Source organism: Macadamia integrifolia, chromosome 14 (assembly GCF_013358625.1).
Source record: "Macadamia integrifolia cultivar HAES 741 chromosome 14, SCU_Mint_v3, whole genome shotgun sequence".
In the NCBI taxonomy this organism is placed as follows: domain Eukaryota; kingdom Viridiplantae; phylum Streptophyta; class Magnoliopsida; order Proteales; family Proteaceae; genus Macadamia; species Macadamia integrifolia.
In genome coordinates, this window is record NC_056570.1 from 12,981,292 (window position 1) to 13,053,380 (window position 72,089).

General features: G+C 39.5%; 2 protein-coding genes and 1 non-coding gene across 3 annotated transcripts; 2 read left to right on the plus strand and 1 right to left on the minus strand.

Annotated features, from left to right (window-relative positions):
- Window positions 1-15,905: 15,905 nt before the first annotated feature.
- Window positions 15,906-20,131, plus strand: LOC122060635. The gene is made up of 2 exons (XM_042623763.1): window positions 15,906-16,285; window positions 19,885-20,131. The coding sequence occupies exons 1-2, from the start codon at window positions 15,906-15,908 to the stop codon at window positions 20,129-20,131; spliced, it is 627 nt and encodes a 208-aa protein (XP_042479697.1).
- A 14,208-nt stretch (window positions 20,132-34,339) lies between these two features.
- On the minus strand, window positions 34,340-36,583 carry LOC122062110 (WAT1-related protein At5g07050-like). Its single transcript, XM_042625772.1, has 7 exons — window positions 36,300-36,583; window positions 36,130-36,192; window positions 35,902-36,018; window positions 35,549-35,798; window positions 35,275-35,433; window positions 35,031-35,182; window positions 34,340-34,808 (listed from the first exon to the last, which is right to left on the minus strand). Exons 1-7 carry the CDS (start codon window positions 36,500-36,502, stop codon window positions 34,595-34,597), a joined length of 1,158 nt encoding a protein of 385 aa, XP_042481706.1. The 5' UTR covers window positions 36,503-36,583; the 3' UTR covers window positions 34,340-34,594.
- A 31,338-nt stretch (window positions 36,584-67,921) lies between these two features.
- On the plus strand, window positions 67,922-68,028 carry LOC122062203. Its single transcript, XR_006134832.1, has one exon. It is a non-coding gene; the product is annotated as a small nucleolar RNA R71 (small nucleolar RNA).
- Window positions 68,029-72,089: the final 4,061 nt, after the last annotated feature.

Consider the following 72,089-nt stretch of genomic DNA (forward strand, 5'->3'; position numbering starts at 1 on the left):
TACACAAACGTAGGCCATGATAGGCCTTGGCCTGCATATCTTGCAGGGGACAAAGGACTAATTCTGCACCCCTCGATCCTCTTGTTCCCATGAATGACATGGAAACCAGCACACACATGCTACTAGCAAGGTTTTAAAACTCGATATTGGTATTGGTCACAGTTTAAATCGATATGATACAGATCGGTATCGATAAGGATCGGTCAAGGATCGAAAATCGTACATTTTTCCTAGATCAGTCACGGTATCGGCAAGGATCAGTCAATTTTTTTTTATTTTTTTAGATTAAAAAAATTCAGAAAAATGAAAGAAGCTACAAAGTGTCTACCCACCTACAAGGCAAAGTGTTTACCAACCTATAAGAGGAAATGTTGCACTAATGGCTACTTCCACCAATGACCAGCTTGGCAAGAAGATTTGGGATGAAGCCAAGCTTGGTATGCTACTCAATCAAGGGATTGGTGATAAGGATTCCACCAAGGACCAATTTGGCAAGAAGATTTTAAGTAAGGCCAAGCTTGGTATGTTAATCAAGGGATTGCTGATAAGGATTCCACCAATAACCAACTTGCCAAGAAGATTTGGGGTAAAGCCAAGCCTGGGATATTGCTCAATCAAGGGATTAGTGATAAGGATACTAGTTATAACAGAAATATGGTAAATTTGGTTTCCTTAAAAGATCCAAATTATCCTTATAAAAGGATTGTAATCCCACAAGATGATTATTATTGAAAGAAACATCTTGTCTTAGACTAGAGTGACCATCATCAACACAAATGCAATAGCTTGGTCTATCGATGTCCCATCACTAGTTGGGACAGGAGTAGGAGCCATTGATTCACCCTGAACAACAAGCAAAACAATGCTGAAGATGAGAATGATGATGGCCAATACTCCAAAGGAAACCCTAAGAACTGCCTTTTTTTCCTTTTTAAATCACTTGTTCAAAACCCTAGATTTCTCTCTCTCTCTCTCTCTCTGTCCCCTGTTTGTCCTTATAAGTTAAGTTTTAAAAAATATTTTTTTGACGGATCAGGTTGGATCGGTCGATCTGGATCGGTTTTTGATACCCAGTCCGGTAGCGATTCCGACAACAAGGCGGTAGCTGACACCAAGGTAGGCCTCCAATCTTCTTCTTCCTTGCTCTCCTCTCTCTCCTCTCCTACTTTGGGCACGAGGGAAATGAGGAAATGATTCCTCATTTCCCAACTTATAACTTAAGTTGGCCTTAAGGTCTGTTTGGTTTGAGCCTCTTTTGAACCAATCGGGATGAAATGAGTTTCGGGGCACGAGGACCCGCACATTTAGGTCCATAAGGTGTTCACATCAAGAGGAAGATGTGGAGAATGATTTGGGATTATCCGGAACCATTTACGATGCGAGTGGCGGGACCCACGGGCATCGAAACCTCGACAGCAGTCTGTGGACCCACCAGAAACAGGCTACTTCCGATGGTTTGTTTCCAGTGGTCAAGACAGCTTGCTGTCCTATGATTGGTCTCGCACAGGTGGTTGCCCTCGAACATGCCCAAGGCTTTTCGGTAATTATGATGCGTGTCGAAAATCAAGTGTGGGGAGTAAGGTCACTTACTGTCTTGGATTGGAAGGTAAGAATCCCCTCCAGTTAGATAGGCATGCAATGAATGAACATATGAGGTCATCTCTACCCCTTCGACAATGCACAACGCGAGCCAAAACCCAATCGTACTTTTGATCTCCAATCCGAGGCTTGTGACAACAGCTCAAATTAGACCGGATTAGTACAACCTACCATGCCACTCTCTCTCTCTTTGTTTTGACCTAGAAAAAGCTAGGTATGGATAGAATCTTAGTGTACACATCATGTTAAGGTTGTGGGATGTGTGTTCCACCCTCTCGGTGTTGTTGCCGAGCTCGAACCAAGCCCGGTGAGCTTCGGCAACATATAATACCAAAAGACCAACTAGGGTTTTGATCGTTCGATCAACGTATATCCAAAACGGCTCAGTGGAATTATAATTTTCTTGGCTTAGAATGATGTTAGGAACATCCCCTACAAACTCCATGGAACAAATCCCGACAATCGGGCCCAAGTCAGAAAGCCCCAAATTGGTTGGACTGATCTGTACCACTAGAAATAGCCCACCAGATCCACTGGGTTTGTTTCTGGTGGCATATTTTTGGTGGTCATGGAGCCTTATGTGCTCTCTGTCACCTCCACAGGAAATAGGTCTGATATTTTTGGTGAAAATGCCCTATTAGTGTCTGTACGTTTGGGGGTGACTTGTGTAGGTCCCTCCCGATGATCCCGACGTGTATTGATGTATGATTCCCTTTGTGTCTAGGATAGTGACGCGCACATGCCCCGAAGTCGAAATTGATTTGATTGATCGGTGGCCTTACTTGAACCGAAACCAAACAAAGATCAACAAGGTGAGGGATGGACTGTGTTTGTTTCTAAAATGTTTATTATCATTAAATTGCTCACATATTTAGAATTATATGTTTAATTGTAATTATTCAAATAAGATTATGATATGCTACATTGTTATTTTACGATTCTGATATGAATTATATAGAAATGTATGATGGGATTCGGTGTGGCTGAGGTGGTACCGGTACCATGATCACTGTGTGCTTGGATGTGTGTGTGTGTGTGTGTGAGAGAGAGAGAGAGAGAGAATCTAGTGTGGCTGAGGTGGTACCGGTGCCGTGATTGCCGTATGTATGTTGCATTCATGCATTGATTATATGCATTAGAGTTAGTTATAGTTGCAGGTTACACTTTATGGTCAAGGTCTCGCTAGTATCGTGTACCCCAGGACTGCATTTAGAAATGGATACGCTTCATGGCCGAGGTATTACTGGTGTTGCGTAGTCCATACTTAACTGTGATATGTATGCTAGATTAGGTAAACGGTCCCGGATTTCACTTTGTGGCCAAGGTCTCTTTGGTATCGTGTACTCGGAAATATTTGGAGATGGATTACACTTTATGGCCGAGGTCTCTCTGATATCATGTAATCCATACTAACTGTATCATTATGAAGGCATGTAGTATATATGTGGTTAGGTATCACTCCCTATGCTATGGACCCTTGCCAATAGGGGTTGAGGTGTTGGATAACCCATTGTGGTATGTTTGATGAGCCTTTCTTAAGTACCACTCCTGCAGTACTATGTGATTGTTATCGGAGGTGGGAACTTGTCTATCATGGCCAATGTGTTACCAGTGCCGTGACTGTCAGGAGGGGGTTATTAAGGGTTTGCTGGGTGACCCATGGACACATACAGGGACCAATAGGCTTCTAATCACAGCTAGGGTTTGCATCACTGCGTAGTCGATGTCATTTTCGAGACGAGGGATACAACCTAATGCACCATAGTAGCATTTGCTAGACTTAGTTTGTATTGTTAGGTGGATAATCAACAAATGAACTGCATCACGAGCATCATGGAGACATGGACTATGTGTTTAACTTCCGTAATCATGCATCATAAATTACTACTACTATTGACTTGCTTGGATGTGCTTGATCCCACCCCTCACTAAGCGAGTTGAAAAGCTCACCCCATGTATACACCCCTTTTTAGATGATGATGCACGTACTGTGGTGCCAATGGCGGGTGACCCAGTATCTTCTAGGTCGGAGTATGGTGTGAGCGACTGGTGGATGCCGAAAAAGGGGGAGCACAATCAGGACTGTGCTTGCGATCACTGTGCTTACACCGCATCGTGAGATTGTACATCATATTTTGATACTTTTGGATATAGTTTTGGATTGTATATTTTCTTGAGATTATATTATATGTCATGGATGAATGTAACAGAATAACTCGATTATTGCTGTTATATTACCATTAGATGTTTCCCCATTTTATTTATAATTCCGCTATTATACTCTGATTCCACTGCTTATGTTGGTTTGTGTAGTGAGATTGTGAAATTGTTAAGGTACTGCTATCAGAGATCTTGGTAGGTTTACAAGACAGGTACGTGTCTTACTCACACCGCCGGTATTCCTAATGGTAAGTTGGGTCTGCTGGGAGTTGGGTGTGACAAGTACTGCTTCTAGTTGTGTTATCTTTGAGTTCATTTTCTCGTAGTTTTTTACTTATTTAGAGCATCCAAGTTCTTCTTGCATTGCACTGGAAGCAATTAAACTATACAATATGCTTGTACTAAATGTTTTCTTAAACTTCTTTAGGAACAAATGCCATCACTGAATAATGTTTGTAATTAGAACTGCCTAGCTGAACAAAGGAAATGAAGACTTGATATAACTCTTCTATCCTAGAAAGTTCTAAAATTAGAATTTTAGGTTCTCATTCTTGTATATTTTGAATATTGGTGCATAGGTATTCATGGTGGAATTTCTATTTAGGGTAGTATCTTAAATTTATTTTACATGATTTTTCTTTTTCTTTTGTCTTCATTTATTTTCTTCTATTTTGCTCCATGTATGTAGGCTACGGTGATCCTCTTTGACAATAAGATTCAATGAATATGCATGTTCCTCAAAATTCTACAAAATTAAAGTGGGATGGATGCCTGTTATTTCATTCGAAGTGGCAGTTTGATGCAAGTTTTTTCTTTTTCTTCTCTTATCAGCAGAATTCGGACTTTCTATCCCTAGTATCTGCAGTTGCTAGATCCTTGTGTGGAAAAATGAGAATATTTCTTGGATGCTTTCAATTAACTCGGGGATTTTCTTCTTGTACTTTCCTTTTTTTCCCCCTTATTTTTTTGTTCAGTTTATGAGGTTGTCATGCTTAGCTTGGATATGTTATAGACTTCTATATTATTTCAGTTTCTTAAGTGTACACATTTCTTTTTTAACTTGGAAGCTTTGTAGGGGGATGAGTTTTTTCTGAATGTGTCGATGTGGCTATCCTGATCAAATGATTGTAGATTCTATTCCCACCTCCTCCCACCCCAGGAAAATGAAAACTTTTGTATGATTAGTCTTGTTTTCTTTGTTTATTGAAATGGCTGCTACAATCACACCATTCTCTGGGTACTTTTCTATAATATTAATAATACAATCCATCTGGTGATATTTACATCTTTGAATAGGGAGGAGATCTTCCATAAGCTTAGTCAATGAGTCAAAGAACGTTTTCTTTGAATCCGTATGCAGCATCTTAGATACATCTCTCCAAATAAGAGGAGAAACATAAAACATTTGAGATGATAGCTAGACATCCAGAGAGTGGTAATGGAACTGCATAGACTTGATGTCCATCTGAGAACCAGCAAGTGACAAAACAGAACCAGATTCAAGGAGAAGCTTCTCTTGCCTCCAACATCCATGGTATTGAAAAAAAAAGTAAGTATAACTGTTAAACCCCTATTAAAAAGGTTGATGTGCACTTGCTTGTGATCATGCATTTCATGGGCATTTCAAGTTCTGACTGACATAAATCTTATTCATAACATTAATTTCTACTATGCAGTGAAATTCCAGAGAGCTTATGCAGTTCATTTGCTTGGTGGTCTTAGTTGGATTTTTTTTTGTAAAATATATGTTTCCATCTTTCAATAGTTCATGTAGAACTTCTCTGCTGCCTAGTGATACTGATCTTTAAGTTCATTTTCTCATGGATTTTTACTTATTCTGGGAATCCAATTTATTCTTGCTTTGCATTGGAAGCAATTAAACTATACAATGATGCTTGTGCTAAATATTTTCTTTTACTTCTTTAGGAACAAATGTTGTTCCCGAATAATGTTTGTAATTAGAACTGCCTAACCGAAACCATGGAAATGAAGAATTGTTATAACTCTTCTTTCTTAAAAAGTTCTAAAATTAGAATTTTAGGTTCTCATTCTTGTACAGTTTGAATTTTTGTGCATGAGTGTATTCATGCTGGAATTTTTCTATTTAGGAATACTGGGAGATTCTCCAAGTTTATGTTGCACAACATATAAGTAGTGTTATTGGCATTTCGTTAGCTTTGTAGCCTTCAAAAAAGCCAATGCGTGGTTTTGTTCAACATCTCAAGGGGAAGCATGGACGTTCCGTGGGAATCTATTTGGGAAGTGTGTTGAATTTACTCGCAGAACTGTTACGCCTGATCCCAACCTTAAAATTATAGAGGTGTACGAAGGCTTACTTGGAAAACTGTTTCTTTTTTGTAACATTGTGCTCCTTTTTTGTTTTCCTAGCATAAATGATTCTGCGTGTGGTTTCATCTTTCTTCTCTCACCTCCCATCCAAAAGCATAACGTAGGAGGGGGAACCCTCTCTCTGTTAGGTTTTACCATCATCTAGTGGCTAGTAGGACATTTCACTTATTTCTAACAAACATCCTTTACTAAGTCCTAGCAATAGGAAAGTTGCATCTTTTTAAAATTTTTGACCTGCTTGTGTTTTATTATGTACTAACCATATCGCTGATATTGATCTTTGAAATTGTAGGTGGCAATACCAATCTTAATGGCTCTAGTTCTCTTCTTATCCTGATCAAGTTTCCCATCAAAATATTGAGAAGTTGAGACACCATGTCCGCAGTAGGCCTCATAAGTACCCTAGGGGGCTAATGTAATTATATATTCTGATAGTGTCTTGATGTTAATTTCTGTTCTTTTCAATCATTTTCTCTCATTGGTAGCTCAGTTTTCATGTTAAGATAGTGGGATCACTTGAATTATTCTACTAGCATTTGAGGTTTTTTGCCGAAAATGTGTTGCTGATGAACCTAAACATTGTTATATAGTGGACCGCCATTTGGAAGTTGGGGACATTATTTTTGTTAACTGGAAACCAAGCTTGCACTGAATGTCTATCATTCCTCATAGGGTAGTATCTTAAATTTATTTTACATGATGTTTCTTTTTCTTTTGTCTTCATTTATTTTCTTCTATTTTTCTCCATGCATGTAGGCTAGGGTGATGCCTTTGAGAACACTAAGATTCAATGAATATGTCTGCAATCCATACAATGTAGACCTTGATGGTGATGAAATGAATATGCATGTTCCTTAAATTGAGGAGACTCACACTCTTATGCTGATGGGGGTAAATTATGTTTAAGCTTCGCCTTTTGTTGATTTTACCTATTTTTGCTTGTAATTCATATTTGACCTCCTTAGATTTAGCTAATTTTCTTTGTCTGCATCATTTTGTTCACAGTGGTGGAGCTTCTCTGGGGTTGAGGAAGGTGGAACATTTCTCGGTTTAGAAAGTTACTGGAGATGGACGTTTGTATGTTTTGGGCACTAACGCTCTCAATTCTTTGTGAAACTAATTTCGGTGGAAAGGTGAGCCATATTGTTGAACTACATCTAATTCCTTTTATTGAGTTTAGTGCTAGCACTAATCCTAAACAACGACAGATCCGATAGGGGCATTTATGTCATATCAGCCCAATATCTCTGTGATTAGGTTTTTCTTCTTTATGGGGGTATTTTTGTACTTTTCTTCAGCACCATTTAATATAAGTTTTGAGGCATAACCTGCGATCATACTATTCTAGTCTGATCACAGGCCACTCTTCTCTTTTGGGAGTCTTCTTTCAAGTGCACCTCTCTCTCTATCTCTCTCTTCTCTCCGCTTTTCTTCTTCTCTTCTTTCCTCTCTTTCTCTATTTTGATTACAAGTTTTTGGGATTGTAAGTATTAGAGCCTTTATGATCAAGCCTAGGGTTTATACATTCCTCTCTGTTGACTTCATTCTTCCACTAACCTCTCTGGTGTGCAGTCGCCTACTGCTACGTTTACTATGGCTTAAATCACATGGGTGTTAGATAATGTCTCTTTGCTCATTTTATTAATTGACAATCGAAGACTGATTTTTAACAAGGTTTTTTATACTTATCAATTTTTGCCCCATGGTTTGTAACTCTAAACCCTAAACCCTAAACCCTAAACCCTAAACCATAAACCCTAAACCCTACAAGTGATTATTTGTTTGGTGATGACTATGGAGAGATCAGGTTGTGATAATATGGTTCTGTAATAGAATCCCCCATTCTATGGTAATATACAGATTTGCATACAGGTGATTATTTGTTTGCCTCTACATCAGCAATCATTACTTTTCTATTTTTTTTTTGTTCCTCATGGCTGAGACCAAAGCTACCACTGCTACATCTTCCTCTGATAATGTGAATGTCTAGATTACCTCTATCAAGCTCAAAGGATGTTCGAACTACCTACCTTGGGCTCAATCTGTGAAGGTTTATCTTATGGCCAAGGATAAACTTCAATATATTACCTCTGATTCTCCCCAGTCATCTGATAAGGGATATAATAACTGGATGAAGGACAATGTATTAATCTTGATCTGGCTGTGGAATAGTATGGAACCAGATGTCGTTGACAATGTCATGTTCCACACTACTACAAAGGGAGTATGGAATGACTTGAAGAAAATATACTCTCAGGAAAAGAACATGACCCGTATTTATGATATTTATGAGAAGTTGTTTTAGCTTTGCCAGTCTGACAGATCTCTTCTAGAGTACTACAGTGCTTTCAGGAGCATGGTTGAAGAACTCAATGTTTTTCATCCCTTGACTATAGACATTGACAAATTGAAGGCACAACGCAATGAGTTTTTTGTTTCAAAATTTTTGGCTGGGTTGAATAATGATTTGAAGGCAGTGAAGGGCCGTCTACTAGCAGGCGATACTATTCCTATTCTGAAGGACACTTATTCGCTACTGCAGTGTATTACTTCATCTACTAAACCTGAACACTTTTCCAAAGACCTGCCTTCCTTGCCAACTATGGATGTGGTCGTGGTCGTGGTCGTGTGTCGGCTGGTCAAGGTTTTAATGGACAAGCCGTTTGATCGTGCATCTTGCCAATGCACTTGTAGTGGGAAGTCCAACCATACAGTCAAGACTTCCTAGGCAAAGCATGGCAAGCCAAAGTGGGCCACCCAGTTAGCTAATCATGCAGTGTCAGACGATGGTATTGACACAGTGTCTTCCACTGATACTAAGTCGATAACTTCCTCAGGAGATTCGTCTACCAGTCTATGCAATGACATCAATTAGTTGCTTCGGTGCTTACATACTCTCAAGGCATCCTCTAATACATTCAATGGTGGGTCTACATTCGCTGCCGCCCTAGTTTATGCAGATATCTCAGCCCTTTTTACCACTACTTCTACCCCCTAGATCATTGATTCAGGTGCATCTGCCCATATAACTGGTAAGTCATCACTTTTTAAAACCTTTTCTTCAAGCATCCATCGCTCACCTACTTGATCCCAATATAAGGCCATTTTACACTTTCTTCCATGTAATGCCTCATACAGAGCCATCCCAATGGTAGTTTGACAGCTGTTATTATAAGCAAACTCCATAAGAGATATGTATTCTTTCCAACTGCCGCTCCTTTCCATTGCCCAGGCCCTGAGCATATCTTCTAGTATCTGTATGGTTTGTTCTGATTGCCCATCGGTCTATGGATGAAAAGCAGTACTCATATTCACTTGTGCCCCCAAACCTTGCTAGAGACTCTTCCAGAATCTAGATGTGAATCTCGGGTCCCTATCTGACACAATGCTTACTGGTACTCCATATAACCGAACTATTGTCTATATAAAGTTAGGCTAATTTGTCCATGGAGAAATTGATCCTGATCAGAATAAAAGGAGCAGTCTTGGTAAGCCTGTTAAATACCACCCAAATTGCATCCATTCCCTTGGGTGTACAGGGTAAGCCTGTGACAAAGTCTATGGTGATCCTGTCCCATTTCCACTCCGGTACAAGGAGTGGCTAAAGAGTGCCATATGGTCGATGCCTTTCTGCCTTGACCTTCTAACACATGAGACATTTTGCCACATACAAGGCAATAGTGATTTTCATTGCTAGCCACCAATTACTTTGCTTAAGGTCCTTATACATCTTTGTACTTCTAGGATGAAGTGAGTATTTGGAATTGTGTGCTTCCTTCACAATCTTATCCTGTATCTCCATGTCATCAGGCACACATAATTTGTCCCAGAATAGTAATGCCCCATCGTTGTCTATTGGGAAGTCAGGGTCATTTATTGTATGCTCTTGAATTTACAACATGATCCTTTGCAACTCAAGATCCAATGAAATTTTCGCTATCACCTCTTGTCTAATGGATGGATGTACCTGTAAAGCTGACAAGGACATAGTCAACTGCTTAATATCGTCTGATTGATGCTCAAGCTCCAATGTTGCTCCCTCATATAGGAGAATTTCATCCATTAACATTGCTTTCTGTATTAGTTGTGGACTGATAGCTAGGTACGAAAGTGATACAGTCTAAGCCTTCTGACTTAGAGTGTCAGCCACCTCATTAGCCTTATCGGGTGATACTGAATATCACAATCGTAGTCCTTCATAAGCTCGAGCCATCATCTTCTCTGCCTCATATTTAAATCTCGCTCGATGGAGAAGTATTTAAGGCTTTTGTGATCACTATATATTTCACACTTCTCCCCATACAGGTAATGACGCTAGATCTTCAAGGTAAAGATGACTATTGCTATTTCTAAATTATAAGTGGGGTAGTTATTCTCATACTCCTTGAGTTGCCTGGATGCTTATGCTACCACTTTTCCATATTGCATGAGAACACAGTCCAACCCTATCTTAGATGCATCAGTATAGACTGTCATCCCACCTGTACCATTAGGAATGGTCAATACTCTTCTAACCATTCAAATTTTACACCTTTCCTGGTCAACTTGGTCATTGGCGTCAAAATTCAAGAAAAGTTTTCGATGAAGCATCAGTAGTAGCCTATTAAGCCCGAGAAGCTTCTGATTTCTATTACATTTTTGGGTGCTTCCCACTCTACTATAGCTTTTACTTTGTCTAGGTCCACTTCGATCCCATTCTCAGACACCACGTGTCCTAGGAATCCAACTTGCTTGAGCTAAAATTCGCATTTGCTGAATTTGGCATACAACTGTTGTTCCTTTAATCTCTGTAACACCATTCTCAGATGTTTTGCATGTTCTTCTTCCGACTTTGAGTAAATCAAGATGTCATCAATGAAAATGATAGCCCACTTATCGAGGACATCGTGATCCCAATTCATTAAATCCATAAAAGCAGCCTGTGCATTTGTTAGCCCGAAAGACAACACTTAGAATTCATAATGACCATATCAGGTTCTGAAGGCTGCCTTTGGTATATCACTCCCCTTTATCTTAAATCGGTAATAACCCAATCTGAGATCAATCTTTGAAAACACTCTAGCACCTTATAGTTGATCAAATAAGTTGTTGATGCATGGCAACGGATACTGATTCTTAATGGTTAACTTGTTCAGTTCTCGATAATCGATGCACATACATAGACTACCATCATTCTTCTTAACAAATAAAACTGGTGCACCCCAAGGTGAGACACTTGCGCGTATAAAACCCTTTTTAACAAATCTTGTAACCGTGTCTGTAGCACTTTTAATTTGGCTAGTGCCATTCTATATGGTGCTTTAGACACTGGGGCAGCTCTAGGAATTAGGTCAATAGCAAACTCCAGCTCTCTGTCAGGCGGAAGCTAAGTTAGATCATCTGGGAAAACATCAGGGAATTCCTTAACTACTTCTAATTCATCTAGCGGAGTAACCTTTGCATCCACATCTAATACTGATGCAAGGTATCCCTGACATCCGTCTTCTAGCAATTTCACCCCTGCAATGCAGAGATGATGCCTTTCTAGGTTGCCTTGACCTTTTAGCTTGATACATAAGCTCTACTCCATCATCTTTCACCTTAACTTGTTTCTCAGCATACATAACATTTGCTCGATGAGCTGACAACCAATCCATACCTAGAATGACTTCAAAATTCTGCATGTTGAATTTGATAAGCTGGGTATCCAATTTCTTTCCTTTAATTTCAACTGAACGCGGCCTACACACTTCTTTCAACTGTTCCACCATTCTGGTAGGCGTGCTAACAACTAGCTTGCATTCTAAGATCTTAGATGGCACATCAAGCTTTCTAGCAAATCGCTTAAACAAAAATGAATGTGAAGCTCCAGAATCGAATAGGACATATGCAGGTGTACCGGATACAGATAAAACACCTAGAATTGTATTGCATATAAGTAAAATAGATTACTCAAATTTTAATCCCAAAGTCTTTTAATTAAAGTGTAGCTGCTACTACTTTAGTACTAGCTTTAGCCTATTAAGCTATTAGGGCATACATTCTTCCTTGAGACTAGCTTCCTTAAGTCAATGTAGGTCTATGAACAGGGGGCCGATCAAATGGGGCCACTGCTGGGTACCGGCAATCCTTGGTGAAGTGCATGTATGATTGACAATTAAAACATCGGTTTGGCAACGACTGAACTAGGGTAGGAGTTCTCTATACTGTTCCTGGTGCAACTAATAGACGTGGGGGTCTCGGAACTGTAGGCACCACACTAGTGTTAGGGCAGAATATGTAGTGCCTGGCCCACTAGCTGGTCAGGAGGGATAACCCGAAGGCCTGTAGGGCTGTCTATAGGTGGGACCATAAGAGTATGACCCATAAAAACTCTTACTCGGGCCACCCAAATCAGTATATGGGTTTTCCCTCTTCCACAATCATGGTGCAAGGGATGGCTCTCTTTTCTGCCTATCTTCCATTGTCTTAGCCTTTTACACAATTTGTGCATATTTCTTTAAGTCCATCACCTCCAGTACTGTACCAATGGATGTCTTCAACCCCTTCAAAAATTTTTGGGCTTTTACCTCATCCGTTCTCATATGGCAAGGAGCAAAATAGAACAAGCTTTCAAATTGTTGCTGATACTCCAGAACAGTCTTGCTTTCCTGAGTTAGTGCCATGAACTCTACTTTTTTGCGGTCTCTCAAGCTTTTTGGATAGTAATTTGACAAGAACAATTCCTTGAATTGTTCCCAAGTAGGCTTAGGGTGAGTTCCCATCAATATAGGCTTGGAAGCTTTCCACCAAGAATTAGCATCGTTTCTAAGTTGCAACCTAACACATATAAGCTTCTGTGCCTTTGTGTACTCTACTATGTCAAATACTTTCTCTAACTCTTGGATCCACCGATCTGGTTCCAATGGGTCATTACCCACCTTGGTGAAGATGGGTGGCATGTACTTCTTAAAAGATTCCACCACCTTTGCCGTAGTAGTGGCTGGTGGATGATAAGGCGGATAGTATGGATAGGGTGGAGGCATCATAAATGATGGAGTGCCATATGGTGGAACCAGAGGGGTACCTCCTGGTTGATCTTGAGGTGTAACCTCAGGTGGTGTTCCTCCAGACTGTACTCCAATACCTAACCCCACTGGAGGGTCCTGTGGAGTAACCACCCTAGGTGGCTGGACCTGTAGAGTAGGGTTCAAATATTGCTGCATAGCAGCCATGAATGTGTGTTGCTGTTGAAGCAACTACTGCTGGGAAGCCCCTTGCGACTGTTGTATAAGTGTCACCACATCACCAGGAGTGATGACATGTGGGGGACCCAAAATTCCGTCCACGGGTGGGTCACCTAGAACATGTTCTGGATTATGATCCACTTGTGGTGGTGGATGTGAGGGTTGCCCTATGGGTCATGGTTCATGAGGGATGGGTGGTCGACCACAAGAGGCACCACGGGTACGACCACCGGATCTGGTGTATACCATGATGTTGTGTTCCTGGATTATTTCAAAATGTAAGCATCGATTGAGTGCCACAACAATTGCATATATATACTCATAATCAATGCATTTCATATCACAGGCCACACTGATACACCATACCACATATCCAAACATGCCCCCACTAATTATTAATGCATAGTTTGGTCTCACAACGATAATTAACAATGCAGCGAAACACCCCTATCGGCATCTAATTGGGGCCTGGAAGGTGCAAAACACTAAGAATCATCAACGCAGGCTAATTGGGGCCTTAACACTCAAACCGGCGAGCAAAATCTGGCTGGGGCCCACCAGTCGGTAGCCCGTCAGTCTCATCCGAGACCACCTTAAAAGGGATTTTTTTTTAAAACACTTTTTCCCACTTCTTCTTCTTCTTCTTTCTTATTTCAACTAGGGCGATTTGAGGGTCTCATCCCCCGCTTCAACTCACGATTTCACTCACAAATCGGTGTTCCAACTCCGATTCATCTTCTCAACTCCGCAAGTAAGTTCTCCTTCTCTCTTTTCCCTTTGAGAATGATTGATTTTCGGTATTCTTTGTTATTGATATCAATATTTCATCCTATACTCTATTTCTTCCATGGAATATTTGTTTTCTTGGAAATGTAATGATCCATTTACACTTTCCATGGTTTGTTGGTCTTGATTGACCGATTATAGAGAGAAAATCTTAATTTCTGACCCTAAATTCTCTGTTTTAGGGTTTTATCCTCATTTTTCCTTCTCTACATCAAATTAACGGTTCAAATGCTATTTTTTACTCTCAATGCACACACACAATCGTATAGTAGTCATTTCCATTCGTGTGTGTCTATGTTTCCACCTTTTGATATACAATCACCCCCCCTTTATGGTCATAATCCTTTGGAAATTTGGGGGTTTTCTCCATTTTCTTTAGTTTTCCTTTATGAATAAAATTATCACTATGTCCATCCTCTATCAATGACTTGCAAAGTAGTTTGAACAGTTCCTTTGTAGGGATACATCAATTTTCCCTTATGATTGCCTTAACTTTCTTATGCACAACTCCATTGTCTCCAATCAAAGGTTTAGGGATTTCCATCCCCCTCTTTTTTTTTTTTTTTTTTTTTTTTTTTTTTTTTTTTTTAATTGTAACCATTTATCATCATCATGCTCCTTGTTTCCCATTCAATTGCATTTTGGTATCCATGTTTCTATCACAAATTTTCATTTCCTTCCAAGTTCATTCCATTAATTTCATTGCATTTTGATATCTATCCATGCATTTAGAGGTCCACTCATTCCTATGGTTCATAGGGTTCATCTCACCCCCCTTTTACAATACTACTTATCACATTCTTTTCATATTCTTTGTTCATTTCACTTACACATCTCATTTTGTGTTGTCAGGATGTCGTCCAGGAAAGGCAAGGAGACTACATCCTCCTCCAAAAGGAGGAAGACTACTACCTCTAGGGGAAGGAATGCTACTCCTAGCTCTTCTTCATCACAAGCCCAGCCCATACATATCCCCTCCTTTGATCCTACAAACTACGACGAAAGCTTATTTCCTAGTATGGAGGCAGCTGTTGCCAGATCCATATTTTCTGAGCGGTCGGTCATGATGGAAAAGACAATGGTGACCACAAACTTTATGGATTATCAAATGTTGGAGAGGTTCACAACCTTGGGTTGGGAGCCCATGCTCTACCCTGACAGCCCATGCTACGAGGACCCTATCCGTATTTCTACTGCAACTTAGAGGCTTCCTATAGAGATGGATAGTACTCCCTTATTAGTCTGGTGAAGGGGGTAGATATTGTTCTGACTGTGGATTTGCTGGCGACCATTCTGGGTGTCTCGGCCAAGGGTGCTCAGTTTTACAACCCTCCAAGGATTAAGGCTATGGGTCCAGATTTGAGCATGAGGATGCAAGAGACCATCTTTGAGACCATATGTGAGCAGAAAGAGCACCCATTGTCTGAGACTGCCTATAATGCAGCCGCCCAAGTTTTTGGACCATTGGCTTAGTTTAACCTGCTTCCCAGGGCAGGTCACAAGAAACAAGTAAGCTTCATGATAGCTTACCTTGCATATTGCATCTCTAAGGCCCTAGAAGGGTTCCCACCTTTGCCTCCCATATGTCATGATGAAGTCCATAGAGTATCACACTGCTCATCCTAATGACTCCGATTTTCCTTATGGGAGGTCACTCACCAAAGTCTTTGAGTACTTCCAAGTGGATTTAACAGGTGAGGAAAGGAAGTACCCAGGGGATAGATTTATCAAAGAAAATCTAAAGAGGATGGGTTGCCAATGCCAGTGGGGGTACCATTGTAGGAAAAAGAGCAAGGGTCGAAAGACATGGAGGCTGAGTACGTGAGTGAGGAGGATGAAGATTATTTCCCTTATCCTGATAAGGAAGACATTGACAAGGAGGATATTCTAAAGCAGGAGCCTCTAGAGACTAGGGCTGCTGATCCACATTTCACGGCTCCACCACCTTCAGGTGGGGCTTTTGATTTTCAAGAGTTGATGGACAACATTGGTTCCCTAAAGGAGAGGCAAGACAGGATGTCTAAGAGCGCAACGGAGAGGGTCATCCAAAGTCTGGCGGTACAGCACCGACTGGGGAGATTAGAGTCCAGTTTCAAGTACTTTACCAAAGACTTGGATAGGGTTTCTAACGGAGTTGCGGCTGACTTCTTCTTGATGAAGGAAGAAGTCTCCTTAATGAATGATAGGTTTGATGTTTATGATCATCACTTCAAGGGCACCTCCCAGTCTATAAGTGGGGAGACTATCATCGTAGACGATGACAACAATTGACAGAGTGGTGGCTTCTTTCTCTACTTCCTTCCTTTCCTATCTTATCTTTCATTCTTCTCTTTATTTGATGATGGTGTTTATAGTGGTCTTTGATGCTTTGATGGTTATGTATTTTGATACTCTCCTATGGTTGGGAACTTGGATTATATTTTTGTAGATGTTGTTACCTTTTAGGATAGTCTTATTTGCCTTGTTGTGGGTTGGTGGTGATAGTGTGTGTCACCCCATTTTGTGATTATGTTCATGTATATGATTTTATCAGGTTCCTTTGTAAATTATTTTTTGGAAATTCAATATAGCATCATTATGCTGTCAAATTTTTTTTTGTTACTTTATGAATTTTGTTGGTTTATGGAATCAACCCACTGATTTTTATTTATTAAAAATTTCTATAGCACATGAGATGAAATGCAAGTATCTAAACTTTTAATCTTATTATAGGTTAAATCCCTTAAGGCTTTTATATTTACCCAACCCCGGGGTCCTATTATATGACTCTATGAGATCTAACTTGTATGTTGTGTGTGATTAGAACATCACACTCTGATACCACTGTTGTCACACCCAAAACTTGCCAGGATCACATGACACAATAACCATAGCATAGCATACACACAAGTCAAATAGAATTTGTATTTCAGCGGAAGTCTTACCTGTACATATCTATAAATACACCAATACTCTTGATACCCAAATTGTATTACATAACATAATTACATGTGGGCCCGTAGGCGTGATATATATATACAAGAAATATAATTTAAACATCTGGAGCACAAAAGGGGTAACATTTTCAAAATAATAAAAAAGAATCCATGTATGGTATTAGTGTTGCTGATTTGCAACACAGCTTTTGCACGGGCACTCGGCCCTATGCCTAAGATCTTTAGGAACCACCAGTCCTCAACTGAAAATTCCATAGTGGGTCTCGGCTCTAGCTCTTTAGCCGGATGACCTACAAGATCAACTAAAAATGGTGTGTACGTGGAATGAGCTCACTAGCCTAGTAAGTGAAAAGAAAGACCACACAAGTATGCGCAATACAAATGAACTTATATGTGTGCAGTTTATTTTATTATCTTAGTCCACCTAGACAATAATTCTAAGTCATAGGTTATGTGTTACTCACAACCACAGTGCACGTATGTTGGGTTCGAGCCGCAAGCCCCATCCCATGATAAGCTCATAGGGTTATCAGAGAAGGCCAACAATTGGTACCGAAAAGTAAAATGCTCACCCAGAGCGACATTAAAGTAAATTGTTCACCCAGAGTGACATTAAAGTAAAATGCTCACCCAGAGTGACATTAAATATAAAAGTAATATGATTTGGCTCTCTATTATATCACTGAAGTTGCCGATAGGATATACCCAACACCTAAATCCCTGCTGGGAAGGGTTGTAGCACAGGGATATGGCAATCCTAACCGCATGCTTCTATGTGAGATAGTACGACTGCATAGTATCACCACGTCCCATACCATGGGCCACTAATGTATTTGTGTCCAAGCCGACTACGGCATCTAGTCTAACAAGCATCATAATCAATAGTTAAAATTACCCATCTCACATCACAAAACAAGAATAGACATTTAACAATTAAAAATAATGTTAAATCATAATTGAATTTCATAATGCACACATCAATGCATGCAATGGCATTCATGGCTGACTAGTCTACACAATAATAAATGATGAATGGCTAGTCTACAACCAGAATGACATGATGCAATATCCTCTTCCCACTTACTTATTTGTCTATGATGATCACCCTTGGTACGAGGTAGATTCGGCATACAATGATGCGAGTTCTAGTACAACCTATCATAAAAGAGTTAGGTTTAGTATACCTCCACTTTAAGATCATAGCCAATGAGGTTTGATGATTCTAATGTGTTTAGAATCACAAGAGTAGGTTACCCAACAAATTTGGATCCAATCAGAATCCGAGAAGTCAGATTGGTAGGTCGACCATGGGCAGGGCACCTACCAGTCCTTGCTTTCCTGTTGATCCAGGAATACTTCCTGGACCAATAGGCCTAGAGTGGTGGGTAAGGCACCCACCAATCCTTGCTCACCTGTTGGAGTAGTAGCCCTGCTTGGACCGACAGGCCAAGAGCGGCGGGCAAGGCACCCACCAGCCCTTGCTCATCGGTCAAGCCAGTAGCCCACCCACGACAAGCAGGGGCTAGATTGGTGGGTCTCATCCATTTCCAGGCACCCACCACTCACGATCGAGGTTTTACTACTCTCTCCCATTCTTCATCCCACCTTGGGGAAATCATCAAGGGTTGATTCGACCGTATTTTTTAAAAATCTAAGGTTCAAATCATGATTCCAACCTAGATCTAAGGTCGATCCAAGGTCTTAAGCATGGATCTTACTGCTTTTCTCAAGAACACCTCAAACCCTCAAATCCTTCTCTTTAGCTCAAGAGATCAACAAAAGCTTCACAAATCTTGCAAGTCTTCCTCTAAATCCTTCATAAACACGATATAGAACCTCTATCAAAACCTTAGATTCATATTCTCAAAAGATAGTAGCAAGATCTAAAGGATTTCTACCCAAAATGAAGGGTTTCACTTTGGATTTCATAAAGGCTTAAGGAATATGGACTTTACTCACCTCAAATCGTAGATCTTGAGATGAGAATCTTAAATCCTGTGTCAGATTCAAGAGATCTGACCTTGACAATGCACAATGATCGTCTCCTCCTCCATTTTCTTCTTCCTTCCTCTCTCCTCTTTCTTCTTTTTCTCTCTCTCCTTTACTTTTCTTAAATACCGTGTAAAATAATAAATGAGGTGAAAGAGAGGTAATAAATTCTATTTATAGTGGGATAAAAATATCTAGTGACTAGATTGGTAGGTCACACTGGTGGGTTAACCCACCTATGACCACCCACCAGTCAGCCAGAACTTAGCCTAAACATTGGGATTTTTGATGGGGCTTGGACCTGACATGTGTTTTGCTCCATGTAGATTATTTATATGCATACTCAACATAAAATATGACTACATACCTTTATTATGCGTACATGGCCTCGTGATACGTGCAAGTGCACAGCTTCGATACGCAGACTACACTAGGCACTGGCTCCAACTCATTTGGCCAACCTGAGTTTAGAGTCACCCTTGCCATCATGTTCCATAAGGTACTTGCCCCGACTCACTTGGGTTTAGGTCCTGCAAGACCAAATCGAACCAATCGAAAAATTAGATCGGGTTTAGAAAGTAGGGTATCACATAGGGTCTATGACTTTCTAGCAAGTCTGAATTTGGAGTTTGATCAGTTGTGGTCTCAAGTTTTGATTCGTGACCCCTTTCCTACATTGGATCAAGCCTATGTTGTGATCCAACTTGAGGACAGTCGATGTATTCACATGAAAGTTATGCTGCATATTCTTTGGTACTTAAAATCTTCCTAGGATGTGGCATCCTTTTTTCTCCTCATGATCACCTTGGGGTGGAGGCCTTCATAGATGCAGATTGGGCAGGTTCTCCTGATAACCGCAGGTCTACTGCTGGTTATTACACATTTGTTGGTAGTAACCTTGTTACATGGCGTAATAAGAAGCAAGCCGTGGTTGCCCGTTCAAGTGCTGAAGTAGAGTTCTGTGCTATAGCACATAGCATTTGTGAGCTCCTATGGCTTCATGGTCTTCTCATTGATTTGGTTGTTCCTACTACTCTTCCTATGAAGCTCTTTTACGACAGCAAGTCTGCCATTAGTATTGCTCACAACCCTGTCCAGTATGATTGAACCAAGCATGTGGAGTGCGAGATCGAGGGGCCTTTGTAGATTATCATAAAATTTTGGATAGAACCAAGAACGTGCTCATGGGGAACAACACTAGTGAGGCAGTTTGAGGAGTTAGTACTTATCAGCTCAAGATGCATACTAGGCGCACCTTTCTTCTTCATGACGTGCTTTATGCACTGGATATTCATCATAATCTACTTTTAGTTTCTGCATTATTATCTTTAGGATATTCATTCCATATTGACGGTTACACATTAGAATTTTTTTGAGTGGTACTATTGTTGGACGTGGATCCTTAATTTATGGATTTTTTTAAATTAGATTTAATTGATTCTGCTTCATTAGTTTCTTTTGTATTTAATACATGTGATAATTCTGAATCTATTACATGGCATGCTAGATTGGGACATAAGGGGCGAAATACGATGGCTAAGTTAGCAGGTAAGGCTCATTGGAAGCCTTTTGGAAAGGCAGTCCGAGCTACTCAACCTCTAGAACTTATTCACTCAGATATTTGTGGACCTATGAATGTAAAGATACGCCTGGCACCTCCTATTTTCTCACATTCATTGAAGATTATTCGTGATACGGTTATGTGTATATCTGATCGCTCACCACTATGAGGCATTAGATTGCTTCAAATGCTTTATGGAAAAGGTTGAAAATCAGTCAAGCAAGAGCTTAAAAACTCTATACACTGACTAGGGACACCAGTATCTATCTGACCAGTTTAAAGAACTGTGTGAGGAGAAGGGGATTCGCAAGCAATTGGCCATTTCTCACACTCTACAACAAAATGGCATAACAGAGAGGAAAAATAAGACATTCTTAGATATGGTTAGGTCGATGATGGCCCAAGCCAACCTCCCAATATCTTTCTAAGGGGATGCTCTTTTGATTGTTGCCTATATCCTTAACCGAGTGACCATGGGGATCAGTAGGTTATATTCACAGCAACTTTCATAAGTTTGGGAAGCTTGGCCCTAGAGCTATGGAACACATCTTTATAAGATATTCTAACAACTGGAAGGGTTACATTATGTACGGTGAACACCTTGGCGGAGGAATGATCAAAATAGAGTCACATGATGTCGACTTTACTGAGACAAATTTTCCTAGCATTGGTGACGTTAGTAGGAATCTTGACCTCTTTGAGATAGAAGACGAGAAAAGCGTCTCACCTACTCTTGGCGAGGGTGGGGAATTAACTCATCCTGTAATCGCCAGAGAAAGTGAGATTGATCATCAGCCTAGTGAGAGTGTATCAACCATTAGCCAATCATCAGGATTTCCTCATGCGTAGGAGCACTTGTGGGCATATTCCCCGTCGTCGTTTAGAGATTGAAGGGAAAGCTCTCATTTATGTTCCAAAGGATGAGGATGAGCCTGTTTCTTTGTGAGAGACACTTTCCTCACCTACTAAGGACAAGTGGCAAGCTGCTATAGAGGATGAACTGAGTTTATGAGTAAGAACTAGGTATGGGAGTTAGTTGATCCACTTCCTAGGCGTAAGACCATTGGAAACAAATGGGTTCTAAAGGTTAAACACAAGGTGGGTGGTTCAATTGACAAGTACAAGGCACGCCTTATGGCGAAGGGATATACCCAAAGGGAAGGTATAAACTATGATGAGACTTTCTCCCCAGTGATAAGAATTGCTTCATTTCGCCTCATTTTAGCCATTGTCTCAAACTGAATTTGGAACTCTTTCAAATGGATGTTAAAATTATATTTCTCAATGGAGAACTAGACAGAGAGATCTTTATAGATCAACCAGTGGGTTTTGAGGTCAAAGGATCAGAGCACAAAGTCTTCATTCTCAAATATTCTATATAAAGCCTTAAACAATCGTCTGGGCAGTGGTAATTTAGATTTCATCATGCCATCACCTCTATTGATTTTGACATGATTGAAGAGGACCACTGTGTGTATGTGAAATGGCCCAAGGATGTTTTCTTATTTTGTCCTTATAGATTGACGACATTTTATTGGCAGGGGAATGACATGAAGATTATTGTCGCCATTAGAGAGTGGATGTCCTCTACTTTTGAGATGAAGGACATAGGTAAAGCCAACTTTGTGTTAGGCATTAAGATCATTAGGAATTGCTCTAGAAATCTTCTTAGTTTGTCTCAAGAGACTTACATAAAGAAAATGCTTGAATGATTCCATATGGACAAGTCTAAACCCATTGACATTCCCATGGACAAGGCCTATGTTGTGAGCCTTGACTGCCCGAAGACTGATGAGGAGAAGAATCAAATGCCTAAAGTACTCTATGCTACAATGATAGGTAGTCTGATGTACGCGATGATGTGCATGCGTCTAGATATGTGCTTCATAGTTGGCATGATTAGTTATTACCAAATTAATCTAGGACCACGCCATTGACCGGCAGTGTAAAGAATCTTTTGATACCTTCGTGGGACGACTGATTTCACCTTCATCTATAGTGGTTCAGATTTGAGATTATGCTGACTGGGCTAGTGATAGAGATAGTGCAAATCTACTTCAGGATATGCATTTGTCCTAGGAGGTGGGACTATATCTTGGAGTAGTAAGAAGTAGACCTGCATCGTCCTATCCACGATGGAGTCTGAGTATATCATGTGCTCGACGATCGTTCAGGAGGCTGTTTAGTAGAGGAGGTTCCTACAATGCCTTGGCGTTACCATTCATTCAGAAGATACTATGCTTGTACACTGTAATAGTACGATAGCTTTGACATTGCTAAGGACCCCAAGTTACATGGGAAAGCCAAACACATAGACATCAGATATCACTACATTCGAGAAATGATTGCGTAAAGGAAAGTTGTCTTGAAGCATATCTCCACAAGTAGCATGGTGGTTGATCCATTGACTAAGCCTATTGCTCGGGACATTTTCCTTACTTATGTTAAGAATCTGGAACTTAGACGTGGATGATTTGTATTATGAGTTTTGATATTTTCTTTAGACATTATAGTTATCACTATTTGATTTCTATATGAGACATATAATTCTCTAGGGTGATTTACTTGTGTACACATTTTATATTATAAATATGTCATCAAGCTTGAATCGATCCAATCACACAAGTGATTTACCTTAGCGCTTGAAAACAGTGAGCAAGATGAGCCAAATTCACCTTGGTGCTTAAAGATAGAGAGCGAGATGAACAGATGGCTTTTTAACTATATGACGCCTTAGTTAGAGCTAAGATGAGACCTTTCTATGGTCAAACACAGAGATCCCACGTCTCAGTGTAGCTTACTTATAGTCGAGTGTGAGAATTCAAGTAAGCGCCATGGGGGGCGACTGGGCTGATTGACTCAGGTTAAGCACTTGAAAGTGCAACTGAACCTAGACTCGTATGGTGTTTTTTTTATTTTATGAATGACATGCCCACCTTAGTGGGAGTTGCACCATAGCATATATTTCATATTGTATGTGCTTTATTACAACTATTTATGAGAATGATTGAATGGATCCCTTCTTTGTCACTGTGTTAGTCACTTGGATCAAATTGAGTTGATCCTATGTATACCCTCTACCTGAGACCATGTCATGAAGAGGATGCCCAATAACGCTACTTGACGTCCTCCTTAGGATCATGGATGATGCAGTCTAATGGGACACGATTGGGAAAGCAGTTGAGAATAATCTAATTGACGTGTGGGCTTAGGGAAACTATTTAAAATTGCACCATTATTTTGTGGCTTATTGCCCAAGTGACTTGTCGTATTTATATTTCGACGCAGTCATAAGCACATTACATATTTTAAAGTCAGTACTACTTATCACGAGGGATCGAGAGCGTTAGATTTGGTGTAATTGGATTGTTTACGGTACCCCAGATTATTTGTAAGTGACGTGCTATCTTGATTAGATAGAAGCTTGATATAGCACTTCTACATTCGTATTATCTCGTTAGGTCACACGTTCCATTTTCTGTATGATAAGACAACTATCTATAGTAGAAAGACTTTTGGAATGGACATTGAAGTATGTCTGCCCTACGTGGACGAGTGGAAGATGTTTATTAATTTCATAGGTTGCCCAGGGGTAATCATAGACCCACTAAGATTAGGAAGCTTAGCTGACCAATTCTGTATAAATAAAGGGTTTTGGCCACAAAGCTAATTATGGGTATTGACCTAATCCCAAGAGCTCACTTTCTCCTTATTCTTTTCTGTCTCTTCCAACTCAGAGTGTGTCTCTCCAACGATCTCCATTGCAATCCTTGGATTTGGAAGGTAGATCATTGCCTAAAGAGCTGCAATCCTTTGTTCATCACTGTTTGTGTTGATCGACATGTACCACAACCAGATCCATTTTGCTGCATGAAAAGCTACATCGAGATAATCCCCAACACCCGTTTACTTTCCGTTTTTACAGATAGTAAACTCAGACTTAATAAGTTACAACCAATTTTTTTTTTTGGTGGTAATAAGCCATGAAGAGTATGAGAGAAATTGACATGTAGATGAGATCTCAAAATGCTCTTCCTGGACTAATTTCCAGAAAACTATCTCGAATGAACCTGGGTACTCACATGTTGAACACATGGGCTTCCGAATTACAATTATCAGTTTCGGATGTTAGTGTACTCACTATGCATTGTACTTTACACATCATTATACACTACAACAAGAATATTACATATACAAATACATTACCATTATGTACATTAGCACCGGGTAGCATTTTATATGATTTTAACGTTGATTTTCTTGGCAGTCTTATCCGTTAAATAAGCGTTACTATTAATCAATGTTGTGAAAATTTTGATGTCCTCTGTAAATGAATATTATTCTGTCACATCCTTAAATTTCGACATAAAGGATCTTTATGCTCAATTTTTCCCTATTCAGTAGTGTACTGGTATGCACACCAAACACGTATAACGTGCACAAAACAAGTCTATGGTGGTCTGAATACCATGAATTTTGATGCTGTAATATTTTAATTCTTAAACTAATAAGGCATAGCCACTTATGATAATCCTTTTTAGGAACTGAAAAGGACTATTCCCATAACACCATTTTTATTTCCAGACATATATTCTTTTACTTTAATACCATCATGAAACAATTAAGAAATTTAAATTTAGTGTAACGATTTCATTTTTGGAAAGTATATGTAGAAAAGGGGTTAGGTCAGAACCCAACCTGCCATTAGGGAATAAAGAAAGAGAATGAATCAAACTTTACATCTGATGGAATGCAAAGGATAATGGTCATCGGTGAACCCCTTAAAACAAGTGGAGGTCTCCACTTTCCAGTTGCATCTCAAATGGATCAAGTTGAGTTTGGAGGTTTAGGCATTTTTAAGTATCATTTCTGAAAGGATCATCACCTTTACACAATCTTTGGATTTAAAATTTTTATTTCCTGAAAAGAAATCTAAGAAATACAGTAGTGGCTGGGGGGGGGGAGATGAGGAACCACAGAGAAGGCAGAGTTTGGTTACATTTCGAATGGGGCAACCTGAGTTAGGTAGTTTGAGACCAAGTATTGATACCTACAAAGGATAATCACCTTCATACATCTTTTGTCTTTCAATCTTTTATTTTCTCTCTTAATATTATATATGTTTACCTTGTAAAGGAGTATTGGAAATGCAATGTAAAGGAGTTCTGTTTTAGTTAGTGCGCTTGGTCATACCCATTATCTCCATGTACCATTGGGTAGTTCCAATTTGGATACCCTTTTGACATTATTTGGCGTCTAGGGTTATTGCTAATCCAACACACTTAGCATCCATCTAGAACAAATCCCAAAAACACTTTCATGTCCTCTAAATTGAACTTGATTAGTTTAAATAAAGTATGAAGTACTTATAAGTCTCAACTCTCAACACGGAACTAAGAGCAATTATTAATAGATAATTATAGCAGTGGGATGACACGAGTAATTTCGTTTTGTGTCCCCTTGCAATAGTACAAAGCTATTGAAGAGTGGTTTGGAACCAAACAAAATAACGACTAATATCAGAAAGAAAAGATATGTGGAGAATCGATGTTGAATAGCCATATCCATTGTTGGCTTCAGTAGTGATTTCCAAACAGATTAACCTTGTTCTTAATTTCTAGTGGCCTCTATGCTGTAATCATTTAGCCATTTCCTGAATGTGACCCCCACTTGTCCCTCTTGATCCAAATTATGATTCTTTGCATCGGAAATAGGCCGTAGATAATATATATATATATATATATATATATATATATATAAGAATCAAAGCTTTGTCATTATCTCCCCCCCCCCCCTCTTTTTCATTCTGAGTGTTTTTATTTGGAATAATAAATCATACATACAATATCTATGGCACAAAAATATAATATTTCTGACCCAATTGGAATAAAAATTGTCTTGATCTTAACCAAAGTGTTTCAATTAACATATCATTAATATGTAAAGATATTGTACAAGAAATATGAAGGTAGTTTGGAAAACTACAATGCAATTTATCATATTCCAATGAGTATAGGTCCTAGCATGCATCCATTTTTTAAGGGCAAGCAAAAAGATTCTCAACCACGTTTTAGATTAAGAGCTTAGCCGTGTTAGTAAGTGGCGGGAGAGGTTGTAATAGCTTCATAGAACCTAACAATAATGAAAATACAATCATTTATTTATATGAAATGATACTAAAACAATAACCTAGTCTTGCTTCGTTTAGATCCAAATGACACTCATGGTGTCAAATGTGTAAGTTCTTCCAGCAATCACTGATATAGACTTATAATACCGATGGTGATTTTTAATGGAAATTTTTGTCAGTCACTAAGCTTAACCTATATTCACCCAAAATTCCATATGAGATACTTTGTTTCTAGTTCCCAACAATAAAGCAAATTTTCATCTCGCCTCCTCCCCTATTTTTCAAAATGCCCTATATTACCCCTCTATGGTTCATTTTCATTTCGCTTTTAAGTTTACCTCCTATGTATGCATTGGGATGACCTAACCATGCATTTTGTAACTATTACGGTCATATTATCTCTTCAATGCCTAATATTTAGTTTTTAAATCCACATGAACATTCTTAGTCATATGGTACACATTCCCTAGAATTTCTCACTAAATTAGTGGTTAAAGCATCGGTGGATTGTTTTTTTTTTTTTTTTGGGGGGGTGTTTGGGGTAAATAAGCATCAGTATGTACTTGGGATAAATTAATAAATAGAAAAAAAAATATGCTATAAAATTGATCTATCAATATCACATATGAAAAATATCATATAGGGTTGGATTGTGGATGATTAAGTGGGCGTTAGAATTAAAATAGATATTAAATGGATAATGCAAGATTAATAGTTATGTAGTAGATAAATATATCATCTTAATTCATATTTAGTAGGTAGATTTAAAGGTGATATGGAAAAATAGTGAAAATATGCTCTTGAGGGATAATATGAGGACTTTATATAGCCAAGGGAGAAGAGGTAAAAGTTTGTGTCATTAGGGGAATCTCAAAAAAGTGCTCTACAAGAAAATAAATTTGGCTAAACATAGGTGCATGTAAGGGATTCATAGAAATTTCATCTGATTTTTAATAAGTCAAGTATGTTTTAGGATGGTGGGTTGGGAAACTTTGAATCGAAGAAAAAAAAAATGTTTTTCTTATTGACAACCCCTCAAGGTATTAAATAATTTGTAATCTTACTTTTTTACCCTTTTAGTATAGCACAATTTTTTTTTCAACGAGTAGATACTGTCATTTCACATGTGCGCTGTGCATAATAATGAAACCTTTTTAAATCCCTAACTTATTGAACTTTAGAAATAAGACAAGGGTAATTAAAAGAAGGTGTGATAGCTAGTAGTGCAAGGAGTGACCTGAAGTGGTTGCCATCATTCTCATGAATCTCAAAACTTTCCTAGAATAAAGCAAATTCTCTATTTTCTTGATTCTCGTGAATTTCTGAGCCATAAGAGAGCTCAATTTTCTCGTTATTGGATAGTACTCATCGATAAGATTCTATCAACAACATAGACTTTTACTTCCTTGTCCATCATATCATTGAGAATAGCTATGGCTGCTCTTTGGTAAGTTGCCCCAGCATTCTTCAGCCCAAATGGTATCACCTTGTAACAATATGTTCCCAATGGAGTGGTGAAAACCATTTTTTCTCTGAGAAACTATTCATGAATGATAACAAGGCGTGTCCAGTCGTGTTGTCAATGAGCACATTAATGTGAGGTAACGAAAAATCATCTTTCGGACTAACCTTCTTCAAATCTTGAAAGTCTACGCACATCCTCACCTCCCCATCTTTTATGGGACCAGAACAACATTTGCCAACCATTAGGGGTATTCTATCCCTTGCAAGAAACCAGCATTCCATTACTTCAACACTTCCTCCCTGAATTTTCTCACTCCATTCAAGATACATTCTTCTAGGTTTTTGTTTGATGGGCATTGCATTAGGGTAGATTGGCAAGTGATGTTGCACAATGTTTGGATCAATCCTAGGCATATCCTCATAGGATCAAGCGAATACTTCCATGAATTCTCTAAGGAGACTTGTTACCTGTGGCATTTCTTCATTATCTAGGGTAGCACCAACTTTCACCTCTCAAGGGCATTGGTCTGTTATTAAATTAATGATTTAAGTATCCTCAAAGATGGGTTGGGCTTTTTTAGGCCTGCATTTTTTTTAATTAAATTATGATATTTATTAAGATCATCATTAGAAAATGGAGGCAAATCATACTCGAAATTAGAACTTCATTGATGTTCAAAAGTGGACTAACAGACTCAACATACATGAACTCTGACTCATTATTAATAGGAAATAAAGAGACATAATCAATAACATCAGATGACTCAACAATAGACTCAAAGACTGACTCAGTGCCTTCTTTAGTGATGTTCAGACCGGTTGACTCTTGGGTATAAGTGAACTCGAAGTTGTCTCCAACACTAGTCCAATTCACTAACAGTCCAATGGCTCTGTTAATTAACAAATGTGGTAACATACCCTTTTCTTCTTCCGTGGCAACTATTGCTATTTCAATCCATTGAAATTGCTTGGTCACAAAGACAAATTGGATGACCTCATAGCTTCGAAAACCAAACTTTGTGAGGGATGAGTCCCGACGGAAGCTACTCAAGGCATTGGCAATGAAATAATCAAGCTTCTCTAGGAGGTCATTTGAAACTGTTCTAGCTCCCAAGTCACATCTCAGTCCATTGTCTTGAACTTTCTCATTACAATTGGTTTTGGCACAATGCACACAAACCATTAGTCTCCTTGCTCTCCTTTCCCGGGCATAAGTACTCTGCCCACGGAATGGTCTGGGCTTTGCTCGTGCAACTCTTTTGCATGCATCTCTTGAAGGAATGAGCAAATATGCCTTTTCATGTCCCTGGGTAAGTGTAAGCACCAAACCAACTTTACTTTCTTCTCCCATTCTCTTGCTAGATCCGAGGATTAACGCCTTCTTAGGTTGAATCAAAGAGCTAGGATCAGGAGGAAAATCCTCATCTTCGATCATCAAGATTCTCGATAAATCGATGATTTGGCTCTCACAATCCTTCTCTAAAAACTGGAGCTTCTCAACTCATAGTGTACCCAATCAAACTCATCTTGGAAGAAGGTCTTGAACCTTGGTTGTATTTGAGCCACAACTTCATTGAACCAAGGCTCTGCGTTCCAAATCCTCTCCTTTCACAAAATACACATTAAGGGTAGGATAATAGGTTGCAATCTGTTTCCATGTCATCTCTTATGCCTTGCTGCATTCCTCTCGTTCAGATCCTTCAGACCCCAAACCTTCTTTTCCTTTGCTTTCAATTACTATAGGATTTTGTCACACCCTAGTGATATTTGACGAGTCCTGTCCCTAGGAAGTATTGCATGTTCTCCATCATCCGACCGATTGGGGGACAACAAATGGTCTCATAGTTTGTTGAGGATAGCACGTGTTCCTTGTATCTCAAACCCGCTATGCAACCATGGTCTTCCTAGGAGCTTGTTAAAGGATGCCAGGATATCTATCGCTTGGAAATCAATGTCAAACTTTTGTGGGCCAATCATCACAATTGTTGAAGAACTCCTAGGATCTCTCTCTTTGTGTTGTCATAGGCCCGCACTGTTTGGTTTGATGGCCTCATCTTTTCCATATTTAGACAGATGCTTAAAGTTGATCTCAATGGTAGTACATTCAAGGCAAAACCCATTGTCAATTGGGACCTGTGGCACAACCTTGTCATGGCACTCAACTCTTATATGTAAAGCCCTATTGTACCTAACCCCTTGGTTGGTAGCTAAGAATCGGAGAACATCAGAGAATGTACTGTATATGTTGCCCCTACTATTTGTGAGACTTATACTAAATCAATTTCAATAGGCACTTGTATCTTTGCAAGAGACTTGAGTACGGATTTTCGGTGTGAGGAGGAAGCCATCAACAAACTCTAGATAGAAATATTGGCATGTACCTTCTTAAGCTGTGTCAGAACGTGATCTTCTGGTTCTGTGCTGAAACACTTATCTCCTACCCCATTTGCTTTAGGTTGCTCCACCACCAAAGATTTATTTTTAATTCCTTTTCGCTTCTTGTCTCCATTACACTCACGTGTTTTTTTTATGACAATTTCCATGGGATATCCATCACTTCCATCGTCACTATCCGTGATAGTGATAATTCCAATCATGGGAGTGTCTTCTTCAGCATATTCTTTAGATTCTCCCTTCTGACTTAGAGTGGGAAGTTGAGGTCCTCGACAACTATCAAGAGCTCTAGCCCATACTTTCTTTACTACATTAAAGAGATATGGAGTCCTTTATCTAATGCATCCCCTTCTTCTACTGCTTTGGTATAGTAACGCTCATTGATGGCAATGTCACCTAACATTTCTTTAGCTCCATCTAAGTGGCCTGTCATCATGCTCAAATGTATAATCACATACATTATTTGCCCCTCAATGCTACCTCAGAATTGACATCTTCCTCTTCTTCCTTTTCCACTTCTTCTTGGTCGAGATCTTCATCTGACAATTCTCCCTCTATTCAGATGGGTAATGCTGAGTGGGTGGTGTCAGTGGGATCTATCATTGGATCATCCCCCTATGGCACATGTCGGATAATCAGTCAGATTATCGATGCCCTTGACATCGAGCTGCTCATAGTCTCCTGAGTGGAGCACTTCCACAGGATTAGAATCCATATCGCAGCCCTGAATCTCATTGATAGCATGGTCAAAGTCATCCTCAGTGTCGCTTATTATGTGAATCTAACAAGCTTCTTCGTTGATCTGTTCTCCAACTGCTAATGCCATAACTTCCTGAGTAACTCATCGGTAATTTCTTCAACCACTGACAACAGGTTCTTTCCATGCTCGATAGGATGTATCAATGAAGTAGGATCCATCTCTGTTTCTCCCTTCTCCAAAACATTCACTAATCCGGTTGATGAGGTATAATCTGGTAACTTTGTGAGCATGTCACTACAATTGTAACCATCTACACACTCATTCTTGGGCTCATAAAGGAGGAAATCATACATTGTTCCTGGGCCGTCGATGATCGGGAGTTAGGGTCATATGATGGGGTTGATGGATATAAGGTGGGATGATATGAAGGGGATATGATGTGGGAGGTTGGATATTCTGAAGGTGATAATTGATGGTATGAGGATGATGAAGGATATGATCTTAGGTGGTATGATGGGGATTCGAGTAGCTGTGGCAAAGATAGATGATAAGAAGATTCATGCGTAGGTGTAACGGTTAGATGGAATATTGAGACTTCAGATGATGGTGAGGATGGTGGGGGCTAGGTGGCGGTTATTGACTTGTGGCTCCCAATACTCCTTCATTAGTGGCCCTTGGGATACTTTCGGCTTCTTATCTCATTGTTCGTGTTCTGCTTCCCACAATCTTCCTATACACATGGAAATTCATGAGACCTTTCCTGTCCTTTGACTGGATGAGCCGAGTTGGATCTCATTCTGATTCCTCGCCTTCCAATGCATTGACTACCCAATGAACTATGAGAGGATTGGTTGTGACATTAGGATCCTGCTTGAATTTTACTTTTATTGTCCTGTTTACGTACCAATTCTTGAATGACATGTTTGTAGATTGATGCATTGTTCTGTGGTATGACCTTTCTGATTATGGTAAGCACAATACTCATATTCTCTATACCAAGTTGGTGGGGGATCTTTGACATGTTTGGGAGCAATCATGCCAAGGAGACCTTGCTTCTTCAACATCTCATACACTATAGCCAAAGGCATCACCAAGCCGGTGAACTGCCTCCTTGGCCGAGGGACCCTTTCGGTTGTCAAATTTGCTTCTATAACAAATGGCTGAGGATGGGACACGGTTGCCGATGTTATTGGCTGTTGGACTGCACTTACACTCTCTACACACTTGCCTCGCCCAAACCTTGCATTCTTTCCTGACTCCTGAGAGACTACCTAGTATTGAGCATCCCTTAACAACTTGTTTTCGACACGGGTGCCCATGTTATTAGAGTGTCAAAAGTTTGCAAATGTTGGCAATAGAGGGCCTTATAGTATGATTTTTGGAGAGATTTTTAATCAACATCTCCACTTGTTTTGCTTCGAAGGGTGATCAACCATTTTGGCAGCCTTGTCCCGAAACCTTATTAGAAATTCCGTAAACCCTTCCTTCGGCTACTATCTCAGGGTCTCCGATTCACGTCACTTGACTTCAACTCCTATATTATAGGAGTACTACTTGTTAAAAGCTCGCACAACTGTCCCCCAATTCTGAGTCTGTGTGGGTTCCAATTGAGTTAGCCACCCCAAAGTTGCCCCTGATAAAGTTAATATAAATGCCTGCCCCATATGTTCATCGTTGAGTTTCCATAACTTGGCGATACTCAGGAAGATCTTGAGGTGAGCCTTGGGGTCTCCTAACCCATCAAATCTATCAGTCTGCTACTTAAACTTCTCATGGACTCGTGCACTAGAGAAAAAAATCATCTTGCTTGCATTTGTATCTTGTCCTTTTTGGTTCTTGCCAGATCATACTCTCTATCTTTTCCAAATGTTCCCTCATTTTCCTTTCTCTTTCTGTCTCATTCGTACCTCACTCAGTATCTAATTCATTCAAAGTTTCTATCAGTACGAGCTAAAGTTCCAATATTCGTAAGTGAGTTCTGTTCCTTTTGAGATAGTACTTGTTATTTGGCTCTCTAAGAAATTTCATGCTTGTACACAAAAATGCCAGGTATCTTTGTACAATATTACACAAAAATGCCAGGTATCTTTGTACAATATTCACCATTTTTTTTTTTTTTTTGGGAGTGGGTTGGGGGTGGGTTTGCAATATTGCCAGCATGAGAATGAATATGCCGACTTCATCAATCCGCACATTGAAAAAGTTATCATATATGTGGAGCCCACATTTAAAAAAAATAAAATTGTGTGGTCTCACTTTCTGTGAGACAACTTGCCAAAGAATTCACAAACGGACATTGTGTTGCCCTTCTTCAAATTGAAAATGGTACCATCCATATGCAACCCACATTTTGAAAGCAGGTGAAATAAAAATTATATATATATATATATATGGAACTGTAACCGTCATGTATACTACGTTCAGATATAGTTGAATGTGACAATACCCAACGCACATGAGGGCAATTGAGTCTTTTCACACCCAACTGTGTCTAGGCATAGAAAGCTCCAGGGCAGAGTTCGTTCTCCCATTACATATAGAAATAGGGAAAAATGTTTGAGTCTACAGTGTGCTCTACGTCCAGACAGATTGAAGTTTTTAATTATTTTATTTTAAAGAAAAAATACATAAAATAATTAATGTTCCTGGGTTGGAGCAGACTATATATATATATATATATATAGTTACTTTTTATGAGAAGGGTATATATATATATATATATATATAGTTACTTTTTATGAGAAGGGTGGGAAAAAGATCTGCGCATGAATCTATTGCCTATCTTACCATTCATGTTTGTGGACAAGAGATAGAGATGTTGGGAGAAAGCTTTCCCTCACCTTTGAACTCAAGGAACATCCACTCATATGGGGAGTAAAGATGGCTAGCAGTACCAGATGCAAAATGAGTACAACAAAGATTCCGCACCCTAACCTAATGGGACTTCGACCAGACAACAAAAGTCAACCAAGACGTCAGCAAGTATACCACGTGTTTGAAGAAAACTCCAAGAATTATTCAGTGTTTTTCTTTTGGTAAACTAGAATTATTCAGTTGGGTGTGAAATATCAGAAATTGTAAAATTCTCTTCATTCCTTGTGCAGTTTCCAAAGTCTTACATTGAAGTGAAGTAAAACAGAGCCGATAACAAAAATGGTAAAAAGATTTAACCGAAAAAAAAAATAATAAAGGGGTGAAAATTAGTGATGCAAAGGAGGAATGACGAAAAAGCCCTTCATTCCATTGCCACCTCTCTCTCTCTTAATAAGGTTTAGCTCCTCTCTGCCTGAACTATTTAGGGTTTTGGAGCTAGGTTAGCTTTCATGGGCGATTAATGGAAGAAAGCTTAGCAGCAGCTTTCTGCATCTCGATGTCGTTCTCATCAATGTCTTCAATCATCGTTATGGTAGGACCGTTTTCGTCGGCACCTTTAATGGGTTCAGGTATTGCCTCAGCTTCTCTCTCCTTGTATTCCCTGTATTTTCCCCACAGGACTGAGTAGAGGCCGGCAACAATCAAGACAGCACCAAGGACACTGCAACACGAAAAAAGAAAAAAGAAAAAAAGATTTAGCTGTGAAAATTTAAACTAAAAGAGTGGAAGAGAAAACAGGGTCATTGCTCTTTCCTCTTCACATGAAATGGCTTTGCTGCCATTCTCTTGGTGGGTATGCACTTCATAGGTGGGCTCCCTTATCCCACTTACTAACAGAACCTTCTAGCTTAAAATAAATGAAAGAAGAGATAAAGGAAAGTACCCTCCCAAGTAGATCTTTTCGGAAAGAATGAAAGACCCCATGATGGCCACAATGATCATCATCAGAGGGCTGAAAGCAGTCACAAAAACTGGTCCCCTCTTCTGCATCACTAGTCCTTGTACGTAGTAGGCAATGCTTGAAGAAACAATTCCCTATTCATGGTAAATATGTAACATTAATAGAGAGAGAGAGAGAGAGAGAGAGAGAGAGAGAGAGAGAGAGAGAGAGAGAGAGAGAGAGTCACAGCATAGGCAGCAGCAAGGAGGTTCACGTCCCAGCCAATGGACCAAACAGAGGTTGAGTGTTCCATGACAAAAGTGACTGCAATAGACTGGAGAGTACCCAAAAAGACGACCATTGCCGTGAGAGAAAGATGAGCAGAGTATTTCTTCATTGTAATTGCCTGCAAATGAGACCCAAAACCACAATTAATAATCAAATTGGAATGAAAAAAAAAAGATGGAAAGGAAGGCAAAGTAAAAGAAATGGGCAGGTGTACGTTTTTATTAATTCTGTACCTGAAGAATGAAAAGAGAAGCCCAAGCAAAAGTAGCAATGATAAGGAGGATGGATCCCTTCACCCAGTCCTTGTCACTGTTTCCATTGTTCTCTGGCATAGTTGATTTCCGAGAATTAAGATGTTTTGTCCATACCATCTCCAAAATGGGTCCCTTATACAGGGTCATCAACATTGCTCCAGCTACTGTTACTACAGTTCCCACCAACTTGGCTTGACATCTCACTTTTCTCATATCTAATTTCTCCATCCTTTTCCATACCAAGCAACAAAAATCACATCATTAGCTTAAACATTTTTATAAAACCAATATTGATCAAATGGAACTAAAGATGAGATGATGATAACATATACCTGCACAGGACTGCCATGACGAACGTCATCGCCGGTAACATGTTACTCATTGCACAGGAGAAAGTTGGTGATGTGAATTTCAGCCCCGCGTAGTAGAAGTTCTGATCAATCACTGGTCTGCCATCGAAAACCAATAAATTTAAGAAAACAGGTTTGATAGACATACATATCCAATATATATTGTATGAATATTATGCATCACATAATGCAACTTTGATGAAGACTCACCCAAGCAGTCCCAGAATGAAAAGTTGTATGAAAATTCTGAATGTCATCTTAGGGCGAACCTTCCTGAAATCAAGTGAAATATACACACACATACATACATAAATGGATAAGAAATAAGAATGGGTGACATAGACTTAATGGGTTTATCATATATACTTGTAGGTAGGTACCTCTCAAGAATGATAGCAAATGGTGCGATGACTGCAGTAGCAAAGGCATGTCGATAGACGACTAGCACGTAGTGGCTCATGCCTCTATTGAGAGACACCTTAGTTATGATGTTCATTCCGGCGTAGCCAAATTGAAGGGAGATCATAGCCATATAAGGCTTGCATCTATCTATGAAGTTGCTGAAGCATCCTTGGTTCTCCATTTTTCTTGGTTAAATCTCAGAAATGCTCAAAAATGAGCACCTAGAAGAGAGGTGAGAGGAGCTAAAAGAGGAAGAACACAAGTTTTTTCAGTTCCTAAGGAAAAAAATGGAATGCCCACACATATTTATAAGGACTTGGGAGACCCCTATCCATATTATTTAGAAGAGGAGAGAGCGTGTGAAGGTCCCTATCTCACACGTGACTGTTACAATAAATGGGTAGTCTTTTGAATATTCTAATTACCAATTTATCCATTTTAAGAGCTTGGCTAGCTAACATCATACATAGACATAAGAGAGGAGAATGTTGTGCGTTACACGTGGGAGCAATAAGAAAGGGTGGGATCCACGCGTTTGACATATAGTGGTATGCGATTTGAGAGGGTAACTAAACGGATTTAAGTTAGGTGCGGCTGCTGATGCCATGGAGAGACCTTTTGTGGTATAGTGATTTCATGATACGTATGGAATCATCCTTGGCGAATCCTCCCTTCGATGTGGCGAGGCGACACACTGGTAGAAATTGATTGTTATTACTAACCTGACCATGTAGTTTATTAATATATATATTTTTTTCTCAATCAAGACCAATTAATTAATTAATTTATTTATTTTTTTATTTTTTTTATTTTTTATTTTTTTTTAGAATTAATCCGAATGTTGTTATCATGTTTGAGGCTTCAAACCCAGACTTGATTGAGTGTGAAGTGATCAGTATTGATTGGGAACACATGAACTCATGGAATAATTGAATCCAGAAGGCAGGGTAATTGAAGCAAATCCATTGGTGGTGGTGTAGTTTTCTTATCTAGTTTATCTACGTAAACATATGCCAATTAAATGATAAATTAATAGTAGTGATTTAGTGCCTGTGGGACACATCATTTAGAACAAGTTGGGTATTTTTGTTTGTCTTCTTTATTTAGAGATTTTTTTTTTATTATTTAAAGAGTAACAGTTAGGTTAAATATTCCTTTTATATTTAAATATGCCTGATTTAATGCATTTGGATTGTGGTCTGTTAATTTCTTACATGCAAATGTTTAATTAATTAATTGTGCAAGAGTCTGAGGGTGGGCAAGGCGTTCCTGGCTACGCATTTAAGGAAAGAAATTGTCTCCCCAAGAATAAAATGGAAGTGAACTCAGTGCACACTGGTTGCTACTTCTCCTTGTAGAGTAGGCGTTAAGAGTGTGAAAAGTCTAAGGATCAACTTTTGTCAAGTGTCTCCCCTTCCCAAGGCCAAAGTTTCACCCAATAAATTAGAGTTAAAGGTTAGAGGGTTTGAAATTACTACGTAGACGTGGCCTTGGTGATCTCTAATAATAACTCCAATACCTCCTTGTTGACTCCATTTCTTCCAAGCCACATCTGTACTATGTTTATAAAAATGAATCGGGATGCTGTCCACACTCTACATACCTCATCAAAGTTGAACCATGTAATAACAGGATCTGTTCAGTCAACTCGATTAATTTAAGGTTCAGTTAAGTTCATAATTAGTTAAGGGAGAGGTGGTCATTTCATCTCCCTCTATGTCTAAATGCAGGTGCCGCACTCCACTACGTACACCATGTAGGATTCTTTTTCCCATTAATTATATATGTGCATGTGATTAAAAAAAAACTTATGATAATCAATCTATAAAATTGGCATAAACAAAATTCATGCATGTATGAGTTTGTAGATTTGTAAAGGACAATGGATTCCTTATCAACCACTATTTCAACTTAACATCTCTTTTGATGGCAACTCTGAGATACTAATAGTCCAATTAGGCCTTGATCCTTTTGTGCATAGGCATTCCCATACACTTTTGCTTTATTGACGTATCAAATGGACTATTATTCTTTGTGGATGATCACGAGCATCTTTGCCTCTCTATTACCACAATATACTCATCCTGAAAGAAATTTGTTAAATGGTTAACCCTTAAAACTATTGGACTCTCCACGAAGTCCTCTTGGCCCCTATAAAAAAAAAAAATCAATTAAACTAACCCAAGCATCTTAAAGAAAAGCTTTTTCCTAGCTTCAATCTGAAGCTTACTTATTTCATATGCTTAGGGAGATGACTGATTGAGTCCTTAATTATGACTTTTGTCCGGAAGAGTTATTCTCTTGGGCACCAATAGAGCAAAGGATTAAGCTGATTAATTTCACCTAATCATTAACACACGTTAATAAACAATGAAATTAATGTGTTTGATTATTTTGATACATCAGAACCCCTGAAGTTCTCACATTAAAAGATTAGAATAAGACTTAGTACTCAAATAGATCTCTAATGTCCAATAGGCACAAACATCAATCTCCGGAGAATCAAATTAAATCGAATCGAATCAAAAGATAAGATCTAGGAAGGGAAATAACCTAAAAATTTAACTGATTTGAATTATCACTACAGTCTATCCTACAAATTCTTTTGTAGTAACTACTGTAGTAATTAGACTAATAGGAGCATCTGGTCGCTGAAAACTTTAGATCATGGCTTATAGGAGGTGACCAAGGGGGTGGCATGATTTGAGAGTTTGTTGTTTTTTAGGTTATAAAATGGGGTAACAAAGATTATAATCCTCCCTGGCCCCAATGATAACTGCCTAGCACAGGCAGTCAGTGAAGCTGTAGTGCATTACTCATGTTCAATAGTAAGTCTTGAGTTTGAGCCTCTTGACCGTTACTTTCTCCTCCCTCTCACCTTCCCTCTATAGATCAGGTATTGATCTAAGAAAAAATACCCCTTCCAAAGAAAAAAATACACTCCTCTTGCTATTTTGTACTTGAAAATGTCATAATATTCTTTGGAAAACTTTCCTTTTAAAATTAAGGACATTTATCGCTCTCGGATAAATATGCCTTATTAAACATTTTAGTGGCCTGTGTTAGGCCTCGGTGTTTGTATTGCCTTTTTAACTTGTTTTTGTTCTTTTTCTTCTGTTTCAATATATTTTTTATTTAAATAATAATAATAATAACAAACCTAACTAAACCTTCTAACATGGCTTTTAAATACTACAGTGGTGTTCTGTTTTGTAACATATATAATGAATTCCTAATCTATAATGAAAGTTGAAACCGAGGAAGGGCACACTTATAAAAATACAATTAGTGGGGCCTTCCATTTACCTTTTTCTCTATTCCCCGAAATTTGGTATACCACTAGTAAGTATTTCATGAGGAAGCACCATTGTATGTTCTAAGCCACAAGGACATGCGGTGGAAGAGGCTCCACAACCTCAAAAACAACTTTCTTTTAATCCTCTCAAAATATCCTCTTATGATTACTAATACAGTGAAATGACAGATATCCTCACGGCCCATTTACCTATGATTGGTGCAGATAGCTTATTCATAGACATGAGACCTCAAGTGGAGCACCCAGAGAACAAAATGGTTGTCTAATCATCTCCAATCATATCTAAACCACGTCAGATTGTGCCACGTAAGATCAGAAAATATCCTACCAAATATAGGAATAGAGAAGGCAAGGCTTGGTCATTTTAATTCACTGGGAAATGATGGGGTGCAAGAGAAGGGCATGCATGATGCGAGGTGGGTGAGGGATAAAGGATCTTTCAGGACTGTTTTAGGCAAAAGGAAAGAGGCCATCATGGTTATCTGGGTAGGGAGGAAAAATATATATATATATATATATATATATTTATTTATTTATTAAAGGGGAAAAGAACCCTATTTAGTTGTGTGTTTCTATGTTTAGATACAAGTGGGCGCGCAAAAATCATGTTGCCTTGTGCCCAAATGCCTCCAGGTGCCTACTCATTGAATTGTTCATGGCACACTGACTACACAAATCGACAAGGTTTTCTATCCCAATTATTAATAGCATACTAATAAGTGAAATAAAATATATATATATATATATATATTTTATATTCTTCCTCCTTTCTCATGATCTAACTCATTTATTGACTTGGAGACAAATATCTCGATGATTTGGGGCTCATTTGATTTTGTTTCTGTTGTTTCTATGTCTAAAAACAGTAGATTTGTGCTAAAAAAAAATTTTAATATTGCAAATAGATGTTTGAAATTTCTGTTTCTAGAAATGTTTTTAATAGTACGGTTGGGGGTGCTATCCGGTTCAAGACACTAGTAAAGGTACGATGTTACAAGTATGCAACTCACGAGTGGAGACACGATGTTGGAATTGCAGGTATGCTTCGTGGAGATGAGCTTTAGAAGGATGAAGGCAGTCCAAAACCGTAGCTTTTGGGTAGCGAGAAGTTTCAACAATGGGTTTGGGTTGGGATAGGTCGAGTGAAGTATCATGTGTTTTCACAATTTTTGTCCCTCCCACTTATTTCTAGAAACAGAAAAATAAATTTGACTTATTTCTCCATTCCTATTTCTATACATAGAAATAGGCATAAATTTCTATCTCTATTTCGAAAAACAAGTGAAACGAAAAAAAAAAATCAAACGGTTTTTGGGGTATTTTTCTGTTTTTAAGCACAGAAAAACGAAAAAAAAAACGTTTCTAAAAGCAAAATCAAATGGGCCCTTGGTTCATTTTTTAAGTGTGATGCCTACATTTAGACACATGGGGATAAAATGTTCCTCCAACCTCCCATGAAATGCAAAATAACTCTCCGATTGATGTTTCCTGGCCTCGTGCATACACATGAGCCACATTCCCCCATAAAAAAACATTTTCCCTTAAATTTTAATGATTGATGGAAGAGAAAAGGCTGGGGAATAAACAGGTAAAAGCCTAGAGGAGACACAAAATCCTACCCCGAACCTCGTAGGACGAAACAGAGATCTCTCCATTCAAAAGGAAACGGCCTGCAAGAACAACACATCAAACAAGTGGACTAAACAAAACTACTTAACTTTCGAGAAAAAAAAAATCAAGAATCTACATTAATGAATATCTCATTGTCCTCGGCGACAACAATTGCACACAAGACCATAGTTAGCAAATTCGGATTCGGGAATTATTCGGACGGAGAATTATTCGGAATAATTCGGACGATTAATTTAAGGATTCGGTCAAAAAAGCGGTCAAAAAAGCTTATTGGGTTTTTTTTTTTTTTTTTTGGTTTTTTTATTTTAAATAATGTTTAAATGGACCGAATAATTCGGTTTAATTCGGATTCTGTCCGAATTATTTGCGATTTATATTCACTTTTGAAAAAGTCGCGAATTTTAAAGAATTTTATTTTTAATTCGGATTCGGTCCTAATTTTTGATAAAATTCGGAAAAATTCTGTTCGGCCGAATTGATAACACTGCACAAGACAAGCATTGCGTGATAACATTCCAATTTGATCTTATAACAATCTCGTCTTCTTAACCTGGAGCTACGCAGTGGTTTATTGCCCCGCCCCCCCCCCTCCTCTCTCTCTCTCTCTCTCTCTCTCAATAGATTTTAAGTTCAACAAATAAATAAACACAATATTAAAAGGAAATGATTTTGCTTTTGAAGGCCCACATGCACCCGTGCACCCTAAACTTTTTCTTTACCTCATCCTCTGTCATAAAAGGGGAAAAAATTATCTCTATAATGTTGCATAGTTGCATGGAATTGTTCCCCATAGACAATTTTAAAAATATCAACCAATATGGAATGGTTTCCTCAAATTAGTAAACCCCATATATTAGTTATCCTGCATGCCAAGGATACATCCATCTATCATATTTCACTCTCCATACATATGGCAAGTGTGATGGCTATAATTAAGGATATAGTCGTGCATATATGTTCTACCATATTTACTTTCCATGCATATGGCAAGTGTGGATATGCACATATCATCTACCATATCCACTCTCCATAAGTATGGCAAATGTGGATCTCCTACCTTTGTAAATCATAGATATATGGTAATCTTGTATTTTGTAGATGGTATTTCTATATTCTATAATATACCTAAGATAGTAACTTCTTGTATATAAATAAAGCACACATCAATGAAAGATTTAATACATTATTCTACTGTTCACTACTCTAGCATGGTATCGAGAGCTAGGCACGCCTGAATCAAGAACATATTCTCCTTTTTTTTTTAGGCTCCAACTAGCCAGCATGAACGGTTCACTCTTCTTGTTGCTTGTATTCTTCTCACTACGTGGCTTTCTTCACAAACCTACAATGGCTATTGTCATCACACTTCCCCAATCCCCACCTTCTCCAACTACTAAAATCCATACTCTCCTCAACCATAACACAACCACACCCACTGCCCCTTCCCCTACCACTCATATCCCCACCAACATCACCGCCCCCTCCCTCATGCCATCTCACCATTTTCTCTCCATTAAGCTTGAACCTAAGAATTTTCTATTTTGGAAGACTCAAATAAAACCCTTCCATGAGGGACAAAACCTCTTTGGATACTTAGATGAATCCATTCAATGTCCATCCGACCCTATTGCTGTCATTCATTGGCGTCGCCAGGATAACTCTCTCATGAGCTTGCTTATTGCATCACTAAGTGAAGAGGTATTTCCACTCGTTGTTGGGAAGACTACCAGCCGTGAGATTTGGAAAACGCTCACAATTGCATTTGCTTCCCCCTCCACCACTAAAGTGCTTTCCCTACACCTTGTTTTACAAGATCTGGTTCATAAACTAGATGAATCCATTACTACCTTTCTTCACCGTGCAAAGATGATTGTTAATGAACTCTCTGTTGTAGGAAAAACCCTCCCAATGGAGGATTTTAATATTTATGTTTTTCGTGCTCTCAAATAAGAATGTCATGATATTATCCCCTCCCTGTTATGCCGCCCAAACCAACTATCCTACACGGACCTTCATGCCCTTCTTCTCAGCCATGAGTTTCTTCATGGATCATCTCTAAATAAGTTAACTGAAGTTTCATCAACTGTGAACTCCTTTGTTGTTCACACTGTCCAGCCCCAGCTGAGCCAAGGTTAGACCTATGACCAATCATGATCCTCCCCTAATCATGGCTCCTTTCTTGGTCGTGGTGGAAGAGGGCGTGGTCGTGGGCATGGTCGGAATGGACGTCTCTATTGTGTCATTTACTACCACACCAATCATACTATTGCCACTTGTTACTACTGCCAATTGCCGTGCCAACCATCATACCCTACTACACCTTATGCTAACTATCCCTTCCCTCCTAATAATTACCCCCCATCCGCCCACCACACTGTCCCCTACCCACCCCCACCCCTACAACCTATAACATATGGTTCCCAAACTCTGGGGCTACCCACCATGTGGCTCCAGATCTGCAATCCCTCTCCTCCTCTGATCCATACTCTAGTCTGGATAACCTACATGTTGGTAATGGTAAGGGTCTTGTCATCTCTAATACTGGTAAAATAGTTCTCTCTTCTCTCTGTCGCTCATTTCAACTCTCTAATGTGCTACATGTACCTACAATAACTTAATCTTTACTTTATGTCCAAAAATTTTGCACTCATAATGACGTATTATTTGAATATCACACCTCTTATTTTGTTGTCAAGGATTGACGAATCAAAGCTTCTCTTCATACCGGTCCGAGTAAAGATGGCCTTTACACGTTCTCTACAGCCACTATTCCTAATCCATCTACCAATATTGCTGAGAGGACATCTTATGATGGTTGGCATCATCGACTTGGCCATCCACATGCCCGAATTCTACATCAGATGATCAGTCAAAATAATTTATCTTGTTTTCAAAATAACTTAGGATCCTTCTATTCTTCCTGCCAATTAGGCAAGGCCAGTATACGTTCTTTATGTCCCTCCCCTTCTTGTAGTGATGTTTAGGGTCCCACACCTCTCCCTTCTCTAGCAGGACATCATTATTTTTTACTTTTTCTTGATGATGCAGCTAAACATATTTGGTATCACCCATTAGTTAAAAATCGGATGTGTTTTCAATTTTCCAACAATTCCAAGCCTCCATGGAACATTATTTTGAAAGAAAAATAAAATTTTTCCAAACATACTGGGGTGGAGAGCATCGCACTCTTCCCCAATTCTTCTCCCGCCTTGGCATTCAACATCGCCTAGTATGTCCTCACACTCACGAGCAACAAGGCTCTGTTGAGCGGCACTATCACCATATTATGGAAATTGGTCTTACCCTTATGGCTCATAGTAACCCTCAGCATTATTGGCATTTTGCATTTGAGACAGCGATGTATCTTATAAACATGATGCCATCTCTTGTCAGTAAAGGAGTCTCTCCATATCAACTAGTTTTTCATAAAACACCAGATTACATTTTTCTTCATATTTTTGGGTGTCTGTGTTCCCCATTTTTGCATCCAAACAATTGACACAAAATAGATTTCTGATCTGCTCCATGTGTGTTCTTAGGATATAGTCCCTCCCATAAGGGCTAACGTTGTATGGATATTTCAACACATCTTTTTTACATTGCCCGCCATGATCGGATTGATGAGACCAAATTTCCCTTTGATCAACCTTCAATCTTAGGTCCTCCCCCTCACCCTACCCTTCCCAATCATGCATGGGGTTCAGCCCCTATGTCCATTTCCCCACCTTCCCCCATACCCACAACTCCCCAACACCTAATACCACCACAACATCTCCCTCCTCAAAGCCCTCCATTCTCTTCCCTACCCACCCCCTCACCCAACAGGCATCCCCACCGCCACCTGCCTCACCCTTACCTCCTCCCTTTCACTCCCTCAACCTAAAACTTGACCTCTTCAAGACCTTTACAGCCAACCCTCCATCGCCTCTAACTCCCTACTTCCTTCACCTACACAACCCTTAACCTCCACCCACCCAATGGTTCTACGTCCTCGATGTCCTCCCCAAACCCATACCGCCACTATGTTGCCACCATCCACTGAACCAACTTGCTTTTCACAAGCTACTAAAATTACTGAATGGCAGTCTGCTATGGCAGATGAGTTCAATGAGCTCTATGCAACGGCACTACGTCTTTGGTTCCCCGGCATGATCATATGAACCTAGTAGGGTGCAAATAGGTCTGCCAAATCAAAAGAAGGGTTGATGGTTCCTTGGAACGGTATAAGGCCCGTCTAGTGGCCAAAGGATTCCATCAACAATAGGGCATTGAATTTAATGAGACATTTAGCCCTGTCATCAAGGCCACTACAGTTGGACCGTTCTTGCACTAGCCATATCTTAGGGTTGGCCATTCGTCAATTGGACATACATAATGCGTTTCTGCATGGCATTATAGCGAAGGTGTTTATATGACCCAACCAAAGGGCTTTGAGGATGCAAATCACCCCCATCACATGTGCAAATTACATCAATCCTTGTATGGGCTAAAACAAGCCCCTTGGGCCTAGTTCCATTGTCTATCCACCTTTTTGCTCCAAAATGGGTTTAGAGCATCTCAAACGGACCCCTCTCTCTTTATTTATCATAAAGAAAGCTTGACTACTTATGTGCTTATTTATGTTGATGATAATTTGGTCATCGGCAGTCAACAAAGCCATATCACCAACCTCTTGACTCAACTGGATGTGGAATTTTCTATCAAGGATCTAGAATCCCTAAGTTTCTTTCTTGGGATTGAAGTTGTTCCACATTCAAAGGGTCTTCTATTGTCTTAACAATGATACATTGGGGATCTTCTACATAAAGCAGGCATAAATGATTGTAATCCAGTCACCACCCCCATTGCCACTAATTTGAAACTCTCCACTATAGGGGGTGTGCCTCTAGAAGATGGTATCCAATATTGATCAATTGTTGGTGCCCTATAATATATTACTCTCACAAGCCCTGATGTGGCATTCACTATGAATAGGGCATGTCAGTTTATGGACTCTCCGACTGAGGAACACTTGACTATGGTCAAATGGATACTCCATTATCTGAAGCACACTCGTGCTCATGGTCTTCTGTTTCCCAGATCCCCCAATTTTCAATTGTAGGCATTCACTGACACTGATTGGGTAGGAAACTATGATGATAAAAAATCTACTGGAGGCTATGCAATCTTTCTTGGCCCAAATCTTATCTCCTAGACTTTAAGGAAACAAAAAATGGTGGCCCATTTCTCCATTGAATCGGAGTACAAAGCCTTGGCTGATGCATCTGTAGAAATTGCATGGCTTCAATCACTTTTTCAAGAGCTCGGGATCCAGAATTCACGAACCCCTATCCTATGGTGTGATAACATTGGCGCCACACATCTTTTGACAAATCCAATGCTTCACACATGAACGAAACACATTGAGATTAATTTTCACTTTGTTCGTAATAAGGTGGCTAAGAAGGAGCTAACTGTCCAATTTATTTCAACCAATGATCAGTTGGCTGATATCATGACCAAAGATCTATCCACAACTCGGTTCCAGTTCCTATGTGACAAGATGAAAATTCGATCCATCGAATCATCACCTTGAGGGGGTGTATCAACCAATATGGAACAATTTGTTCAAATTAGGAAACCCCATATTAGTTATCCTATATTCCAAGGATACAACCATCTACCATAATTCACTCTCCATACGTATGACAAGTGTGGTGGTTGTAATCAAGGATACAACCACGCATATATGTTCTACCATATCCACTCTCCATGCATATGGCAAGTGTGGACATGCACATATCATCTACCATATCCACTCTTCATAAATATGGCAAGTGTGGATCTCCTACCTTTGTAAACCATAGATATATGGTAATCTTGTAGTAGATGGTATTTCTATATTTTGTAATACACCTAAGATAGTAACTTCTTGTATATAAATAGAGCACACATCAATGAAAGATTTAAGGCATTATTCTACTGTTCACTATTCTAGCACTCTCCAACTCTTAAAAAGTGCAATTTGGTGCAATTCTTCTACTAGAGTTGGTGACTGGGATAGCTACTCATTCCTAGCAACCTCTCTCTCAATCTGGACCATCCATGTCATTAGGGATAGGTTTCAAACTCTGGTAGCAAAATTGGACCAAATTGCACTTTCTAAGAATTGGAGAGGATCATGACCCCCTTCCCCTAATTTGAAAGATTCTATCAATCATCCTTCTCTATGAAAAATGGATATTAAATGTTTCCTAATACACAAACTAGCCTTACACATGTCCATTGAGAACCATTCTCACTTGCCGAAAGTCCTACGCCAAATCCCACTTGTTGTGGGTTGGAAGGAGGTGAGACATAGACATATACTGTTGTTGATTAAAAGGAAGAAGAGCTAACCCAATTTGTGTTTTGTGAATGAGATGTTTCTAAAGCTCTTACTAGAATTAAAGGATTTTGACTATAGTGGTGGTATAGACAATTCAATTTTAGTGGGTTTCTTTGATTTTGTTTCAAAGATTGCCATGCGCCTTATTTTTTTGGTTTATGAGAAATTCATAGAAGTTAAAGCAGCAAAGAACCATCATGAGACATGGTTTGAGTACAATCTAGCAGACATTAACCCCTAAGGCAACGACTTTTTTGAATCACTCAATAGCCGAAGTAGCTCGTCGGAATCACGGCCAGACCACACCACTCCATGTCACTGCAACCCTTTTGGCCTCTCCATCTAGGTCTTCGACAAGCCTGCATTTGATCTTAGCCAAACTCTTCTCTCCCTCTCCAATGCAGAGCACTCGAGCTCTGCTTCAGTGTCGCCATTGAGCGTCTCCCTTAATCCCAAAACCTCTCCCCTGGTATTGACCCCACAATCTACAATGCTCTCATGGCTGCTCTAAAGCATGCTCACATGGCTGCTCTAAAGCATGCTCAGGCCCATTAGCATAAAGGCTGCCCAGAGCAGCAACAACAACCCCTTTTATTAGTGAAGGTGGAGCTTGAACAACTTATTGTTTCAATCCCTGATGATCTAAGCGTGAGCCGAGTCATAAGAGAGGGTAGCTTCTCAAGCCCTGTTCTCAAAGCCACCATAGAACAGTCTAATGCTTCAAGCTCCATTAATTCATCCATAATCGGTGGCGGATTGGGTTTCTACCCTGCACAGATGGTGAATAGGAATTTGTATCTTGTTAAACTATGACGGATCTTCACATACTAATTGGAAGACCTGACTTGATAGTAGAAGCAGCACAGGAGGTGCTCTCTTTGTGTTCCCGTCAAAGTCTCCTTCACCACTGCATTTCCACGCTCCAAACTGTGAACTCTTGATGGAGGTTTCAGGAATGGGATACAAGAGCAATCTAAAGCTTTCAGTGAGAGAGGGAAGATTCCAAAGAAAGAGAACTCTTGAGAGAGCACCCCTCTTGTAACCGCCTCATTCGTTTTTATCTCCCTTAACTTATAGAGTTTCAGTTGGACTCCAATAAGACAAAGAATAGGGTGGGACGGTTGAGGGAATCTCTCTCTCTCTCTTCTCATATTCCCTCAAACAACCAGCTTAGGCGCCAAGTGGGTGGGTCCCACCCCCACAACGGATATGTGGGTGGACCCTACCCATACCTTTTAACATCTCCCACTCACCGTAAGTGGCAGCTCTCTCTTAGCTATCAAACAATGCTCTCATCAAACAAAAACCTTTTATGTAGAAGTGGAACGTGCGACCTAAGAAATGTATCTAGGGCAAGAGTGCTATATCAAATCTCCATCTGACCAATATAGCACATCACTTGGAATAATCTCATAATACCCTAAATAGTTTAACTATACCAGATTCCACACTCTTGATTCCTCTTGATGAGTAGTGTGAACCAACTTTATGCGAAGTACTCATGACTTTGTCTAACCAAGAATTAACAAGTCGCCCGGGCAATGAGTCACAACACAATAAGGTATAGAAAGAAAATTTTTCCCATAGCACTCATACCATTTAGATTATCCCCAACTACTTTCCCAGTCTTACCCTATGAGACCACATCATCCTTGATCCTAAGAAAAAAGCTAAAGTAGCAACATTGGGTGTCCTCTTCATGACATAGTCTTAGGTAAAGGGTACTGGCTGATGGCTTACACAGTGACGAAGCAGGGATCCAGATTTGGGTGGAGATCTCTTCACCTCTCTTCTCCCCCCAGATGATTCCCCTGATATACCCATGCACCATACCATTATCCTTTTCCATAGACCTCTAGCGGTCCTCCAAATTTCTGGTTCTCCACTTGCCCCTACGGCTTTAGCAGGTACTATCCACTATCAAATGGCTTATCGGTTACAGAACCATGCCTTTGATCTCTCCACCGGTCATTCTGAGGATGATCTATTCCTCTCAGTGGATTCTGACCATGTTCCAAGCCTTACCTATGTCCCAAGACAAATTCCACGAGACGAACTCCTTCGTCTCTTACCGTCTTCCTGGGTTACGGCTTATGAACAACAGATGGCGACCCAGCAGCCTGCTTCAGTAGAACCTCTCCAGTCTACAAACCCCCAGTTCATCACTCACCCTTCTGGTGAGGTTGAAATCCGGTTCCCTCCTCCACAACCACTACCGTCTCCTTTCCCTACTCGGTTTACGGGTATGATCCAAAAAGAAAAGATTCCGGTCAAATCTTTTGATGCTCAAGGCAACCCTGTTTATTATTTCTCCAACCCAGTCACTGGTCATAAATATTTTGACCTCTGTGACTGTGATGATTGTCTCCAAGACTCTGATGATGATGAAACCTATCGACCCAAAAGAAAGTCCTCCCAGACTATTCTACGGGAACGATATGAGTCAGGAGATACCACAGTTGGTCCCTTAAGCACAGAAGCCCGTTATCCCTTTATGGTTAAATACGGTGATGCTCCAGAACCTCTTTCTGTTCCACCTCCTACTCCAGTCTGTACACCTCCATCACCTAAAACCCCATCTCTGATGGTCCCTCCTTGTTGCATGGATGCTCCAGGATCTTCTTCTTCTTCTCCTGTGAAGAATTTTCCTGGTCCTACTAATTATGGTCCTGATTCTCATCGTATACGTCATGTTTGGAAGGTTAAACCTCCTATCTTACCCACAGGACAACCAAAGGAAATCTCCCCAGCTAAAGCAGCTCTTAACTGGCAAAATGAGAATGCCATAGTCCAAAATCAGTACCTTGAACGCATTCTTGCTTCTACTCAGCACACTCAAAGTACTGTTGGCCGGCATACTCAGTTGATTCAATCTCTGAAAACTGAAATGGATCAAGTTCATACTGAACTTGCTGGTATTGCTTCCTCGACTGCTGACACAGCACAGGCCTTTGCCCTTATTGGCCAAAAAGAGAAACATCTGCGGTTTCTTGAAGCCCAGCTGCATAGCCTTCAACAGGCTCCACCTCAAGCAGCAACATCCAGTCGACAGCAGCCTCTTCCATTGACAGTTCCTAGTCTATCTCCTCAGGATCCATTTGCCCTGTATACTATACCGGCTCCTCCGGTGGCTGCTTCTCAACGATCTTTTCCCTTGGAAGAATTGAAAGCATTACAACGCCAACAGCGTAATCTGAACCCCAGGCAACAGCAACAAAAACAAAAACAAAACCAACACCTCTCCCCTGTCAGTCTATCACCTTACCTCATGCTGCAGTAACCTTAATCCCTGAACCATATGCTAAACCGGTCCATCTCATTGCCTTCCTTGATACAGGTGCTGCAACAACCATTTTGTCTCCAAAAGTCCTTCCCAACCATTTCTGGAAACCTCAAGTCCCTCCTCTACCATTTTTAGCAGCTAATGGTGAAACTTTCTATATCACCTTAGTTACTAGAAAACCCATTAAAATCCAACTTCTTCCAACCCTTTCCTTCACCCATGTCATGTTAGGATCCCAGTGTCCTGGTAAAGACCTTATCATAGGTTTTGATGTCCTAAGCCATCTTCCCCTTAAATGGACACCCCAAGGTCTTGTGTATAAACAACAACTTCTCCCTTGGTCCCCTTTTTCTAACATATTTCTTGCAGGCACAGGTCCTACGTTGTTTGATGAGTTTAAAGGCAAACTTCTGCAGACCTCTTGTGCAGATTCTCATACTGAGTTCCTGACTAAGTGCTCTCATCCTCTCTGGCAAAATTCAAAGTTCTTCATCTCCTTACCTTTTAAGAAGAATGAAGATGTCAATCCTACAAAAGCCAGTCACCCTGGAATGCCCCCTGAACATTTGACACTTGCTGTACAAGAATTAACTCAACTACAATCTCAAGCACTGCTTGAAGCTACTGTGTCTCCCTGGGCATGCCAAGCGTTCTATGTGAACGAAAGAACAGAACAGATCCGTGGAAAAATGAGAATGGTTATTAATTATCAGCCTCTGAACTTTTTCTTGGCTGATGATAAGTTCCCATTACCAACTCGACCGGCTCTGTTACTTCAGTTATCTTCAGCAACTGTCTTCTCCAAGTTCGACCTCAAAGCAGGATTCTGGCAACTTGGTATTATTCCTGAAGATAGACCAAAAACAGCCTTTTGTGTCCCCGGTTATCATTTACAGTGGACAGTTATGCCATTTGGTTTGAAGACGGCTCCATCAATATTTCAGCGTGCCATGATGCAAATCTTTGCTCCCATCCAAGAACATGCCCTGATTTATATTGATGATATTCTTCTGTTTTCATCTACACAGGATGAACATCTGAGTCTTCTCCAACATTTCCATCAGATTGTTCAAGACTATGGAATCATGCTCTCTCCAAAGAAAATGCAGATTGGTGTTTCAACCATCGATTTTCTTGGCGTCACTATTACCAAAGGAACATATGAACTTCAACCGCATATTGCTACCTCTCTACAGAAATTTCCTGAAGGACCCCTGACAAAACATCAGGTCCAGCAATTCCTTGGTATAGTCAATTACATGACTGAGTTTCTTCCTCAACAAATCAGACACACATCTGTACTTCATCAACTATTGAGAAAGAATGCTCCTCCCTGGTCATCTGAACATTCTGCAGCCATTCAAGCTCTGAAACAATTATCTACAAGACTTCCCTGTTTACAGATTCCTTCTGATGGGCGTAGGATTCTCCAAACAGATGCTAGTGATACTCATTGGGGTGCAGTTCTTCTCGAAGAAGCCCCAGATTCTACAAGAACCGTCTGTGGTTATAAGAGTGGCTCATTTAAACCATCTGAAGCTCATTATCACTCTACGTTCAAAGAAATACTTGCAGTCCGACGCGGTATTGAGAAATTCCAGTTTCATCTCATTGGACACAGGTTCCTCATTGAACTGGACATGTCAAGCTTCCCTCGAATGCTTGAGTTCCGACAGAAACAGCTGCCTAATGATCAATTGCTCCGATGGGCTCAATGGTTCTCCAAGTGGTCCTTTGATATTAACCATATTAAAGGAAAAGAAAATGTCTTGGCAGACTTCCTTTCCCGACCTACCTCAACCTTTTCGGTCATCCCGCTCTTATACCCTCTAACTCCAGGAGCCTCATCTTCCTCTTCCTCAGCTTCACCATAGCCTCTACCCAGTCATAACCTTTGCTGTAATATCCCTCCTCATCTTCCTCCTGAAATCCTTCATACTTTAACCTACAAAGCCATCCTTACCTACAGTAAGCTTACAGCTATCCAGCTTCTCAGAATAGCCCTTCGACAAGAAGGTCTGTTTCTTGCTGGCTCCTCTTGCCATCCTGACTTTCCCTACCTCACAGTCTTCACCTTCAATTCCTCGTATGACCTACAGGAATTACCCCTTATATATAAATGCATTTTCTGGCATTTATGTACAGCCTACTCCATAGCCATCAGTTTTCCCCTTCACTCCATCCAAATGATGTGTTTTCAATGGTGTAGCCCAATCCAACCCCATCGTCCCAACCTACCAATTTTCCAGTTTCTACAGCTCTTTGCTCCCATGGAAACTTGGTTGGATCTCTTCACCTCTCTTCTCCCCCCAGATGATTCCCCTGATATACCCATGCACCATACCATTATCCTTTTCCATAGACCTCTAGCGGTCCTCCAAATTACTGACCCTCCACATACCCTACACCCCTGCCATTTCATTAACTATACAACAGACTACCATGTGTATGGAACAAAGCCCTATACTCTCTTTATCAACCGGCGGCAACATCGATCAGAATGGCGCCAATTCCTTCATACCATGTGCGAAGTCAATGATACTCAGCCCCATCAAGTCCCAGCCCCTCTTCTTCAGACTGTTGATTCCGCTTGGGAACTTCACCAGAACGGACGCCTTCCTTGCCCTCGTCTCATCCCTCTCATGGATGCCTATGACGACTGGCTCATTGATAAGGCAGCATTCTACCCATACAGCAGCTCGTCAGATCCGGATACAGATTGAGTATGTAGTATGTATGTATTGGTATTGAGTATGTGAGTATGTCGTATGTATGTATTGGTATTGAGTATGTGAGTATGTAGTATTTGGGTATATAGTATTTGAGTATGTAGTATTGAGTATGTATTGAGTATACGTATATGTACTGAGAGTACGTATGTATGCCGACACTCCCGACATACTGTCCCACAAGCATGTGAAGTTCATGTGAAGGACACATGGCTTGGGTCCCACATGTCTCTTGTATCCTTGGCTATATAAAGCCCCTCACATAATAGATTTGGGCAGAGCCCGCTTGTGACGAATACCGGTGAGATAAGAATGGTATCAGAGCCATCTCCCTCCCCCTTCTTCGGCTAAGGTCCGTCTCCGGCGGCCGCCCTTCTCGGTTTGAACCTCTGTTAGTTAAAGGGATGTTCTAGGCCACGCCCTATTGCAGGTTACTTCGTGGTTTCGATTTTCTGGTGACAGAGAAAGAACCTTTGAGCGATGGGTCTTCAGGCCAAGGAGTGGCCGTCTTTTACCCTGTAACGGCTCAGGTTGATCTGTCTCTGAGAACTTGAACCCCGGGGGTCCTGATCGGCCTCGACTAGGCATCTTTTTATCTAACTGAGTTTCACCGACGGGAAGTGCTGCTCGGATTTGGATTTCTGCCTCCCTTACGGTATGTCTCTTTCCCGACGATCTACTTCCTCTCGGAGTTCTTCTTCTTCTTCGTCCTCCCGTTCATCTTCTCGTTCCTCTTCTTTTTCTTCTATAGACTCTTTATATGAATTTGATTACCTTCCTGATGATCAAACCATCCCTTCAACTCCTTCTCCTATACTAAACCCATATACTGTCTTCCCTAAGAAGACCTCCTCCTCTGCTACCTGGAAAACCCTTCTAGCCCCTCGAAAGAAAACCCCTCCGGTTAAGGAACTTGTTCAGGCTTCCCGATGTGAGTTATATCACATCCCTGCCACAGATAAGGAACAACTGTTCACTTTGGAGATCCCGACCACTCTTATCCCTGATTGGCAAAACCAGGGTTATACCCATCTCCACTTCGGTGCAATCAAATTTGCCCTCACTTTCCATGGCAGGAAAGGCCTTCCCGTGTTCTCTCGAATTGCTCTTCTCGACAGTCGTTTTTTCCGGTATGAACATGCCGTGTTTACTACTGTCCAGACCACCTTGAACGCAGGAACAATCTTCCTTACCCTGTACCCTAACTGCAACATTCCCCTAGCAGATCCTTTTCTCCCTACAGCCTTAAAATTTCATATCCAAATCTGGTATCAGAGCCGGGCGGTGTGTGGATGTGCATCCGATGCTCTGAGTTCGTCAAAGGCCGTGTGCGGGGCGCTGTTGCAGGTAACTGTAGCAGTTGCACGAAGGGATTCACCAAAGGCCGTGTGCGGGGCACTGTAGCAGGTGCGTGAGTTTAGTCCCACATCGGAAGAGCTGGTCCAACACCGCGATCATATAAGTCCCGGGGCGCCTGTGACACCCCTTCAGCACCTGTAACTAATGCATGCTATGGCGTATTCAAGGATTAAAGTATCGGTATCGGTCATCGTATCGATCGGCCAAAATTAAGATACGTATCGGAGGGTATCGTATCGTATCGGAGATACACTAAAATACGCTAAAGATACACACATAAATGGATAGGAAACATTTTTTTAAACACTTTTGCATAAAGAATTTGTTAAAAAAAGCTATTGATAACATGTATTATACATAAACACTAAATTGAGGGTATCGTACTAAGAATTCAAGGTATGTAGTTGTCCCATAAATGTAAAATCCTTGTTCCCAACCTTGATTTCCACTTTAGTTAGAGAGAAATATGGCTGACAGCAACTTTAGAACAAAAACCCTTCAAAAAATCATTTTTTTTTCTGAAAAATTACCTATATTGGCCATTATATAACCGTAGCGCCGATACATATCGATACTCACCGATACGTACCGATATATATATTGATACTCACCGATACGTGCTGATATATACCGATACGTACCGATCGATACATACCGATACTCAACGATACGTACCAATACATACCGAAACGTACATTTTACCTCAATTTTATATTTTTCATAGAGTTGTATCGAGGCATGTCGTATCGTATCGATGTGTATTAGTGGTGTATTGATGCATATTGGTATGTATTGTAGGATATATATCGATATGAAATGATTTAAAAAATTCAATGTATCGTATCGGTGTGTATCGTATCGGCCGACTAAATTTAAGATACGTATCGGAGGGTATTGTATCGGTATTGGAGATACTTAAAACCATGGGCGTAACTCCCACTTCCATGCACATGTCACTAAAAATATAAAACACCATACAAATCTTGGTTCAGTTGCTTTTCACAGCACCTAACCTGATTCTTTTAGCACCAGTTGCTCTTGTAGCCAACTGTCCAAAAGATTCACATTCAGCTTTAACTCAGGATACATGAAATTGTGATGATTCCACATTCGGGAAAGGTCTCATCTTAGTGCTGACTAATGCATCTCTTATTGGTTTTAAAGTCCCCTAAAGCTTTGAAAAACCATAGACTCATTTTGCTCACGACTCACAAGCCCCAAGGTGAATCACCCGTGTGAGTGGGTCGATTCAAGCCTGATGATAACTACTCAAATAGAAATACACATATCACTTACTACAAACACGTGCCTCAAATGCACACCCCTTAAAAGTGATTACATTATGTCAATAAAAATTTCTTACAAAAGAAATATACCTCATCCACGTCTAAGACCCAAACTCCTAATATGTGAAAGGAACACATCCCTTGGAATAGGTTTAGTCAATGAGTTAGCTACCATATTAGATGTGGAGATGTGCTTTAAGACAACTTCTTCCTTTGCAACCATAACATGGACGTAGTGGTAACGGATCTCAATGTGCTTGGCTCTTTCATGGAACTTACCATCCTTGGAAAATTCCAAAGCTGTTGTACTATCAGTATACAAGATTACCACATCATCAGCCTGTGAAAATAGGCTGAGACTCCTCAATAATCTCCTAAGCCATATTGCCTCCTGAACAGTTATTGAGCATGCAACGTACTCAGCCTCCATCGTGGACAGAGTATTACAGGTCTGTGTCTTGCTTCTTCAAGTCATAGCTCCACCTCCAAGGACAAATGCATAGCCTAAGGTAGACTTTCGTTTGTTTTGGTCGCTGCCCCAATCAACATCACTGTATACTCTCAATCTCAAGTCTGGACCACTGTAGGTGAGCATGAGATTTGTAGTCCTACGAAGTTATCTAAAAATCCTTTTGAATGCTAGCCAATGAATTGGCCTTGGGTGAGGGCGACCGCGAAAGTGACCGAATGGGTCAGTATTTTCCTTCAGTTTGTCCCATATTAAAAAAAAAATTCTTCTAATGCTAGAAAACCATAGGAAGACACCCGAGGGACCAGAGCATGTCATGAAGGAAGCACATTGGATGGGCGTGCTTTGACCGTATCTCCAGGGCACAGTTGAATGTAGATATCATGAACGCGAGGTGGAGGATACCAAGGATTTTCCCAGCCAAGTTGGAGAGCCAGAGAAAATTGATCTTTTTGATTAAGCACAGTAACTCCTTTTCTTGGGGAGTGGAATCCTGACAGCAGAAACTAATTGAGCTCAGTCTGATGTCCCAGAAGTGGAAGCTGAATCAGTTGCAGGCTATAATATAGAATATGTGCGGGATGCGATCCAACATAGTTCACTGTTGGTGGAAGCCAATGTCTCGAGAGAAAAAAAGATAGTGTAGACAATAGATTCATCGAATAAAGAGTAGGAATGGAAACGGAGACATTAGGCGCAAGCTTAGACCTTGGTAAGCATTTATTCTTTGAAACCTCAGGTAACGGCTAACCATTCCTACTGTATAGCATATGTCTGGATGCGTGCACATCATCACGTACATCAGACTACCTATTGCAGTAGCATAGGGTACTCTTGACATTTGTTTCTTCTCTTCTTCATTCTTAGGACATTTACTTAGGCTCAATGTGCATGTTTTGTCCATTGCAGTGTCTATGGGCTTTGAATTTTGCATGTGAAATCATTTAAGAATTTTCTCCAAGTAAGTTTGTTGAGATAAACTAAGAAAATTCCTTGATCGATCCCTCACAATCTTGATGCCCAACATAAAGTTGGCTTCACCCATATCCTTCATCTTAAATGTGGAGGATAGCCACTCTTTAGTGGTGATAATCATGTCAATGTTATTCCCAGCTAAGAAAATGTCATCGGCATACAAAGAAAGAACTAGGAATCTTTCATTGAACCGTCTTATAGACACGTAATGGTTTTCTTCAATCATCTCAAAGCCAGTTGAAGTTACAGCGTGGTGAAATCTGAAGTGCCACTGCCTGGACGCTTGTATGAGGCCATACAAGGAACACTTAAGGTGAAATACTTTGTGCTCATGCTCTTTGGCCTCAAATCCCACTTGTTGATCCATATAGATCTCTTTGTCCAGTCTCTATTGAGAAATACAGTCTTAACATCCATTTGAAAGAGTTTTAAATCTAACCTTACAACAATGGAAAAAATAAGGCGAATGGATGCTATCCTCACCACTGGGGAGAATGTTTCATCATAGTCCACACCCTCTCTTTGGGTGTAGCCTTTCACCACAAGGCATGCCTTATACTTGTCAATTGATCCATCACTCTTGCGCTTGATCTTGAGAACCCATTTGTTCCCAATGGTCTTGTAGTTGGGCGAAAGATCAACTAACTCTTAGACTTAGTTATTTTTCATTGAACTCAACTCATCCTCTATAGCAGCTAACCAATCATCCTTAGCTAGTGATGAGAGTGCCTCTTGCAAAGAAGCTAGCTCTCCCTCATCACCTGGGGTACACACAAGAGCAGTTTTCCCTCCAATCTCGAAACGACGATGGGGAATGTGTCCTCATGTGCTTCTGCGCATGAGATGATCTTGATCATCTGCGGGTGTGCTCCCACTTGGTGCATTCCCACTAGGTTCAAAGTGTGTAGATGCATTACCATCTATGACATTCTGATTATCTTTGGTGATTATAGGATGAGATATAACCCCACCCTTGCCAAGATGATGAGATACACTGTGAGGTTCCTCTGATCACAAAGGTTAAGATCTCTATGCACATCAGACAGGCTAGGATAATCCAATTCTAGAAAATCGACATCACGTGATTCTGTTTCAGTCAGACCTCCACTAGGATGTTCACCATACATAACATACCCCTTTGAGCTGTTAGAATACCTCACAAAGATGCACTTCTTAGCTCTGGGTCCTGACTTCCCATATTTATGGGACGAGAAGTGAATATAACCTGTATAACCCTATGGTCATAAATGCCCTATAGCAGGCTTAGTGCCTTTCCAAAGCTCATAGGGGGTGGATGGAACATAATGTGAAGGTGCTCTATTAAGGATGTAGGCAGCAGTCTCAAGTGCATCCCCGTAGAAACTAATTGGGAGGTTGACTTGCACCATCATGGATCTAACCATGTCCAATAGAGTCCTATTCCTTCTCTCTGCTACACCATTTTGTTATGGAGTGTAAGGAATGGTCAATTGTCTCACTATTCCTTTTTCCTCACACAATTCCTTAAATTGTTCAGATAAATATTAGCATCCATGATCAGTTTGCAGAATCTTTAGAGTTCTACTTAATTGATTCTCAACCTTAGTCATAAAGCGCTTGAAACAATCAACGCTTCAAGATGGTGAGCTATCAAATAAATATAATCAAATCGTGAATAGTCATCTATAAAAGTGAGAAAAAAAGAGGCCCTATGTCTCGCTTTGACATTCATGGGTCCACAGATGTCCGAATGTACTAGTTCTAAAGGCTGAGTTGATCTGGTAGCTTTTCCATAAGGCTTACGATGAGCCTTCCCTACCAGATAGGGTTAGCATATAAGCAGGTCAACTTTAGCGAGTGAGCTTAAAAGGCCTACTCTAGCTAAACGTGACATCCTGTCCTACCCTATATGACATAGTCTAGCATGCCAAGTCACAAAATCTAAATTACTGTTAACCACAAATGAAGAAGAAGAACTAGAATTTGCATTAATTAAATCTAGTTTAATAAAACCATTGTCAAGAGAACAATGCCCCCAAAGGGCATCTTTAAACATCGAATCTAAAGAATTGAAGGAAAAAACAAAAGAGTATCCAAACTCTAAAAGTGCTGTAACAGAAACAAGATTATGCATCATATCCGAGCATAAAGAATAGCATGGAGAAGAAGAAGGTGGCCTGTTCGCAAGTGGAGCTAGACCGTTCCAACTCCTAGAACATCAATGCTAGTGCCATTTTTGATGAATACACTTTGTGCTCCTAGGGGCATATTTGAGATTTTAAAATGTAACTGCAAGCATACGGATCAGTGTAGCTACTGGTCGAACACAGGGAGAGCAGCCACTTTATTTTTTGCTTCTTTTAATAATGCGAAAGTGAACAGATTAATGATTGTAATCTAATTCTAATTACCATCCTAAACGTATGTATCTAAAAAATAATGTCCTAGCCATTCGTCTTCTAAGAATTTAAACATGCAAGCCACACAATTAAAATTAAATAAATAAACACTCCACGCAATTAAAAAGCAATGAAGGAAAAAAATGCTGAAATAAAAATAAAATAAAAGAAAGGGGATAAAGCTAAAGTAGGTTTCTCTACTTAGCTGAGGGATGCATCATAATACGAGCTTCCCTACTTGACCAGAGAGTCACTCTTTCAAGGGTTACTCTACTTGACTTTAGGGAAATGGAGATAATTAAAATAAAAACAATAAAATGATGGTTCTATGGCTAGGAGGGGCAAAACCAACATATACACTAGCCATGAACCTTGGGGGAAGGGATAGCAAATATGTAACAACTGAAATTAAAATTCTAAATTAAGAAAGAAAGGGTAGTCAGAAGAGGGAATGAGAGGGGGGGGAGAAGACTACTAAAGGAGCCTACTTACTTGAACTTCAACCCCTGAACTGAAAACTTGATCGATTTGAGATACTATCAGTACTAAAAATTAAATCTGGAATAAACCAAATCTGAAATTTCTAGTACTAGAGAAAACAAATCTGAAGAAAAAAAAATATAACTTGAAAGACATGCTTCATAGCTTGTTCTTGTCACCTAGAACTAAGCCTAGAACTAGAACTTGAAAATTACAACTTCAATTATTTAAACAACAAAAATAAAAGATTGAATAAAAAACAAAAGTGCTTGCATTAATTGAATAAAAATAACTTACAAAACTGTTTAAAGCATAAACCTAGAACTAGAGCTAGAGAAAGAGATAGAGCAACTAAGAAAAAACCCTAGAAGAAGAATGAAGTACCTCCTCCCCTTGTGTTAATTCTATTATATAGAGAATGGGGGAGGGAAGCTAATGATTTTAGCTTCTAAAAAAAAGGATTTTTTTTTTTATCTTATTGATGAAGTGAAGGAGAGAGAAGAGAGAAAACGTGTGGAAAGAGATCTCCCACAATTTTTCTTACCTTTTTTTCCCTATTTTTCTCCCTTTTTTCTATTTTTCTCTCTTCTTGCTCAAGAAAACCCCCTTTGGCCAATTTTTCTTGCTTGGATTTGGACAATATTCTTTTTTAATGGAAAATTCCATCCATGCTTTTTTTTTTTTTTTTTCTCCTTTCCTATTTTTTCTCTTTATTTTCTCTCTCTCTTCTTCAAACTTGCGTACAACGATCTTGGTCGACCTCCTTTAAGTGATGAGTAGGAGAGAGAAAATCTTCTAAAAAAAACCTCAACAAAATGGCAACTAAGAGATTCAAACTTGAGACCTCCTAATAAGTAAGGGATTTTGCACACCACAACTCACCAACTACGCTAGGTAGTTGTTGTTACCAAAAATGAATCTTCAATCACTTAAGGATGTGGTCCATTGATCCTTGTTGGCATTTGAAATATTACTTATATCCTTGGGACAACTGCAGATGGGCTGGTTCTGCATCTCAGTTCAATTCTGATCCATTATTCTTTTTCTGACCCGAAAAGAATAATCACTTGTACGGTTGACCAAACGAATGTGTACTTGCAATTGAACACGTCTATCTTACTCAAAATTTCATCTTCTTCGCAATCATGAAAAGAAATAGGATCTCTTTACTATGAAATTGGAGATATAGCACCCGATAGTCCTTAAGGCCTTGAAATTATAAGACCTACAAAAAGAGAGTAAAACCCAAGGTAGCTCCATTCTAAATATGTAAAATACATGTTTTACTACACTAGATTTCACACATAAATGTGCTCATCAGAATTCCCCCACACTTAGACTTTTCTAGTCCTTGAGCAAAACAAAAAGAAAAAGAATAAAAATAAAAACCTAACTCACTTTCATAGGAATCACGGTTGCACTTAGCATGTGCAACAAGCCTTTAAACCCCTAGGTCACCCCTAGTGGACAAGTTGTATCTCCTGGGTGTTTGCAGTGAATTTACACCCAAAATTCAGAATAAACAAATCCCAACCTTGGCTAAAGGTAAGGGTCATACCGATCCAGAGCAAAGATAATTCCTCTTACGAGGGACCCCCACACTTGAACTTTTATTACCCTTTACCAGTTCTAGGCATTAGCATATTTCTTAATTTGGAACTCACTTCGTCTCTTCCAAAAAATCCTTGTCTTAAGGCAAAACCACTTGTGAAGAAATAGAAAATCAATGACTAAGGCATTGGAGTGTTTTTCACCAAACATGTTACCTAGCATTAATGACATTTGCGCATTTTTTTCTCCTTTTTTCGCTTAATAAACTCTATTCTACTCCACTACTTTTGACCTGAATGACATGGTGGAGTAAACACCAGACACCCAAGTTACTCTATAGCTTCGCTTTTTGCATATGCCCACAAAGACAGTGATGCTAGAGTTCTTTAAGAAGTTTTCTCCCTAGGAATTTCGATCAAGACACCACGCTTCCTAAGGCGCAATGCCCTGTCTAGTTCCAAGGGAATCAACTCTTATTCTTCCTTATACCGTATTTCACATTTCATTTAAAATTGTGCATTTGTCAACTCATGCCAAATTAAAAAGAATGTCTCAACTCCAAATCAAAAATACAAGGAACCTACAGACTTACATCTGGTCCAACACCATAAAACAAGGATCTCTTATTTTTCGAAAGAAAGTCCCATCTCAAGACACAGACTTGTTTCTTTCTTCTCAACAGGGTTTTTATACGTTCAAAATGGGTACCTTAATCTAAACTTTTATTTTCATACATCAAGCAACCGATGATATGATCATTAGCCAAAAGCCAAAGTAGGACTTCATCCTTAGCAAGCTCAAAAAATAAAAAGAAAAACAAACAAAACGAAGTGGAAAAAACAAAAATTGGTTTCCCTTCCCCACACCTAAGTCATGAAATGTCCTCAATGCATGACAAGAATTAAAAAAGAAGACAATTCAAGGGGTTCATACCTGATTAAAAGTTAGTCATCAGTGTAAAGAGGTTCATGGAGATCCATGACCTCTTCACTATCAGTAGTAGGAAACTCGAGGAACGGTTTCAAACGCTGACCATTAACCTTTGAAATTACCCATGTTCCTGGATTCAGAATCTCCACAGCCCCATGGGGATATATACATTATGGAAAATAAATGGTCCATCCCATCAGGATCTAAGCTTACTAGAGAAAAGATGCAATCGAGAGTTATATAATAAGACCTTATCACCAATTGTAAAAGATTTACGCAGAATGTGCTTATCATGGAAAGCTTTGGTCTTTTCTTTGTAAATCCTAAAACTTTCATAAGCATCATTCCTAAGTTTCTCCAACTCAGATAGTTGGATCCTACGATGAATTCCAGCATCAGACAAATCAAAGTTGAGCTTCTTGATGGCCCAAAAGGCCTTATGCTCTAGCTCAACTGGTAAGTGACAAGCTTTTTCATACACCAAACGATAGGGAGACTGACCAAGGTCGGTCTTGAATGCAGTCCGATGGGCCCACAAGGCATCAATGAGCCTAAAGGACCAATCCTTACGGTTGGGATTAATAGTTTTCTCCAAGATTTGTTTAATCTACCTATTAGACACCTCCACTTGGCCACTAGTTTGGGGGTGATAAGGGATAGATAACTTATGGGTGATCCCATACTTTTTCATTAAGGTCTCAAAAGACCAATTACAAAAATGAATACTCCTATCACTAATTATTGCACATGGTGTACCAAAGTGGGAAAAAAATGTTCTCTTTGAGAAACTGGATCACTACTTTGTGATCATTAGATTTACAAGGTATGGCCTCTATCCATTTAGAAACGTAATCAACAGCCAAAAGTATGTACAAATTCTCAAAGGAATTAGGGAATGGTCTCATGAAATCGATGCCCCATACATCAAAGATCTCAACTACCAAAATAAGGTTGAGGGGCATCATGTTTCTCTTATTGATACGACCAAAAGACTGGTAGGCGGGACAAACCTTGCAAAAATCAAAAGCATCTTTAAAAAGAGTGGACCAATAAAATCCACATTGGAAAACCTTTCTGGTAGTCTTCTTAAGTCCAAAGTGTCCACCACATGCATAATCATGGCAAAAAGAGAGAATAGAATGTTTCTCATGATCAGGAACACATCGTCGGATAATTTGATCCGGATATATCTTAAACAAATAAGGATCATCTCAGAAAAAGTGCTTAACTTGGGAATGAAACCTATACTTATCTTGGGTGGACCAATGATCCGGAGTCACACCTGAAACTAAGAAGTTGACAATGTCAGCAAACATGGTTCACTGGACATTGTAAATAACTGTTCATCTGGAAAGTTCTCGTTGACTGGAGAATCGACAGTCAAAGAATTGAGAAGTCTGAATAAATGGTTTGCAACTAGGTTTTCAACTCCTTTCTTATCCCGAATTTCTAAATCAAACTCTTGTAAAAGTAAAACCCACCTAATGAGACGGGCTTTGGCATCCTTCTTCTGAACTAGGTATCTAAGAGCAGAATGATCAGTATACACCACTACATGTGAACCAACTAAGTAAGACTGAAACTTTTCTAATGTAAACACAATAGCGAAAAATTCTTTTTCAATGGTTGTATAATTAACTTGTGCATCATTTAAGGTCATACTAGCATATTAAATGATAGTGGATAATTTATTAATCCTCTAACCCAAAATCGCTCCTATGGTAAAATCTAAAGCATCACACATTAGTTCAAAAGGTTCAGTCCAAACAGGTGGTTGAACAATGAGTGCATTGGTCAACTCCTTCTTAAATTGTTTGAAAGATTCTAGGCACTCTTTAGAAAACTCAAAAGTTTGATCTTTGGCAAGTAATGAAGTGAGAGGTCGAGCTAACTGACTAAAGTTCTTAATAAATCTTCTATAGAAGCCCGCATGCCCTAGAAAAGATCAGACGTCCTTAATAGATTGAGAAGGTGGTAAATTACCAATTAAATCTACTTTGGCTCTATTTACCTTAATTCCCTCCTTGGATATTACATGGCCTAAAACAATACCAGATTTAACCATAAAATGGTATTTCTCCCAATTCAAAACGAAATTCTTAGATATGTACCTTTTCAAAACTAGGAAAAGATGATGAAGACATTTAGAATAAGAATTCCCATGAATTGAAATGTCATCTATAAATACTTCTAAGAATTTTTTGACTATGTCAGAAAAGATGCTCATCATGCATCGTTGGAACATAGCAGGGGCATTGCAAAGCCCAAAGGGCATATGCCTGTAAGCAAATGTTCCATATGGGCATGTAAAAGTGGTCTTATGTTGGTCCTCTAAAGCAATTGGGACCTGGTTATGGCCGGAAAATTCATCAAGAAAATAATAGTATTCATATCTAGCTAACCTCTCTAATATATGGTCAATGAATGGCAATGGGAAGTGGTCCTTCCAGGTTGCCACATTAAGTTTCCTGTAGTCTATGCACACTCGGAATTAGTTCATTATTGGCATTGGGAACTACAGTCACCCCAAACTTCTTAGGCACTACGTGAACTTTCCTTACCCATTGGCTGTCAGAAATAGGATAAATTATTTCAGTATCCAAGCATTTTAGGATCTCTTTCTTAATGGCTTCCATCATCACTGGGTTATCTCTTCTTTGGAGTTCCGTGGATGGTTTGGAATCCTCCATAAGATGTATATGATGTTTCACAATAGAAGGGCTTATACCCTTGATATCAACCATGGTCCAACCAAGGGCTTCCTTATTATTTTTTAACACTTTAAGTAACTCCTTTTCTTGGCTAAAAGTCAAATTTGAAGAAATTATTACAGGAAGAGTCTAGTCAGGCCCTAGGAAAGCATACCTCAAAGTAGATGGCAAGTCCTTAAGATCTAGCTTAGGGGGCTCAACTATGGAAGGTTTGGGAATAGAATTGGAAAGGGGTCCTAAGGGCTCCACAGGTATGTGAAGACTCAAGACTTCAGAAAAGAAATTTTTACTATTATCATCCAACTCATCCATACACTCTTGAAATTCTGAATCAAAGTCAATATCAAAGTTGGTAATTAAATCATCAGAAAAATCTAAAAAATCCTCAAGCATATTGATCTCTTCTTCCATATATGGTTGCTTGCCTATCCTAAACATGTTAAACTCAACAGTTTGGTTGTCAAAAGATAACCTCAGGAAACCATTCCGGCAGTTGATTAATGCATTACTTGTAGCAAATAATGGTCTTCCTAGAATTATTGAGATCTCATCCTTGGTTGAGAAGGGCTTGGTATCTAACACAATGAAATCAACAGGGAAAATAAATTCTCCCACCTTTAGTAAGACATCCTCAACCATCTCTTTAGGAATCTTAACAAACCTATCTACCAACTGAAGAGTAGTTCCAGTGGCTTTCAATTCTCCCAATCCTAGTTGTTTGTACACATGGTAAGGTAAAAGATTCACACTTGAGTAAGGCATGCTATATATAGGTGTTGCCTATGACACAAGATATGGTAGGGCTCCCTGGATCCTTATACTTGGCTGTTATAGGCACACTAGTGATACGTTTGTGAGTACACAAATCTTTCAGTACCTTTGTATAGGCGGGGATCTGGGATATAGCATCCAAAAGAAGGATGTTCACTTCTACGTTTTTGAAGACTTCTAAAATTTTATCCATGGAAGCAATCTTCTTTTTGTTTACCAAGCGATTAGGAAATGGGATAGGAGGAACATAAATACTGTTAGGATTTGCCCTTTTTTAGAAGAATCATTTTTGGTTTTCTCAACAAAATCATATTTAATTTTAAAAGAATCTTTAGGTTCATCAGACGAACCTGGAACAAGAGGTACACTTATGTCCTCAACTGAAGGAGAGTTAACAGGAGTAATAGATGAGGAAGATTTAGGAAAGCTCTGTTGGTACTCTCTTCCACTCTTAAGGGCATAAACAACATTATATTGGTTAGAGGGCCCTTGTTGGGTCTGACCTTGTACTATATTCAGTGGTGCATTAATTGGTACTTGTGAACTAACATGCTTGATGATGCCTAGGGTTAGGCTCTGGTTGACTGGGTAAAGTTCCTTTCTCCCTCTCACACATAATTGAGATAACTTGGGTGAGTTCTCTCGTAAGATTTTGATGGATTGTAATAAGGAGAGCCATATTTTTTTTCAAGTCATTTATTCTACTTGACTCTCCAGTATTGGTAAACACAGGGGGTTGCTGATAAGTTGATAGGAGAGGGGCCCTAGGAAAACTAGTTTGAGGTCCTACATTTGACCTAGGAAAAGTATTTTTGGAAAAAGATTGTTGTGCAAAGGGAGGCCTTTGCGGTCCAGGTTGACCTTGATTATGAAAATTGGAAGGCCCTACTTAGTTGCTCTGATTCCAAGAGAAATTTAGGTAATTTCTCCATCCTGGATTGTAGGTGTTACTATATAAATTATTTTGGTATAAGGCATTAACACTAGCATTAAAAGTGCCCCCAGAGGTGCTGGGGTATTCTTCTATGACATGTCCAGGGGACTGACACCAAGCATAAATCTGAACCAAATTGACTGATGATGGCTCTCTAGGAACAATAGCCTCAATCCTCTTGATTAGGCTATCCAAATGGGCTTCCTTGACTACTATCCCATCCATAAAATATCATTTTCCTTCTATGGTTCTTTCACTCTCTTGGGTTGATTCCCACTCACGGGTTTTGTCAGCTAAGTCAAGTAAGAATTCCCATGCCTTTCCTTCACTGTAAAGGATGTGAATCCCTTAGGGCACATAGACTCTATCATTTGTTTAGTTGGGTAATCAATACTCTCATAAATTATTTGACATAAATGGCATAAGTCTAGGCCATGGTGAGGGCATTCTTGGAGTAGATCCTTGAATCTCTCCATAAGTTTGGAAAAAGACTCACTGGACTTTTGCCTAAACTAAAGGATATCACTTCTATGCTTATTGGTCTTGTGAGTTGGGAAAAACTTCTTAAGGAGGACAATTGTGAACTGTTCTCATGATGTTATAGAATTTGTGGGTAACCCATACAACCACTTCTTAGCTTGGTCTTTTAATGCAAAAGTGATAAACCTAAGCTTAACAGCATCATCAGAAAGCTGTTAGATCTTAATTAGAACACATACCTTTTCAAATTCCCTTAGAAATAGGTATGCATCCTCAGAGGTCAACCCATGGAAGTGGGGCAACATAGTGATGTATTGAGATTTGAGTTCAAAATTATTGCCCTGGACTTCTGGTAGAACTATGCAGGAAGGTTGGGTTGTTCTAGTAGGGTAGAACCTATCTTTTAGAGATTTAGGTGAAAATTTTTTTGATGTTGGTCTCCCATATTGAAATGTTTTAAAGAGAGCAAACATATATGGTCATTACTGGTTGGATCTCTTCTTTCTAACCGATTCTTATTACATACCCACCTAACACTCATGCAATAGAAAACTACCACAACTAGAGTAAGACAAACACAAAAGAATGGATAGAAAAACTTTTTTTATGAATTTTTTTATTTTTTTGATTTTATTTTTTTGCTTTTTGGGAGGTTACTGACAGGGATTCGGGGTTGCTCAGGCCAATTCCTGAGGTACTACTACAGGGAAAAACCTGTCTTTATCTTACTGTGAGGCATGACGACCTCCACCGATACAACTGTTATTGCAAGTTGTTCTTCTCAGGAATTCAATAAAAGAGAAGGAAAAACAAAAAAAAAGCAAACAAAGCACTCTGATTTACCAAAAGAAAGCGAAAAATAACGTGGAATTGTCTCTCTGGCAACAGCACCAAAAACTTGTTTGAGATTTTAAAATGTAACCGCAAGCGTATGGATCAGTGTAGCTACGGGTTGAACACAGGGAGAGCAATCACTTTATTTTTTTACTTCTTTTAATAATACGAAAGTGAACCGATTAATAATTGTGATTTAATTCTAATTATTGTCCTAAACATATGTATCGAAAATAACATCATAATCATTCATTATCTAAGAATTTAAACATACAAGCCACGCAATTAAAATTAAATAAATAAATAGCTGAAAATAAACACCCCACGCAATTAAAAAGCAATGAAGGAAAAAAAATACTGAAATAAAAAAAAAGTAAAAAAAAAAGGATAAAGCTAGAGAGAGACTCACAAGTAGGTTTCTCTACTTAGCCCGAGAGATGCATCATAATATGAGCTTCCCTACTTGACCAGAGAGTCACTTTTACAAGGGTTACTCTACTTGGCTTTAGGAAAAGGGAGACAATTAAAATAAAAATAATAAAATGATGATTCTATGGCTAGGAGGGGCAAAGCCAACACATACACTAGCCATGAACCTTAAGGGAAAGGGATAGCAATAATGTAACGACTAAAATTAAAATCCTAAATTAAGAAAAAAAATGTAGTCAGAAGAGGGAATGAGAGGGCGGAGAGAAGACTGCTGGCTACTGAAGGAGCCTACTTACTTGAACTTCAACCCCTGAACCGAAAATTTGATCCATTTGAGATACTACGAGTACTAAAAACTAAATCTGGAATAAACCAAATCTGAAATTTCTAGTACTAGAGAAAACAAATCTAAAGAAAAAAATTGAACTTGAAAGACATGCTTCATACCTTGTTCTTGTCATCTAGAACTAAGCCTAGAACTAGAACTTGAAAATTACAACTTCAATTGTTTAAACAATAAAAATAAAAGACTGAATCAAAAACAAAAATGCTTGCATTAATTGAATAAAAAGAACTTACAAAAGTATTTAAACTATAAACCTAGAACTAGAGCTAGAGAAAGAGAAAACTAGAGAAATAGATAGAACAACTAAGAAAAATCCCTAGAAGAAGAATGAAGTGTCTCCTCCCCTTGTGTTAATTCTATTATATAAAGAATGGGGAGGGAAGCTAACGATTTTAGCTTCTAAAAAAAAGGATTTTTTTTATCTTGTTGATGAAGTGGAGGAGAGAGAAGAGAGAAAACGTGTGGGGAGAGATCTCCCATGATTTTTCTTGCATTTTTTTCCTATTTTTTCTCCCTTTTTCTATTTTTCTCTCTTCTTGCGCAAGAAATCCCCTTTGGCCTATTTTTCTTGCTTCGATTTGGACAATATTCTATTTTAATGGAAAATTCTATCCATGCCCTTGTCTTTTTTTTTTTTCTTCTTTCCTATTTTTCTCTTTATTTTCTCTCTCTCTTCTTAAAAGTTGCGTACAACCATCTTGGCCGGCCTCCTTTAAGTGACAAGTAGGAGAGGGAAAATCTTCTAAAAAAAGCCTTAACAAAATGGCAACTAAGAGGTTTGAACTTGAGACCTCCTAATAAGCAAAGGATTTTGCGCACCACAACTCACCAACTACGCTAGATAGTTATTGTTACCAAAAATGAATCTTCAATCACTTATGGATGTGGTCCATCGATCCTTGTTGGCATTTGAAATATTCTTTATACCCTTGGGACAACTACAGATGGGCTGGTTTTACATCTCGGTTCAATTCTGATCCATTATTCTTTTTTCTGGCCCGAAAAGAATAATCACTTGTATAGTTGATCAAACGAATGTGTACTTACAATTGAACATGTCTATCTTTCTCAGAATTTCATCCTCTTAGTAACTATGAAAAGAAATAGGACCCCTTTGCATGGAGAATTAGAGATGTAGCGCCCGATAGTCCTTAATGCCTTGAAATTATAAAACCTACAAAAAGAGAGTAAAACCCAAGGTAGCTCCATTCTAAATATGTAAAATGTATGTTTTACTACACTAGATTTTACGCATAAATGTGCTCATCAGGGCACTTTACAGTAATCTACGTAGCCTCCTCTTTCCTGCGTGATGTTTCTGGTTACTCCTGTATCAAAAATCTAATTTGACTACGTTTTGGCAACCAAAACATCTGTACTAACACAAGTACAAGGAGAAAAAGATAGGGACTGTACCTTCTTTGGCTCAATGGAATCACGAGCAAAGTGTCCAAGTCCTTGGTAATTATAACAACTCTTCTTGGATATGCCCTTCTTGTTCCCACGCTTACCCCTCTTGCGTTCGACCCCACCCGCCTTAGGTGTCTGATTTTAGTCACCTCCCTGATTCCCCTTTCTTTGCCCACGACACTTGGGTCTGTTGCCCTTGTGTTTGCCCCCTTAGGCAACAAGAGCTGTGATCCATGTCGCCTCTAGGTGCTCTGATGCTAGCTCAAGGTGCTAGGCAAGATCAGTCAGCGTCTTGATAGTCTCAAGATGGGCAAGGACAAGTTTCATTTGTGCCCATGAATCAGGGAGTGTCCGAATCAGAGCCTGAATCTGCTGCTCATCAGAGAGCTCATGTCCCACATGCTTAAGTTTGCAGATCATTTCTTTCACAACTCTGATGTGCTCAGGCATCTTATGCTTTGGGTCCATTCTGTACATCTCGTATTTGAGGATCATTCCTCTATGTCTGGTAGTGGATGTACCCTCGAATGCACGCTTGAGCTCGTTCCATATGGACTTGGCTGTAGAGAACTTCTCATAGTCCCCTGTAATGCCATCATGCATGGCACTGAGCATGATGTAGCGTGTACTTTGATCCTTTTTTACCCAAGTAGCATAGGCATCCTAGTCTTTGCGGGTCTGGGTGGTCTCTTTGCCTAAGGGAGGGCAAGGTGGACCTTCCATTTTGTGGTCAGATATTCAAGGCAATCTTCCTCATTGAGCAGATATTGAATTTTTTGTTGCCATTGATCATAGTTTGCATGGCTTTCAAGTTAGAGGCATACACATAGGCACCACTGCGCACATACATAACCACGCCGTCACACAGTACCAAAGATACATTTCCATTCATATATACATACATAAATAACATGATGTGAAAACTTAGACCCCGTCAGCGGTATGAGTTCATGGATAAATGCATTAATGAAGTGGGCCCAACACAAAAGAAATCATAAAGGTTTAGAGCCCATATAAGTTTTAGTTAAAACAATAAGGCCCATATGTAGCATAGGCCCACAAGCCCATTTTATCTATTAAAGTTTTAATTAAAACTCA

Coding starts and splice junctions, on each gene's coding strand:
- LOC122060635 (XM_042623763.1), top strand. CDS start 15,906: ATGGAGGCTGAGTACGTGAGTGAGGAGGATGAAGATTATTTCCCTTAT. Junction 16,286..19,884: donor GTCTCCTTAATGAATGATAG/GTTTGATGTTTA, acceptor TGATAACCGCAG/GTCTACTGCTGGTTATTACA.
- LOC122062110 (XM_042625772.1), bottom strand. CDS start 36,502: ATGGAGAACCAAGGATGCTTCAGCAACTTCATAGATAGATGCAAGCCT. Junction 36,193..36,299: donor TTTGCTATCATTCTTGAGAG/GTACCTACCTAC, acceptor ACTTGATTTCAG/GAAGGTTCGCCCTAAGATGA. Junction 36,019..36,129: donor TTCATTCTGGGACTGCTTGG/GTGAGTCTTCAT, acceptor TTTCGATGGCAG/ACCAGTGATTGATCAGAACT.